Raw genomic sequence first — 72,089 nt, forward strand, 5'->3', positions numbered from 1 at the left:
AAAATCAAGCATCATTCTTTGACCACAGGGTAATCAAACTAGAAATCAAAAATAGGAAAATCTCCAAACACTTGGAAGTTAAGCAATACGCTCCTCACTCTTAAATAATCCACGTCAAAGAGGAAGTCTCAAGGGAAATTTTTAAAAATATATTAAACTGAACAAAGTGAAAACACAACACATTAGCACTAAAGCTGTGCTGAAAGTGAAATTTACAGTGTTAAATGCATAATTAGATACAAAGAAAAATCTCAAATTGATAATACAAGCACTTGCCTCAACAGTCTAGAAAAAGAAGAGCAAAATCAACTCAAAGCAAGCCTAAGGAAGGAAGTAGTAAAGAGAAGAGAAGAGATCAGTGAAATTGAAAACAGAAAAACAATAGAGAAAAATCAATCGAATGCAGAAGTAATTCTCTGAAAAGATCAATAAAACCAACAAATCTCTAGCAAGACTGACAAAGATTAAAAAGAGAAAAGACACATATTACAAATAAAATGGAGCTAGCACTACAGATTCTGCAGCCAACAAAAGGATGATAAGGGAATACTATGCATTTGAAATAGTATACATAACAAACATTGACAGTTTAGGCAAACTCAACCAAGTATCGAGATTTTGCTAGGTTACTCATTTTAATAATAATTCCAGCAGTAAGTTAATTGAAGCTTGAAAACAATACCTTCTTTTCATTTTCTTATCTTTTAAAACAAAAACATTCCCTCTAAACCACTGTGGGTACTGCCCCCCAATCAGGTTCACCGTAGGTACCTGCTCAAAATGCAGATTTCTGGGTTCAAGCCCAGGTTTACTTAATCCAGACCCCTGAAGGTGGGGCTAAAGAACCAGCACCCCAGGGATTCTAGTGCACACTGAAGCTTGAGAACTCCAGCCTCACCTCAAGAAGCCCTGAGGTGAAAACAGCCTGATTGTTTTCAGAATATTACCTTTCGTTCTTCATTCTTGTTCTATCTTTTGTTACCATCCCATGAGTGAAAAATAATTGCCGTAACTAAAGGGCTTTTAGCCTTGCTTCATAAAGCAAAGATGATGATGCAAACAAGATTTTCACAAAACTAAATATGGAAAAACCAGCCTCAATGGGAAAATGCAATTTCCCTTTCCCACATTTTTTTTCCCATTACTTTACCCATATATGCATCCACACTTTTGGTTGTTTGGTTTGTTTACTTCGATTTAGGCTGCTGACTAAATTTGTTAAACGTAGTTGAGTGTTGCATCCCTGAATCAGGCATATCGTCCTCCCATCACTCCATGCAGCTATATTCCTGCCTGTGTTGTGGTGAATCAGTTGTGCATGTCTTCACAGGATGGTTATGAGACAATGGAAAGATTCCCACAGACATCAAGCATGTAACGTTTATTTAATGGTAAGGATGTGAAAACTTTGAAGATGGTTGTGTAAAGCAGGCAATAACACAAATAGAAGCAAATACATTCCACAGGGAGATTCATGGCTGTGGATAAACCACCCTTCTGGGCATGAGAATTTGCTGGGCAGGAGACATCTTTTCCGCTCTCATGGAGACTGGTGCCTCTCTGTTCTGGAAACCACCCGGACTATGCCAGACTACCAAACACCCCCAAATCCTTCCTAGGTGTTTACAGCAATGCTGGGGAAAGCAAAGGTACTTTTTCGAGAAGCATGTTCCCCCATGTTCTGGACAGTCTGTCCAGTCCTGTATCATTTCCAAAATATGTCAGAGCCTCAAGCACTGTGGTTTCTGGAAGTGCCACAAGGAAAACCAACAACAGAGGAATGGTGCCATTTGGCAAAAGTAGAAGTTTAGTTGCCAAGAACTTGACAATGTTCTAAGGCAGGCACAGTGTTACTCATATTTTAGGAGCTTTTGAAAAACAAGACCAAGACCAATTTACTCTTCCTCTTTTTTCACTTTCTAGTCAAATTCAAACAAGGTCACCACCTCCTACAATCACACTGGCTGGCTTTGTCTCCTGCTCCATTGGGAAAATTTAGGTCAACTAACATCACCCATCTCAGCTTTCTTTTCCCTAAGTATGTATTTTCTACATTAGCTTCCCCTAAGAAACCATGAGACATAGTGGTCAAGAGCACGAACTTTGAAACCAGATTACCTGGCCATCTGACTATGTACCAGCTGTGTGATCTTGGGTAGTTACTTAACCTTTCTGTGCCTCAATTTTCTAATCTGTAAAATGGGGATAATAATAATACATACCTCACAGGATACAAGAGTCCTTGTGAGGAAGAAAGGCTTACACTCGTTAAATATTTTGAAAACACTCAGAACATGCCAGGCACATAGGAGATAGTTTTTTGGCTATCATTACTCCTATCTCAGAGAATGAAGAATCCTTCACCTTTTAGAGGTAAGCACCTGCATCTGCACCCCTGATGCCCTTCCCATCATCTCCAACAAGAGTGGGCTCCATCAGTGTCTTCTCCCTCTATCTGCAATCTCTCCCTCTCTCCTAGTTGTTTCTCCTCAGCCTTTAAAGATGCTCAAGTGTGGAGGAGTTAGGTAAGGGTCCACAGAAGAATGTAAACTGAAGCTGGCCTTGAAGGCTGAGTAGGAGTTTGCTGATGGAAGGAGAGGAGCAGGGAACCGGCATAGGGCTGCAGGAGTGGGGTTACAAGCAAAGCAAACAGCACTAGCAAAGGGCTTTGATGTTGCCTGGAGTGCCTGAGGACTTGCTCTGGGTGGTCATGCTGTAGAATACCTGGAGTGAGTCACTAAAGGAGAGTCTCTAGGACAGGGTCACAACTGCAAAGGCCTGCAGAACCAGGAAGGTAAACTGAACGAGCCAAGTGGGCTGGTTAAGAAAATTGGGAATGGAGGAGGTCTTAGCCTTGGTGCCCACCAAGCAGAGCCTGCGACAGGGGCTTAAGTACAGGCAGTTTATCTTAAGGAGGTCTTCCCAAAGAATGAAAGTGAGGGACTGGAAAGAGTGAAAACGAGGAGAGAAAACCAATCCAAGGGTGAAGGTGATCTGGTTACTGTGGTGGAAACCTGCAGCTCCGTTCCACTGGGGACTCTCCGGGAGCTATGGAGAACTACTACATGGAACATAGCTTGGAATTATTCCCCCAAGACATAAAAATAGGGAGTATTTATCAGCTGGCTCTTGATCCTCATTACCAAAGGGCTGCCACATAGGTTATTAACACCTTGACGCTTACAGGTTTGCACCTATAACAGAAAGGTTAGAGTTCCTTCCTGCTTTCCATCCTGTAGCAGCAGAGGAGCTGCGGGGCAGAGAGCAGGCTTGTAGTTCCAGAAGACCCAGAGGAGTCCAATAAAGGGTGGCGGCCCGGCAGTTTTTGCAAAGTGGAGAGCTCATGCCCCATCCAAAAAGTGTAGCCACAGCTCACACATCATCATCGACTTATACAGAAATGCTGCCCAATATGGCCAGAAATCCAAATTTTTATGGTAAATCCATTGGCTTTAGTCTCTTAGGAACTAATTCTAATTTTTCTAAAACACTGTGGCGCTAGAGAAAATATATCTGCAAGACAAATTCAGCCTTAGGCTGCTGGTTTGTGAGCTCTACTTTAAAAAGACTTTAATTCTATGACAATAGGGAAGCAGTGAAGGTTTTAAAGGCAAAGAATGACACGGCCAGATTTGACTTAGGCTCCTTCCTCAGATGCTTGGCTTTTACTCTTCAGGGCAACAGTCTATGAATTCCAAAAGTGGCAACCACCTGTGATAGGGCAATTACAAGGTAGCACATAAATCTCTCTTGAAATCCAGCATAGGCCACAGTTTCTCTAACTGGTAGTGACTCTGTAGAGTCCTTGAACCCAAAGATGAATTCCTGTTTTCCTCGCCAGCTACCGAGTGATAAAATGGCGATCACACGCAAAGAAACATGAAGCTGCTCATTTTCTTTCCTCGGTCCACTAAGAAGGACTTGGCAGGAGGGCATGTGGATGAAACACATGGCGGCATCAGGCAACAGCCATTCTGAGAGTGCCCATCTGCAGAACACAATGAGCACTTCCTCAGGCCTTTGTCTGTGAACCCATTGGGTGGATACTGTGCTGCCAGCAATCAAAGAGAATTCCTAAGGAACAAATTTCATCATCCTCATACACAGGTGGAGGAAGGGAACAGAGGAAAAACAGCATCACACTCAGCAAACGAAAATCCCCCAGGCTGCTGACTGCGAGCCACTGGCACTAGAGGAAAGCGACAGTGGGTCCTCACGCAGAAATAGAGGCACAGTTCTCGTCCCAGGGAAAGGCTTTGCCTTATAGTTTTATCCATCCAAAACAGGAAACATATAACTAAGGTGTCGCTGCTTGCCTTTTAAAATACAATTCTGCTACAGTAGTGAACTCTTCAGCTTTGGTCATTCGTTTTAATTCTCTAGCGTGTATTTTTAAGCTGTAACGGGGGTGAATAAATTCATATCTAGTGTCACACATGGAAGAATTTAGCAAATCTGGGCTAGAGGTGAGAACATATGGTTAAATAAGAAGCACTATAACAGATACTAAAAGTTAAAGGGCTCAGAAAACTTCTCCAGTAAAACATAAAAGCTACATACTTAGAGATACAGTGAAATAGGTTTGGAAGGATGCACATTATGCTAGTAGTACGAGTTACCTCTAGGAAGGGAAAGTGGGGTTGGGGAAATGGGGATTTTAAGGAGCATTTTCCCTTTTCAAAAGTGTTGGAATATTTGACAGTGAAAATGTTTGTATGTCTACTTACGTGAGTAAACATGAACTTAAGTAATGGGAAAAAACTAATTTTTGAGAAAGTTCCTTCAGGTCACATAAATACACTTCAAAATAGCTGATCCAGTTGTGACTTAATGCTCTGTTCTATAACTTATTTGCAAAAATGCAGCATAACTGGATAGGTGAATAATTATTCCCAAGACTCCACTGAAGTTCAGAAATTCTTCCAATTTTAGTGTTGGGCAGAAAAGCCCACATCACTAAAGGGACAACGTCCCAGGTTCTGTTTCTTTGGGAAGCGGCAGTTTTTATGCACTCAAATCCTATGCCCTGTCCAGTAAGTGGGTGGCAGCTTCCCCCAGGAAGAGCCCCAGACTGGATGCTGAAAATGGACTGCTTCACAGCCCGCTGAACGCAAAGCACAGAGCCTCAGCATCCTGCAGTGAGATCTTTCCTAGGACTAACGTATTCTAACTTTCTGTCAAACTGCACTTTTTCACTCAAAATTTCTTAAGTGGAAAGGAAATTTTGCAACAAATTTTAAGAGAGAGAACATTAACAAAGTGCTCTTTAGAAGATTATCTGATATATAGTTAGTGCCTTACAAGTGTGAGTTAAGCAAATTAAGCTCTATGGACTAAGAACTAATTGTACTTAAAATAGGACAAAGCATTTGCTCAAGTGTTTTGAAAATTTCCTGCAATAGAAATTCCATCATAATACCTACCTGCCTGCTCTAGCCCCTTGTTGGTAAAACTGTCCTTTCTAAAGAGCCATCCCAGTAAAAGCCAAGCGACACACACAATGCAGCCACGGCTGTTTTGGTCCAAGCAGTCATTCTAAATCTTGGCTACATATTATAATCACCTAAGAAGCTTTAGAAGTCTCAGGAGACTCAGGCACATCCTAGAGCAATTAAATCAAAATCTTTGGGGAATGACCCAGGCATAAGTTTGCTGTTATTGTTATTGCTGTTGGCTTTAACTCCCCAGGGGATTCAACTGTGGGACTGTTTGAGGACAACTGATCAAATTTTAATATGCCTACAAATCCCCTGGGGATCTGGCATAAAGATAGGTTCTAATTCAGTAGGTCTGGAGTGGAGTCTGGGATGCTGCATTTGTAACAAGTTCTGAGGTGATGAAGCAAGGATCCAGTTTCTAGAGTCTATTGAGATAAATTTGTAAAATCCACTGCAGTATTGTTTCTAAAAAGGAAATATTGAAAAACCACCTAGACATTCATCAACAGAAGGATGAATTCAGACAGTGGGACACTATATAGTATTTAAAATGAATAAATTATAGCTAAATGTATATCGATAAATCTCAAAAACAATGAGAAAAAAGAAAAATAGAGATATCTGCATATTGTGATGCCATTTATATTAATTTTGAAAGCATAAACAATATTATATATTGTTTATGATACATATGATATTAATATAGTAATGTGCGTGGAATAATAAATACCAAGTTCAAGATGTGGGTTTTTCTGGGGAGAGATGAGATTAGAATTGGGAAAATGTGCACAGTGGGCTACAGCTGAATCTGTACTTCAAAATATCAGAATAAAATATGGCAAAATGTTAGGATTTGATAGTGCTGGCAAGCTTTGTGATGAGTATATGTACGTCTGTTCAGTTTTCCTCTATATTGCATATATGAAATAATTCATAATTTTTAAAAGTTTAAAATTTTTGTACACCCATGTTCATAGCAGCATTATTCACAATAGCCAAAAGGTAGAAGCAGCCCAGATGTCCATCAACAGATGAATGGATAAACAAAATGCAGTATATACATACCATGAAATATTATTTGGCCTATAAAGGAAAGGAACTCTGACACATGCTACAACTTGGATGAACCTTGAGGACATTAAGCTAAATGAAATAAGACAGTCACAAGAAGACAATTACTGTATGATTCCACTTACATGCGGTACCTAGAATAGTCAAATTCATAAAGACAGAGAGTAGAACGGTGGTTGCCATGCTCGGGGTGGGGTGGTGGGCGGGAAAGAGCGTTTTTTAATGAGTTACATAGTTTCAGTTTAGGAAGAAGAAAACAGTTCTGGAGTTGGAGGGTGGTGATAGTTGTACAACAATGTGAATATACTTAATGCCACTGAACTGTAGACTTAAAAATGGTTAAAATGATACATTTTGTTATGTATATTTTACTACGATTTTTAAAGGTTTTTAAACTTAAATCACAAGAATATATACATCCATCAGTAGAGGACCAACAAAAGAAATTTTGGAAATTATACAAGGGAACACCACACTGTCAAAAAGAATGAGATCCACATGTGTTGGTACAGAATGACTGCCAAGGCACATTGGTCACTGGAAAAAGTGTATGAAATGCCACCATTCATATTGCATAGAATATCTCTGGGAAAATAGCTAAGAAACTGGTAACTGTGATCGCCTCTGGGGAAGGAAACAGGGAAGCATGAGTTCAGGGGTGAGATCAAGACTTATCTATTCAAAAAACTCAACTGATTTTTAAATGATCGATTCTCTAAACTATCCATACTACTAAGAGGGATGAAAATAAATAACTAGAACTCGCACCTAATACCCCAATTCTGAGTAACTGAATGTTAGAGAGGTTAAGTGACATGCCCAAGAGCACACAGGTAACAGAACTGGAACCAGTTATTTTAGTATGTACTTTTTCTAAACGTTTGAAATATTTAATAAAAGACTTAAAAATATGCCTCTTTATGTACTGCTACCTTACTGAGGCAGAAAACATTATGTTCTCCAAAATAAATTATGTTTGAGAAAACCTCAGTATTATCTAGTTTAGTTTGTATATTGTCAGCATGATTTACACATGTCTGTTAACATTTGTCCCTGTATATAATTTTTAAAATTTTCAACAATCTTCTTTGATGATTTTTCTAGTCCTTTCCTTCTAGTTTGGGACTTTTGTTGACCATCATTTTAATGTAGTTTCCATGCTTGTTGTTCACATACCCAAAAATGTATGGATAATGGATTCTTTAAAGCAAAATAGACATTTTTTAAAACATCACAAAAAAAATCATAGACACATATGCATATATATACAGACATATACATACATAATGTATCCTGAATCCAGATCTGCCACTTTTCCCACTCTGCACACTTTAGCAGATAAAGTTGTAAAAGAATACACTCCTCAATATCTCCCAAAGACATATCTGCCTTTGCTTTATTTACGGATAAAAAGTCCTTTCCACCACTAGGTGTTTTTTAGCCAAAGATCCTGCTTCAAAGGTAGTGTACCAACCACATTCAAACTGCTCACTGCAAGATTTAAAGAATCCACAGGGTGGCACTATATACCTTTGGTCAAAGTCCATAACCTGGTAAGCTGTTTCCAGAAAACAAGGATAGAGAACACCCTCTATCATCAGGAAAGATTAAAAAGTTGAGGCTAATATGAGACATCTTGTTCCTGTCTGGAGGGATGGCTGCCAGCCAAAACACATTTGAAGCTCCAATTACATACTTTAAAACTTATCCAAAATGCCAAGCAGAAGTTATAGACTGCCTGTGGTGGAGCATATTTCTTCCAGTGGCAAATTTCCGTCTGTTCCTTTGGACATACTTCATTACAAGTATTTGATCATCTTAAAACATATTTCCATCTTTCCATCTACTCCCCCCAATACACATCTCTCTCTGTCTCTCTCTCACACACACACACACACACACTATGGAGTGTATTTTCAGGTGACTTTTGTTTTCTGATACAGGGTAAGAACTCATAATCACATCTCTATTAAATAATATTTATACTTCAAAATAGTTACCTGTCTTTATCTTTTTCTAAGTTCCCAATTTTCAACAGTTTATGAATGTCTCACAAGTAGGAATAAAACTTGGTGGGTTAAGTTTCAACTCAGATGATAAAAATCTTAAAACTTATCACAACAAGATCTATTTCTGATCTTAACAATCTTGTATCAATTTATAACAGACTGGGAAAGTTCAGTGTTAGTCTTTGCCATACAGGCAATTTTAAAAGATAATACCCCATGCTTGACCTTGAATAGATTTTCAGCAAACACATAAGCCTCAGAAATGCCTGAAGAAAGAAAATCTGACAAGCTCAAGTGGTTTAAAACTCTGTTTTTATGCCCATTATCATGGCTTTCTTTTAAGCTAAAAATCTCCTGTAGATGATTTAATAAAATATGACGATGCCTTGAGTATTTTACAACACACAGACAGATTCAATACAATCTGTTCACTTCATTCAGAAACATTTTTTCTGTGCAGACACAAGAATTTTTCCCACGACAGTAAGGGTATGTGTCTTGCATCCCAATTAAAAAAACCACAACAGCACCTTCCAGGCCTATAATCTTCTTTTTAAAATAAGCATTCAAGTTCAAAAGCACATTGCATACAGTTAACCAGGGTGCTTAAAAGACCATACCCCAGTAATATATTGTTTATATAAGCTGATTATATTTGCAAGAGTATTTTATATGTGAAATACACAAAAAATTAGCGGGCATATACGCCTTTTAATATGTGTTTATTTCCAGAAGCAGCAGTTATGGTCCCGCTAAGCAACTTTTCTCAGAATTTGAAGGAAAGATAAACTTTAAAATACATCAACAAAATTGAGAACTCACTCCAGTCCCAGGTGAACTCCAGCGATGGGGGAAAGGGGTAGGTAGCGTGGGCAGCTGGGTCAATTCTACTGCAAGCCCAAGTAGCTGACAATACTCTGCAAGAGTTCAAGAAGCAGGTGGTAGAGTACATGCAGACTGATGAATGGTGAATCCACAGCCATCAACCATCTGCATCAAAAATAACACCTCAGCACCTCAGTGCTGACAATGTACCTTCTCTCCTTGATCTCCAACTCATAAGCAAATGATGTGCAGACAAGACTCAGAAACTCTTTTATTAAATTGAACGCAAAATGACTGTTATAATAATGTCAAGCCTTTATCAGAAATCAATACATAAGTGAGTATACACAGCCAAAATGAGCCATCAACATAAGCAGTGTAAATTTTAAATAACTTTCAGATTTCTCTATCCAATATGCTGAAGAAAATAAAACCAAAAGAGCAATTTCAGTTTCACAATTCACAGTTGAGTGGTTTTAATCCCATGACACTTTTGTCATTTATGTAGCCTCAGAACACAAACAGATTTCCAAAGTGGTGACTGGCACATCGCATATACAGATGTTAAACCCCTGTATGACATTTAGGGAAAATTGTAGGAAACAATCCCAATTTCATACAGTTTTGGCTGGCATTTTTTAGCTATATCCTTTACCAGAGACCTTGTCCTAGTGAAACAGTAAAAGCAGTTTTAAAAGTTTGCCATGCCATTAAATGAAGGGTTCTAAAGCCTCCCTTGGTTTTCCACTATTTTATTCTCTAATTTAAAACAATGACTGCGCTAAAATGCAACATTAACAGTGAAAGCAAAATCAGTTTTGCTTCTGGATCTAGAGCATACATCCAAGAGAGGCAACTTACTGTCCTAGCAGATACATGAAATGCTGTAGAGCAGAGTCTGACATACTCTAGTAAGGCATTTCAAAGCAGACACACCACACCCAAAGTAAATTATTACGGCAGCCGAGGATACCACAAGGTGAACACCAATTAATACAGAATAACATGAAATTCTTACAAAACGACACACTAATTTACAAAACCACAGAAATATGCTCAAGTACCAAAAGAAGGCAAAACAATGACCAGCCACTCTAAAAGAGTTTTGTTCCCATAAATGCCAGATTTTTCAGAGTAGAAATAAACTGCTTTATATGTGCTTTGCCCTAGGGTAATATCGTTCATCCAGACACATGGGGTTACTTTTCCTTAAAAAAATATATCATGTAGAGAATATACATATAATCAGCGATATAGAACATTTATTTTCACTAGTGAGGGGGTCACTTAAGCACTTACATAGAAAGAGTTATGAATGAATCAAGAAAGTTATATAATGCAAAAGGAAATCTGATAAAACCTGTATTGTTAGTGAGATTTTTAGCAGTTGCATTGACTTAATGAGGAACTCTGACCATGGAAAAATCTTGAAGTTCAAAGAATTGTGAAATGTCTAAAAGTGAAAGTCTAATTAGTAAAAATACATATTTTCACTTTAAGGGCCCCAAAGGAAGTGTTATTTTGAAAGCCATGAATTTTATCAAGCAAGCACAAGAACATGCATCAGGAATACTGACGTTTCAGTTCTGACTTACCCGCTGAATCTTCATGACCTGCAATAAGTCACTTAAATTCTTCCGATTTTGTCCACAAAAAAATTGGCATAAAAATAAAGGCATATGTCAAAACTTTTCCCTAAACAGTACTAGAGTAAAGCTGAAGATGGTTACTAAGGCTCACAATTTCAACAACTCATCGTACAGTACAATCATTTTTAATCCTGCTAATTATGGCTAAGAGAAAGCACGGGCAATTACAATTCTCAGGGAAGTCAAAGGCTTCAGATAAATTAATGGTTCCACTTTCTAAACTACTCAATCTGTTCCTGTAGAGTTGATTAAAACAGCTAATAGTCTACGGGGTTGACTCTTTACTCCTCTCTACTTTCTGGTAGAACATGTGAAAGTAGTAAAAGAAGTGATACCATGGGGGAAAGCAGCAGTAGATTGAAATGAGGTATAGCTGATTTAATAAACCCCAATCAGTAATTTACAGTTTTCTAAAGAAGCTGCATAGTTCAGCAAAAATACACCATAAGAGGAGGGGTAAAGAAAAAATTCTTGTCATGAAGCTTTAAAATGTATGACAATTAGCATTTAAAACGACCAACACCAGAAAACTTCAGTTTGAAAAGGAGTCGTCTTCCCTCACTCTAAACACATACAGAAACTGAAAGTGGAAGGCTAAAGTCCACAGGAGAAAAGGACATATGTTAATTGGCTCAGGTTTTCAACTTCATACACAGCTTTTTAAAAGATGTTAATATGCAGACAAATATTAAACTACAGTTAATGCCACCTATGCTAAAGTGTTTAAGGGAAATGTCTGAAATTTACATTAAAATGTGTATTTTTTTAAAACTCCATTGTTTGATGGATAAATAGAGGGATAGACAGATATGCAGTAATACAAGTACTGGAAAATGTTGATGGTAGAATCTAGTGGTAGTGTATTGTAAAATTCTTCAACTCTATGTTTAAAAATTTTCATAATAAAATGTCAAGAAAAATGTTAATATTTCTACAAGAAAATTAATTTAGCAGTGTGTTTTAAAGACTCAAAGTACTCAGGCAATTTAAAATTTTAAATTAATTGAAGCAAGGAAAATTTTGTTTTAAAACACCTTGAACCTGATTTGTGAAGATGCCTGTTTTTAATGTAGAGACGAACTAGTACAATTAATAAGTATTGTGAAGACAGTCTCTTCACACACTTCATTTGCAAATACATAATTCTATCCTCTCTACAGTATTAGATAAGTTTGAAAAAGACACTGGAATAACGTTTTTCCAGACTTCGATATCAAGCTCTCCCAATCCACCACACTACTATTCACTAAATATAAATGTAACACAGATCAAGGCGAAAAACAAAAATCAATGACTGTTGCCAGCCTGGGATAACTGGATTCATTTTCAGGGTGTATGGTTCCTGATCAATAATGATACAGTCTTAATATCAAATTGAGATTGCATAAAGAAAAAAAAAGATGTAGAACACAGAATGCGCATAAAGCTTTGTTATTCCAAGCTCCTGTTTTATGAATCGTGATTAATGGCAATAATTCTATCATCTCTTCTCTCTGTGAAATGCTAAAACTTGCTAAAGGCACTCATAATTCTGGGCTTATCAAAGACAGGGTCACATGGTACCATAAGCCAGGTTTTTTTTGGTAGCTACCCAGAAAGGGAGTTGATAAATGATCCTCCATTCATAACAAGAAGGCAAAGTCAAACAGCTATCAGTAGAAATATCATATGAGAAGCTATTTACACAGCTATTTGTCCATTCAGTTAGACTGACAGTAATAGCTCACAATGGCAGGGGTCCACCACCAAAAAACTAAAGCAACAACAAAATATTCTTTATTATGCCTGAAGCTCCTGAAGGGTGATTTTGCTGGTTAAAAAAAAAAAAGTTGGTAAGGTGGAGTATTTTTAAAATATCTGTTCAAAAGCCTGCATTAAACTTTTGCCTATACTGACAAAACATTTCTCTATCTCTAAAGCAGCTCTGTTGTCTTTAGTACATGTCCCAACAAGTTTTCTTAGAAGGTACTTCCAGCCTATGTTCTGACACTGAGGAAACAAAACAGATTAGGTTCCAAATCCATCACTCCTAGGCCTCTCTGTAGAGCATATTATGCAGAACAGTTACCTGTCTCCCCTGACACAAGCAAGACTCGTTTCACATGGGTCACTGGATAGTCCTCAAACTGTCGTTGCTCATAATCCCAGCCAATTCAGGAGTGAAGGAATCATTAATCCCACCACTAATCTATCTACAGAGGAAGATTTAACCAGATATAGATATATACATATATCCTTTTATCCTTGTTCAAAGTGTAGATAGTGTAGCTACAAGCAAGCACACCAGTACTGGAGAACAGCTCTGTAAAATAAAGTGGAAGATCTCATGCTTTCCTTTTAGTTGTTTAAGTAAGAGGGACATGGGGATGATCTCTGATAGCCATGGTTCTTCATTCAATCTCAGGGTTTCAAAAACTCTAAATGGTTTTCTAAGTTTACCAACTAATGAAAAGGGGCAATAGGGAGGAGGAGTTGGAGGCAGAACTTTTTCTAAATGAATCGTATAAAACAAGTATTCACCTTGCGGAATTCTGTGCTATAAGAGACAAGCAGACAAACGTCATAAACAACATGCTCATATTTACAAGTTGTAGTACGTGATACACAAAGACAAGACCAACACAGTGTTTTCAATGTGGGGTCCAAAGGATTATATGGCACACTCGGTTCTGTAGCTGAACATTTTTGAAAAAACACTTCGAAGGCATAAGCAATCCAATCTTTTAATTGGAACACAAAAATTTTTCCTTCACAACTTCTTGCCCTCGATATCTTAGAAGAGTTTCTAATTGTTATCTTCGAACACTGATTTTTGAATGACAACTTACACAAAGATATTCACAGAGAAAAGAGACGTTGATGCTCTGAGTTCTTGCAGATGATTACTGGAATCTACTTACTTGACTAAAGGTTTTCCATTGGTTACGCCTCTGTCCGTCCTTATATACAGAATATAAAAAGATACTAACATGATTCCTGGGGAGCACAGAGTGCAAATTCTAAAGCACAATAAAGAGCAGGACTCGATTTCACTAAATGAAACCAAATGAGATCACGTATCACTGACTGCAGTAGTAACAATAGCCTTCTTTGACAGGGGAAAAAAAACCACTGTCTGTAAGGAATGCATGAGTATGAGAAATTGTACCATGAAGAGATGTATTTATTTAGGCATTTCCTTTCTGACACCTTTGTCACACTTTGTTTCACCTATGGAACACAGGAGAATATTGCAAGGTAACAAGCTCAAAACATAACCCACTGTCACAGAGATGTGTGATTTTTTTGGACGTGTATGTAACCTTTATAAATGATCATAGAAGTTATTTATCAACTTCCTAGAGTTTGGAAATTAAGGAGCAAACCCAGCTATTGTAGGCAATATGGTATCTAAAGTGTCATATAAAACAAACACATCACTCTTTTTTAGTGCAAAGAAATGTAACAAGTAAGAATTAACACTACAAATCTAACTTTTTTCTTTAAAAGAAAATGAGTTTATGGATTCATAACATCCATTAAGGGCACTGAGAGATGAGAAACCTGAATATGCAAGGCCAGGAAAAACATTAAGGCCTTAAGTCCACTGCTGTTATATATATATAATGAAATTGTTACGTGGGGAGAGTAAAGGGAATCCTTCCTTTAATTTTATTTGCAAAGGAAAAACCGAAAGTGGATGAATGCCACTTTTATAAAATGTAAATTTTTATCCACAATCTTTTACTGTTATCTAAGGATTCAATGAAATCTTCTCTATGGTATCACATAAAGCTATATGTACATAGTTTTATACATATATGTGTGTATATATATAAATACATATATATACACACACACATACCTATACATGTGTATACATATATATAGTCACACATACAGAGAGGGGAAAAAATGAGATTTTTAAATAATCACAGAACCATGTGGCCAGAACTGTCATATTAAAATCTACCAAAAAATTATACTTAGCAGCAAAATGAGTAACCTACTGACCAATAAGATAAGCTCTAAATTGCCCTAAAATAATCAATTATACTTTATAGGTTACTACAAAAAGGGTTATTATACTAAGAGTCACAGGTCTACATAGAACCTCAACAGAATATTATTTCATTCTTTTGTTTCTGGGAGAAAATAAAATTACTAAGCAATTTTACTTTTAAAAAAACCACCACTTCAACAGAAGGGCAACTTGGTGGTGTACCAGAGGTAAATCACAAAACTTAATTTAAAATATGGGTCTGGTATTTAAAAATTGTTCAGAAGTACTAAAGGAGAGGAATGATGATTATCATTTTCCTTCTTCTCATCTCTTTGCCTACAGAATTTTCAAGAAAAATAGGAGTTTTATTTTTAATTAATAATATAAGCAATCAAAAGTGAATTTACCATAGTACACAGATACTGCTCAATATAAACTACCTGGTGAACATGGCCTTTCAAAAGAAGTATGGATGAGCACCAGTCTTATCCATGTAAATATAGTAAATAGGTAAAACATGGTTAATGAAAGTTCGTAGAATCCTCCATTATTTAATCTAGATGTAACACTAGAGCTTCTCATTTTAAAAACAAAGAATAAAAATAATAATACTGTTGAAATTATCAGATATGAAAGTAATCTATAATATATTTTTATTGTCTTCAAGGAAGCTAGATTATAAAGAATAATACCAAAGTTCAGGTATTTTTCTATTGGAAATGATGATACTAAAATTTGATTAACTTTTTAAAAAAATTCTTCTCTATCTCAGAAATAGTAAAGGTGTGGTATTTTTCAGGACAGTCAACAAACTAGCAAGACAAAGAAGAATGTAAGTAAAACGTAAGGATCTGTTTACCTAAAAGTACACCAAAACAAACATCAAGGGATCTGAACTTACAGTTGAGACCATCATATAAGTACATGTTATTATCATCAAGTAACTCTAAATTGAAATATCAAACACATTTCATTTCCTAAAACCAACTGAAAAAAACGTATTTTTTTTTTTAAGTCACATCTATTCTAAACTCATTAGATATTCAAATGTGAGGCTTGGAAAACCCACAACATAGCTGGGGCATGAAAATGAGCTTATTGGATAAGCTAATTCAACTGGGGGAAGAAAAGAGGTGGGAAGAAGGTGAATTTAAATTTGTGAAATTCACAACTGGAAATGAAGTTTCACTGTTTGGAAGTACACAAGCACATTAGAACTGTCTGAATCCAAGAAAACCTGCATTTCAATAATTGGAGGACAAGACAAAGAGAAAAACTGTCCTGGGAAGGACTCTAAAGCAGTTTTACATAGTATATCCTACTGACAATGCATTGAGTTGAGGTGGTGATTCCAAAGAAGCCTTGGGAAACTAAAATCTTTGCTTACCTGTTTTTACTATGATCTGAAGCAAGAACTCAATAAAATTATTTATTTAGCAGTATGTAACATTAAAATTGCAGAAAAAGATGACGTTTTTAAATAGCTGAAGCTCTAAGTGGTCAGGCTACTAGTTGACCAGAACTCGGTCAAGATAAAACGTTATTTCTCATGGGGTAGGTAGGTCACAGGCTTTAAGCAGCTCAACACAACTGACCTGAAAAAGCATCATGACTTAAGCATGTTCTCTTCCTTCCCCAGTTTTGACACCTTGTGGTACCACTGCAGGTTAGGTGTATTAACATTAAGCAGAGGAATGTACTCATATCAAAAGAATCACAAAGCAGAACATGTTGACAGAAGGCAAACAACAGGCAGGACAAGCTGCTCTATCTGAATATGACAATCACTATACATATCCCAGATTCTCCATCTCATTCCTGTACCGCTGTTCAGACACCTTGCTTTTATGTTGCTTGCTCTCTAAATGCTGCCGGAATTCCATTTCTTCGCCAGCCCCAACATTACACATGGAACAGTAAAACTGGCCACTTGGAGTAACGCACATGGCCAGATCCCGTGGAATTCTCTGCCGAGAGCGGGGATTGAAGTAAGGACCTGCTAAAGCAAGAGGCAAAAGTAATGTACTCACTTCAGCATACTAAGTGAATGGTGGTCTGACCAATTATCACTGTAATTTGTAATTCTAAGCTCAAAGTATAAAATTCACAGATTCCTAGCTTTAAAAGAATGTAAAGTTAATGGGTGTTTTAAATTACAATTTTATACAGGTTCAACCTAAAAAGCTAAAATGATTCCTCCAACTATCGTCAGAAATGTTACTGTAGAGCCAGACCCAAACTCTAAATGGCTATGTCTCTAAAAAGTAAATATAATTTAAAAAATGCTTTCATTTCCAAGCATTATATAAAAATCTGTATAATTATGCTAATTCTTTAATCCAAAAATTCTAAGAATTATACTAAGAAAATGTTGAGAATTTTTGCATAGAGATTTATGAGCAAGGACATTTATTTCATCAGAGTTTATAAAAGCTTTTTTGGGAGGGTGAGGGGAAAGGAAAGATCCAAAAATATAACTCGAAAAATCATGGTAATGAATGCAATGAAAAACTATACAGTCTCTAAAAACAAGGTTATAGAAAACTCTTTAGTAACAATATTTGATTATAATATGCTATTAAGTAAAATAAAAATATCACAAAATATGATTACATTTCCATTTTACAGAAGTAACATACACAAAGAATTGGAATGATGTATACAAAAATGGTGGAATTATTGATAATTTTTTTCTTTACGTAACTGACTTCTTAAGTTGGACCATTAGCTCAATCATTTTCTGCTTTTCCTTTCTACTATAATAATAAACATTTAAGGCTTTTCTCAAAATGTTACTTTAACTGCATGCTACAAATATTGGTGTATTTTTATTACTATCTGGGTCTAAGAATTCTCCATCACCAGTATGATTTCTTCTTTGGCCCATGAGTTATTTAGAAATGTTTAAAAACTTCCAAACACATAAAAGTTTTGTTTGCTTTTTTATATTTTTATTATTGACATCTCATTTAATTATACTATGATCAGAGAACATAAGTCTAAACCTCCTTCTATCCTAAAGTTTTTTTAATCTAATATTAAGAGACCTACCTCAGCTTCCTTCATTTCAGCTGAATATTTTTTACCTAATCTTAAAATCTTTGTCTTTTAACTGGGACTTTAGTAAGTTTACATTTATTGCAATTACTGATATATGTGTAGATTTTCATTAATCTTATTACATTGTGCTTTCTATATGTCCCTTTTTTCTATGCTTCTCTTGCCTTTTCAATTAGCTTTTTGTTGTTGTTGTTTGTTTTACTGTTCACATGAGTGACCTCTGCTCATATGTGTATGCATTGGAGGCTGGGGTAGGGAAAGGATGAGGGACTGCTCAGTCCTACTCTCCCTACTGAAGGTAATCAGAAAATGCAGGAAATATTCCTATAAACTAGTAATTCTGAACTGAAGGTATATATCAGAATCACTGAGGAAGCATTTTCAAAACACACATATGTCTGAGTACCACTCTAAATTTACTGATTGAAAATCTCTAAGTCATGGTTCAGCCATGTGTATTTTATAAAAACTCCCCAGATAATCTGAGTCACTATCCTGGTTGAACACTACTGCTATAATTTTTATTTTCCCCAATAAATGGGGATTTAATATGGTGCAACTTTAAACCAAACAGCCCATTTTTATAACGCATTTAAATGTCTCAGCTGACAAATACCAGAAGAAACATAAAGGTACTATAAGAGACCTTAAAACATAGACTTGGTTTAAAATCAAAATAAATAATACTCTAAATAGGAAATAAATAAATAAGACCTGAAATAAATACCAGCTTGAAAAACCACTAGACCAATTCCACAAAACAACAGCTAACCCCAAATTCTCAGGGCTATGTATTACCATTAAAGGAAATAAAAATAGAGGAGACCATTTGCAGAATGTAGTGAAGGTATGTGGAAATCCACAGAATACCTGAATTATTCTGTACTGCATACATATTTCTCCTATTAGGCATCATCTTATATTCATTCCCTTCTTTCCGGGACCGCCGTTGACCAACCTCTGAGGATTCTCTGGAGAAAAGAAATTTTAAAAGTGAGACTTCTAAACAAGGATCCCTTTCAACTCTTTTCTCTCTAGAGACAGTTAGTCTCACATAACACGCTGGCCTAAGAGAAAACAGCAATACCTACGAGAATGAGTTACTCTGAGCTTCCGCCAGCCGCAGCCTCTTGGCATGATTCTTCCCTTGATAGTGAGCCTGGGCCACAGCCGGAGAACTGAAGGAGGCATCACAGAGCTTACAGTAATCATTCTCTGTGGCCAGAATCACTCTGCCTCCTGGCTTAAAGGAGCTCATCTGACAGCAAAGACATGAGAAACAAGGTTTAAAAATGTGCACTTTATTCTCTTCTCAAAGTTCCTTCCTTCTAAGAGTTGAAAAATAACCAAACGTTATGGCATGACCACGAACACTCAGCTTTATAAGGACAGGAAATAATTCATTCCAGAAAGAAAAAAAGAAAATATGGCTGGGAGACAATCGTGGTTTTGCATTACAATCACCTGTGTACCAAACTGATGAAAGCCTCATTGCTATCTCCATTGAAGAAATTTTAGAAAAGAAGTTTAAAAACCCAATATGGAAGATTTAGGGCAGTACAGGTAAGGCCTAAAATCACATTACCAGAAAGAACAAAGTCCTCCCAGAATCCACCAACAAGTATTTACTGAATGCCTACTGTTTATAGGGCTTGCTAGCTAATGCAAAAGTGATATACAGACATGTATTTAAAAAATGAGCCCCTGTCCTCAGCGTCTGTAAATTAGCTACAGATATAATATAATTAGGGGGGAAATAACCAGCAGATCCAGACAATTGTATTCAGGTTGGGAAACAGTGAGTTAAGGGAAACTTAACACAGTGCCTGGAAAACAGTATGAACTCAGTAAGTATTGCTGGGTTAACAAAACATGACACATTAGATTTTGGCTAAAGAAGAATAAAATATACAATAAAGAATCTGGAAAGCATATCATATCAGGACCAGCTGAAGGAAATAGCACTGTTTCACCTGGAAGGGAAGATTTTTCTGGGGACAGGATAACTGTTTTCAAAAATCACAAAGGGCTATGCTATGAAAGAAGCCTAAGGCTGTTTGCCCAGGAGGGTGGAGCCAGTTGAAAACAGGAAGCAGCTGTCCATTTTTAGAGCAGCCTTCAGGTATTAGCACTGTGACAACTACTCAGCCTGAAGATCTCTCTGGGTATTTTCTTGTCCTCTGATTCTCTTTTTAACATATCTCATTTTCCCCACAAACTCATGAGGACAAGAATAGCTAACATTGCTATCCACACTGTAAGTACTGAAAAACTGACACTCAGAAAAGTAAAATTATACCATGGTGTTTAGGAGTAGAGGTCTAAGGTCAAGAGAAATCATTTGCTCCACCACTTTATAAAATTTGTAACATGATGGACAAGTTACTTAGTTTACCTGGGCTTTTAATAAACTTCCAGGTGAAACCAATGCTGCTGGCTCATGGATCATACTTTGAGAAATAAGGTCAATACCTCTGAGTTGTTGCAAGCATTAAAAGAAGTCAGGACCCAGGCCAAGAATGAGGCAAGGGAGGCACTTGCCATGGGCACACAATTTAAGGGAGCATCAAAAAACTCAGCAATCAGGATTAAAAATACTTAATGGGGGGTTTCCCTTTTGGCACAGCAGTTAAGAATCCGCCTGCCACTGCAGGGGACATGGGTTCGAGCCCTAGTCCGGGAAGATCACACATGCCGTGGAGCAGCTAAGCCTGAGCACCACAACTACTGAGCCTGTGCTCTAGAGCCCACGAGCCTCAACTACTGAGCCCACGAGCCACAACTACTGAAGCCCGCGTGCCTAGAGCCGTGCTCTGCAATGAGGCCACCGCAATGAGGAGCCTGCACACCGCAACAAAGAGTAGCCCCCACTCGCCGCAACTACAGAAAGCCCGCGTGTGGCAACGAAGACCCAACGCAGCCAAAAATAAATAAATAGAATAAAAGAAAAATACTTAACAGAATATTTTTATCAATCAAACTTATTGCAAAAAAATCAATGAGGAATGAAACAAAAATCAAAATTTTAAATAAAGACAGGATCAGCAACAGTGCCATGCCAAGCCACATTGCTGCCTAAGGCAAAAGGAAAATTAATAACACTTATCCTGTCTTTAAGTTTTTGACATTTTGTTCACCATTGACTTTTTCACGTTAATTTTGAATTTTAAAAATATCACATTATTTATCTTGATTACTGAGTATTTTGGCTCCCTCTTAAATTCTGTGCCTAAGTCAAGTGCATCCCTCATCTCACCCTAGGCCCAGCTCTGAATGAAGTAATGCATGAAAAGTGCTTAGCAGAGTACCTGGCATAGTAAGTACTCAATTAAAGTGATTATTATTTATTATTATTTATGACCTATAGAAAAATAATACTTCAAAGACAGAGTAGCATCCATACTTCAGAGGCTACTAAAGTACAGGAATATCTTGCCTCAAAGCACCTGATCTATCTCCCAAAGAGTGAAAGGAACTTGGCTCTCAAGTGTGTGTCATGATACCAAAGTCCAGAAAGAGTTTATACAGGCTCTCTGCATAGACGTAAGGAAAGGGCAGCCTCAAGAAACTGATCTTGCTGGAAGGCAAAATATAAAGTCAATGGGATTAACTGCGATAGAGATATAAATGTTTAAAAATCTCTCATTCAGGGCTTCGCCTAGACATTCAGGGCCATTTAACCCAGAATTTTGAGAAATGCATAGAGAAAGACTCATGAAATAATTTTGTTTCGTCATTTCATGCACCGTAACCAAAGCCAATGAGAAATCTTGGGATTCATGGATTTTTGCATGCATTAAATCCAGCACCACGGAGTTCAAGGAGTTAAAAGCACTAAGTAGGACCTTTTAGGAATATTTGCTCAACTGTACCTTGATGGGCACATAGACAACAAATTTTACCCATGACCATCTGTGCATAGGACAGTGCCCACCTTGACACATGTGTCTCACCTGCGGAGGGACTGGAACAGCTGGAGTAGCCACAGGTTCCACTGCATTGCTCATTCTGGCAGGAGGAGGACAGCTGTTTGCTGCATAGTAATTTCGGAGTTTCTTACCATGATTTTTACCCTAGAAGTAACATGAAATGAGAAATCACTGTGAGGAAGATTTGTCAAATTGAGTTAATGTATTTATTAATAAATAAATTTTATTCTTTCAGAGATATGCAACAGTGGGATAAACAGACCACTAGCTAGATTTGATTATTACGTCTTGAAGTAGAAGAGTCTACTCTTTGATTCTAACAGAATGATTAAGTTTATCTGGGAACGATAAGAGAACAAAGCCAAAAGACATTAATTTCCTATATATTTCTGGAAAAGTACCACATTTTCCAGATCTGTGTCCTCTCCCAACTTGTTGCCATTCATATGCTACTGCCTAAATATGAATTTTATGACACTCTGATCTAATCTACTTTGTAAGTCAGTAATGAAATGGATAATCCAATTACTTTTACAAAAATAGCACTTACAGAGCATCTTTTTAACTTACAAAGAACTCTCATATGCATTAGCTCATTTGCCACTCACAAAAATCCTGTAAGAGGAATTTGTTAATGTTATCCACATATGACAGCTGAGAAACTGCAATCCAGAGAGTGTGGGGAACTTGCCCCCAACACCTTCAGGAGGCCTAGCAATGGGGCCGGAGCTTGAGGCAGGCCTTCTGAATCCAAAGCAAGGCCCTTTTTCAGTACAGCGTGATGGCTTCAGGATACACCGTGAACCTCTATTAAAATGGCTTTCCTCTCTCATCATGTTTCGTTTAATTTATTATTCACAAGTTTATGGCTGAGCTGATACAAACTGGTGGGAAGGGTCAGTGGTCTAAAAGCATTCTAAATGAGGGTAAAACCGTATATTACTCTTTAAACTGCACTGTAAAATCCAAACCTGTAGACAAATATTTATTCACCATCTACTACATGCTTAGCCCTAGAAATAAATAGGACTAGTATATGATCTAGAGGAGGAGACAGATACGTAAGCAGTTAAAGGAATGAGCTAAGTTCCACTTTCTGGCCACTGGAATGCTGTAAAGGTGCTTTTACCATGGTCACAGTGATCTCCAGGAGTCAAATACAACAGTCACGTCTGTGCTGTCGTCATGCTCTAACTCTAAGAAGCACCAGACTATTCATACTCCCTCCTTCTATTGTCTTCTATGACTACCTCTTACCTCCCTACCTCTCATTCTCTAAATGCTGCAGCGTCCAATGCACTACCCTCAGCCCTCTTTTATCTCCATCTATACACAAACTCTAGGTTATCTGACCCAGTCTCCCAGCTTTAAAATATAATCAATAAGTTGGTGACTCCCAAAATTACCTATATCCATCCCTGTTATGAGCTAATTGCTTGTGTCCCTCCAAAATTCCTATTTTGAAATCTAATCCCAATGGGATGGTATCTGGAGGTGGGACCTTTGGGAGGTAATTAGGTCATGAGGGTACAGCCTAATTAGTGCCCTTTAAAGAAGAGGCCAGAGAGCTCCCCGGCCCTCTTTCCACCATGTAAGGATATAAGGAGATCTCCTTATATCCTTACATATAAGGATATAAGCCTGTCTGCAATCTGGAAGAGGACTTCGCCAGAACCCACGCATGCTAGCTCTCTGATCTCAGACTTCCAGCCTTTAGAACTGTGAGAAATAAATGTTTCTCGTTCAAGCCACCCAGCTTATGTAATTTTATAGCAGCCCCAACAGACTAAGACAATCCCTGACCTTCAGAGCCATATACCCAACTGCCTTCGTGCGATCCACACATTGCATTCTTAAGAGGCGTATCCAACTTAAAACAACTAAAACATAAATTTGGGTTCCCTCCCCACCACAGAACTTTCTTATCAGTGCCACCACCACTATTCATCCACATGTCAGTAAATGGCACTACTCTCCACCCCGTTACTCAAGAAAAGCCGAGGGGTCTTTTTCTTGAGTCCATCCCTCCTTAAAGCCAACACATGCAATCCATCAGCAAGTCTTGTCAGCCTACCTCCAAAATATATTTCCTAAGTCATTCCATTTCTTTCCATGGACACTCAAATGCCACAGTAATCTAAGCTACCAACTTTTTTCACTTGTAGTAGGCAGCACCTCCTAGTGGTCTCTGCTCTACACTCTCATCCCCCTAGCATTCTCCTCATAGAAGCCATACTGACAATTCTAGACATAAGTCACATCTTGTCACCTCTCACTTAAAATATTCCGATGGCCTCCCAGTACACATAAACTAAAATCCACAACTCTTACCTGTAAGTCCTATTTGATCTGGTCCTGTCTATTCTCAGACTTGATTTCACACAGCACCCCTTCCTCCTCATCACGTTCCTGCCTCACGGCCCATCATGCTGTTCCTTAAACATGCCAAACACATGGACTCTAGGCCTGTGTACTCGCTATTCCTTCTGCCTAGAATGTTCTTCTTTCCAATCTCTACATGGCTGGCTCCTTCTTATCTTTCAGGTCTCAACTCAAACAGCATCTCACTCAACCTGAGGTGTCACCCCCATCGCCCAAACCCACTCCCCACACACACTCTCCACCGCCACACTGTCTGCTCTCACTTTATCATAGTGCTACTTATCACTATCTGAAATAATGTTTGCTTATATTTTTCTCTTTCCTACCCTCTGGAATGTAGACTCCTTGAAAATAAGGGCCTTGTCTGTCTTGTATAGCTCCAATTTCTAGAACAGCTTCTAACATATAGCAGGCAATCAATAAATATTTGTTGGATAAATGAATCACTATTATAGTGGAGATAAGGAACAAACTGCTTAGGAGAACACAGAGAAGGAATGGCTTACTTCTGCCTGAGTGTGTCAGGGAAAGCTTCCCTGAAAAGGGGACGTGTGAGTTATCTTTTAAAATGAGCAAGTTTACTAGGCAGGTAGGGAGTGAGGGGAAAGAAAATTGGGAAAGAGGAAATAGTGTGAGCAAAGGCCCAGTCTGCTGGAGAGATGGTCTTCAGGATCCTTTGGAAAAGAGGTAGGAATTGATATACACAGGGAGCTAATTATTCATGGTTTTGTCCATGATACAGAACTCAGACTTTAGAGGCAGTAGGGGGGCCTCTGAATGACTTTAAGCAAAGCAGTTACATGACTGGATCACATTTGGTAAATATCATGGGAAATGTGAAGACAGAGAAGAGAGTCAAAGACAAAGCCCTAGGATGATACAATATAGTGCAGTAGAGAATGAGGATCCAGAAAAATGAGATTGAGAATGCCTGGTTTATGAAGTAAAATGAAAACCAGAGAAGTGTGGCATTGTGGAAGTCTAGAACAAGGTTTTTCAAAAGAAGAATCTAGGTATATACATTATTAACCCAGGAACTTTTACTTCCAGGTATTACAAAACAGAAACACACATATAAGGAGGTATCTATAATAAATGTTCCCAGAAGGACGGTTTGTAACCACTGAAAAGTGGAAACAACTTGACGGTTTGTAACCACTGAAAAGTGGAAACAACTTAAGTGTCCAACTACAAGATAATGGATAAACTGTTCATACAATGTAACACTATACTGTAGTGAAAGTACACATCTTAGGCCATGCGTGTCAACATAAATGATTCTCATAACAAAATGCTGAATAAAAAGAACATGTTGGAAAAGAAGATATGTAAGAGTAATCATTTTAATCTGGGGGTTAAAATATGAAAACCACTACATTTTTTATAGGAAGATACATATGTAGCAAAAGTACCAAAAAGTGGGGGGCATGAACAATAAATACCAACTTAGTATCGTGGCTACATCTGGGAGCATAGGAGCATCTACTGTTGGGAAAGAACACAGCTTCAATTGAACTGATAATTTTCACTCTTGAAGCTAGATGGCAAATACACATGTTCATTATATTATTTTAAATACTTTTTATGTCTGAGGGACTTCAAAATGATTTTAAAACACCAATAACCAAAAAAGGAGTGGTTCACCAGGTCAGGACGGAGAAGTAATACTTGGATTTGAAAAGACACAGGTCAAGAATAACTTTGGTAAGAACCACTTCAGTAGAGGAGCAGGGGATAAAAGGTCATATGAAGTGCCTTAGAGAGAGAATGGGAGATGTGAAAATGGAGACAACCCATATAAGCAGCTATATAGAAGAGTTCTACCATGACAGGAAGCAGAGAAATAGGGTACAGAGTTAGAAGGGGAAATGGGTCAACAGAAGATTTTTTTTTAAGATGGCTTAGGCTTCTTTGCATGACAACAGGAGGAAGTCAATAAAAACAAAAGAACAGATGATGCAGGAGCTAAAGCATAGCTATAGAAGCATAGTCCATAAAAAGGCAGAAGAAGATGAGGTACACAGGACTACAGGAGGGATCAACTTCAGATAGTGTCAAGCATTTTATTTCCAAAGCAGTATCCACAGTAGTATTCGAGCAGATACTGCATCCATACATAATGATAATAATGGCAATTAACAATTTTGAGCACTTATGTTACAGGCAGTATTATAAACACTTCATAAATATTATTTCATTTAACCTTCACAAAATCCCTATCAAGTAGGTAAAATTATTGTCCCTATTTTACATATGAGGAAACTAAGTTCAGAGAGTTAAAAATTTGCCCAAGAGCTTTCAGATAGCTAGGTAGAGGCTGCCCAGATTTGCATTTCTACATATATCCTCTATGAACAATATAGAACAATAAGAAAAACAAATAAAACTGCACAAAAACCATGTCCTCCATACAACTAGAAGCCACAGAATGTCCAGACTCCAAAATAACTGTAAGTGAAAAAGAAAAAACATCATATCCCAGTGAGTAATCATTCATGCTCCTGCCACAAGCCTTCACAGTAAGTAAAATATTCACAGTCCAGCAAAAACTGAAGGACAGAGAAAAGAGGAAGCTAGCAGCAGGCCTAAAATTGTTTTATAACCACTACCAGAAAAAGTAAATCCATTAATTTTATAAATACTAAAACATGATCCAGTCACTGACTGCTGGAGAGGGACTTAAATGTACACATGATCTGAAGTGGGTATCTTCAAAGTGGCTTCTAAAGGAGAAAAAAGGCAAAAAGGAAGGGAGAGGCACCCTTTGGCAACTGGCAGGTGAAAGGGAAAAGAAGCAAAACAGGAAAAGTTAGCGTCCTTTAGGACAAAACAGAACAAAACAAAAATCAGAGGACATGCAAACACTCTCCTGACCACCGTAAAAAAAAACACCTCACAAATTATTAAAGAACTGGACTTTGATACAGTAATAGAAGAGGTTGCCATTGAATTAAGAATCTCATAAACTACCCAAAATCCACATAATGAACAGACAAAAACAAATCAATTCTATACAAAGTTACTACCAAAAAAAGCAATACATCTCAGCAAATGAACAACCCCTCAAAGAAAAAAGAAACAGGGCTTCCATGGTGGCGCAGTGGTTGAGAGTCTGCCTGCCGATTCAGGGGACATGGGTTTGTGCCCCGATTTGGGAAGATCCCACATGCCGCGGAGTGGCTGGGCCCGTGAGCCATGGCCACTGAGCCTACGCATCCGGAGCCTGTGCTCTGCAACAGGAGAGACCACAACGGTGAGAGGCCCATGTACCGCAAAAAAAAAAAAAAGAAGAAAACAACGCTCCAAACTGAATTAAATATAGTATTCAAACAAAACTTTGAGGATATAAAAAATCACCTTGAATCAGGAATTCAAAATGTACAAAGAAAAATGGGCAAAATGTAATGAGAAATGAAAAGAAGGAAAATTAAACCCAGGAAAGAAAAAGATAATTATGCCCAAAATGAGGAGTAAATACAAGTGTCAAAGAAGAATAGACTCAAATGAAAATGTAATAAGAGGCATTGAAGAAAGACAGAAAAGTAGTCAAGAAAATAAAAATGATACAAAGAAAAAATTTTAATGGGTCAGAGAGGAAGCAATGGAAATGAAGACAAGTAAAGAAGGAATAACTTATGTAAAACTGGAGTCCCTGAAGAAGAAAAGCAAAACAATCAAACAGAACTAATATTTGAGGGACTTCCCTGGCGGTCCAGTGGTTAAGACTCTGCACTTCCAGTGCCGGGGGTGCAGGTTCAGTCCCTGGGTGGGGAACTAAGATCCCACATGCCACTCAGCATGGCCAAAAAGAAAAAAAGAAAAACTAATATTTGAAACTATAATTGTCCAAAATTATCTAAAATTGTCCAAAAGTAAATGAAGATCTGAATCTACATACTGAAATGGCATACCAGGTATCTGGGAAAATTAACCCAGAACAGTCAAATCTGGGGTAGATCTTTTAAAAGGTATGAGACTTCAAAGAAAAAGAAAAAAGTCCTCAAGCTCTCCAGGCAAAAAGATCAAATAACTTACAAAGGCAAAAGAATTAGAATGGCATCCACAATATGCAAAACAAGGCAATAATGGAGCAGCATTTTTTAAAAAATAAAGTGTGAAACAAGGATTTTATGTCCAGCCAACTCTTCCTATATCAAGTGTCAAGACTATAGAAAAACAGTTTTAAATATATAAGACCTTAGGAATTCAATACTTAAAAGTCACTCTTCAGAAACCTATTAGAGCTTCATTCAACAAAGAAATGACTGGGAAAACTTCAGCAAAAAGGCTGATGGTAAGTATTTTCATATGTCTAATTGTATCAAAGACTAAATAAAAGGTGAAGATGAGGGTGAAAGATCAATGTTCAAATATTATACATTATGATACAATGGAAATAATGCAACAAAAAATGGGAAGAAAAAGGACAGGGGAAAGTAGAATAAGCTATTGATTCTGCAATAGGTAACTGTCGGGATACCATTAAAAACTGACAAACCAGACATTAAAACATTAAATAACCAAACAGGCTGGTAAAATCATTTTAAATAGTATAAACAATATGAAAATGGACTACAAAGGATGGTATGGTATGATACTTTTCTAAATATACCTTTATGTATGATTCTGACTTTTAGAACTATGTTAACATTTTACAGACTTAGAAAAAGAATCAAAGCCAACAAGAATTGGGGAAGACCCGAAATGAAATACATACAAACAGAAATAAGCCTAACTATATGAAAAAATAAATACCATAACCGCACTGAAGGCGGAGGGAAGAAAAAAACTATTCACATATTCACATAGTCTCAAAGTATCTCCCCCATGATACTTATTAAGCACAAAAAGAAAAACAGTAACTTTACAAAGGACAAACCTAGTAGGTAGCACCTTTGTAAACTAAGTAACTTTGTAAAATAGTATTTTAACTACACACTGTAATGCTAAAGACAAAAAGAACAATGCACAAATATTTTCTTCTCATTAGTAGGCTTGTTTTTCAAAAGGACATAGATTATCAATCCCTGAACTACTTTATGTGTACTGTGAGTGAGTGAGTGTGTGTCTGTGTTGTGAATAATGAAAGTCCAGGTCTCTCACTATCAAAGAAAGGAGTTAAACATTAAGATAAGGTGGAAAGCTGGAATGAACACTGTCATGTTGTATTGAAATTTTAAGCATCAGCCTGAACTCAGTTTTCAATATGTGTACGTATAGATAAATACAAATGTATGTATACATACATATATATTACTAGCTCTGTCATGAGAAGATCTAGAAGCAATGACACTCCAGTACCAAAGGGCACACCTAACACTTAGATTTTGGTTTCTAAATACCATTCTCCAATAAAAGAAACCTGGCTCCTTGAAGAAATGGTTGGCATGGGGAAGGTACAACAAAACACTGGAACAATTTGTATTGTCAGAAAGTAAGGAACTATGCAAAAAATTATGGAGACATATCAAAAGAACATTAGCAGCAGCCTGAAGGGACACACACCGGTCAAATGTGAGACAGTTAAAACATCAAAATAAATTACAGTAAGTGTTTATATCCCTGGAATAAAATGAGAATCCATAATCCATAGTGATATTCATTAATTAATTAACTAATTAAGAAGAAAAAAGTTCTCCTTTAAAGTAAAATTCTAACTATAAATGTAGAAAGAATGATTAAAACAGAAAAATCACCATTTGGCAAACACCACAGTAATAATCGTTGCAGGGAAGAATCATCAATAGATGCTAAAATCACTGAGTAAAAATATAATGAGAAATATTCACGTAGTCTCAAAGTATCCCCTCATATGATACTTATTAAACATGAGAAGAAAAATAATAACTTTACAAAGGAGAACCCTGGCAGGCACCACATTAACCAGTGATCAAAGTTAACAGCACCAGTGATGCAAAATATTCACATCATGTCCTTCCCAATATGAGGAACTGGGAAGGACACAACCTTGGTTCTATGGTATTCCTGTCCAAAAAAACCACATAACCTGAATTTAAGCATGAGAAAACAACAAACAAACCCAAACTGGGACATTCTACAAAACAACTCTTCAAAAATTGCAAGATGGTAAAAAGCACAGGAAAACTTAATCCATCCAGATTAAAGAATACATAACAACTACATGCAAAACTTTATCCTGGATTGGATCCTGGAATCAGAAAAAGTACATTAGTAGACAATTGGTGAAATGTAAACAGTCTGTGGATTAGATAATATTGTTGTTATCAGTGTTGATTTCCTGATTTTGCTAATTACATAAAATATTAAATTTGGAGAATCTGATGAGGTGTACTCAGAAATTTTTTAGAAGTGTTTTGTAAGTTAAAAGTTACTTAAATTAAAAAGTTAATAAAATAAAATAAAACTTGCCCAAAGCCACAAGTAAATGCCAGAGCTGGGAACATGCTTGTTCCAGAGCCCATACCAACATGCTCCACTGCACCTTAGGACAACTAAACACAATTAAAGACTAACTCAGGTACCAGGAACTGTTCTAAATGTCTTAAACATACTAACTTGCAGGTATTATAAGTATCATCATTATCATCATCATCTTCATGAGGCATAGAGAAATGAGGAAATATTTCCAATATCATACATCTAGTAAGTAGTAAGACTACAACTTGAACACTAGCCTAACCCCAAAGTCCATGATTTCATGTTCTTAACTAATATCCTATAAAACAGATGCTAGAAAAGAAAATAATAAGAAATCAAAAGATCCTTAAAAATTAAAGATATGATTGTCAAAATAAAAAAAAATTCAACACAGCATTAGAATTTAAGAATATCTCTCAGAAATTAAAGAAATAAGAGATAAGAAGTATGAAGAATCAATCCAGCTAATCCAAGATAGAGCTAACAGAATTACCGGGAAAAAAAAAAAGAGAGAGAAAATATAGAGAAGAATATTATCAAGGAAATAGTACCAAAGAAAATTCCCCAGAGTTCAAAAGAAACAGGAGTATGCAAACTGAAAGGATCCACTAGTGCTGACAGGGACAAATGAATAAAGACCCAGACCTAGACACATCCATCATTGTGAAATTTCAGATACCAAGGATAAAAAGGAAAGCCTAAAAACTTCCAGAAAAAAAAGGTCCAAATTAAAGTGGGTCACCCACAAGAGAATAAGAAATCTGAATAAGATTTCTCTTCAGCAACACTAGGAAGACAAAAAACAAAACAAATCAAAACAAAACACACACATACACAAACACAAAAAAATGCAGTATAGCCTTTAACATTCTTAGGAAAATAATTTTCAGCCTGGAACTGAACTGTCAAATATGAAGATATAATACAGACATTCTTAGAAACACAAAGGCTCAGAAAAATTTATTTCCCATTCATCACTCCATCACTTTTTTATTTTATTTTTTTTTGAAGATTTTTTTTTTTGATGTGGACCGTTTTTAAAGTCTTTATTGAACTTGTTACAGTACTGTTTCTGTTTTATGTTTTGGTTTTTTGGCCACAAGGCATGTGGGATCTTAGCTCCCCAACCAGGGATCAAACCCACACCCCCTGCATTGGAAGGTGAAGTCTTAACCCGTGGACCTCCAGGGAAGTCCTTCCCTCACTTTAAAGAGAGAGAAGTGTTGTAATATAAATTTATATTTAACCTTTCTTCCTTCAAGTAAGGTGAAGATGTACTCCAACAAAGCAAGATTAAAAAAAAAAAAGAAAACATGTATATTTAGAAATAGTAGCCTAAGCCATAGAGTAATGAAGAGAAGTTCAAAATTAACAGCTGTGCAGCAAAGCCAGAGGGCAACCAGTTGAGACTGGAGCAAGAAGATAGAGGGATCCAGAAGATGGGGCGGGGGGAAAGATCCCACACAATAGACAGAGTGATCAAGAGTTGGAAGGGAAAATGAGGATATGATAAAAATACATTATGTAAGAAAAAGAAAGGAGAAAAGAAAAGCAATGAAAAACTATAGGGAATACAAAAATCTACACAATGAAGTCATGATCCAAATGTAAAATATCTAGTCCAAATTAGAACAGGAAATCAGTGGGTTTCATGAAGATAAGTGAAATGGACTGTAAACAATAAACAGAAAGATTAAGAAACTAGTAGATTTTTTTAAGGCATAAGATTCTTCTCCGTATATTTTTTAAAAGTGTGAGAAACTCAAAGAAAAACAAAAAGCTATTTCAAAGTTATAATCCACCTATGAAGCAAACTAAAATGGACATGATTTTGAGTAACTGGTGACTTAAAAGAAAGGGCTACCCATCTGAACTCCTCTTTTAAGTAGCATGGAATCATGACATTGGAAACAAAGAGAAAGAAACAGCTTTGCAGTGAATATTTCCCTACTGTTAATAATGCAAAAGCTGAATATCAATTTTCAAGGGCCGGAATTAACCTGCAAATATGAAGCATGGGAAACTTAATTTGATTATAGAATAAACAAAAATGTGATAAACCTTGATAGTGTCAAAATAAAACTACAGCCAACCCAAGATGGGAGGTAGAAAGAAGAATGGAGAAGAAAGAAAAGGTAGGGGATGGATAAGGAAGGGAGAACAGGTGATTACTGCTTTTCATTATAAGTACTTTGTTCTATAGGCATTATTTTGCGAAAAATATCTTTTAATGTTTTAAGGAGAAAGCTGTTACCAGTGCAAATGCTACAAAGAGGGCAAGTGAGAAAGCTAGATCTGGCCTGTAAAATCACGGATGACCTTGAAAAGACCATTTCATGAGAATATTGGAATGGAAACCAGAGTACAGTGGGCTGAGAAATGAAGACCTGAAGAGGACAAGTATACCCAGCAGAACTCTAAGGACAGGAGAGAAGAAAAGAAAGGTTGCTAACAAGAAGAATTAAAAAGAAAGGGAAGGTTGTTGTTGCTATTTTTATTTACATGGGGAAAAAACCTGAGCATGTTTCTAATTTGACTAAGGTAAAGAAGAGACGACAGGTGATGAAATCCAGAGTACAGGATGTGGAATCAGCCTTGTACAGAAGAAGGGATATCTATTCTTCTGGAATACAAAGAAATGAGGTAGGGATGGATTCAGTTTGGGAGGCGGAAAGGCGGTGAGATCCAGCTAACAGGATCACAAAGAGCTTCTTCATCCACTAATGAAGTGTATTTTGACCATTCTCAGTACACTGGAAGCTCATATGAAAAACGATCAGATAGGAAATTTTTGAAAACATAAAAATTAGCTGAAATTAGAGATTATGCTATCCAAAGCTGGGTGATCAATGTGAAAATGTATGTGCCAAAATCAGTACTTTAAATTTGGGGATAACATCAGTTGCATTCTCTGTATTATGAATTAAGATCACTACCTTCAGTACTACAATTCTAGAGCTACTTTTTCCCCCTGTGTTCTATCTCTCTTTCTTTCTTTCTTTTTTTTAATATATTTTGGCTGCATTAGGTCTTCGTTGCTGTGCGCGGGCTTTCTCTAGTTGTGGCGAGTGGGGCCTACTCTTTGTTGAGGTGCACGGGCTTCTCATTGCAGTGGCTTGTCTTTGTTGCAGAACACAGGCTCTAGGCACGCGGGCTTCAGTAGTTGTGGCACATGGGCTCAGCAGTTGTGGCTTCCAGGTTCTAGAGCACAGGCTCAGTAGTTGTGGCGCACAGGCTTAGTTGCTCCACAGCAATGTGGGATCTTCCAGGACCAGGGCTCGAACCTGTGTCCCCTGCATTGGCAGGCACATTCTTAACTACTGCGCCACCGGGGAAGTCCCTATCTCTCTTTCAAATTAACCTGATTACTATGATAGGTTATTATTTGGCTACTAAATATTCCAAATAGAAATCTATGTTTATGACAGATTTTTAAAATTTACCTTGAGTAACTAGTTCTTTTTCAAAAGAGTACAGGAATTAACAGAAAAAAAATTGTTGACTTTATTTTAAAATGTAGATGCTTTAGCAAAATTTATCCATGCTTTTTGCTTTTTAAATTTCTGTTAATGACCTTCCATCCTAAAGTGGTTCTTCCTCTAGGCATTTATGCTGCTGAAACAGTGTTATGTTACTCCATGACAGGCTTACCCTAAGTAACCTGAAGCCTGCAGACGAATTTTTAATAAAATGAAGACATGTTTTTCCTCCAAAGGTTTTACTTTAAATTATAACTAAAACCATGATTTTGAGACCACAAAAATATGTACCCTCATTAAAAATTAAACAACAGCTAAGGGTATTTTGAAGCAAGCTGACTGGGTTAAAAAGTTCTGGGAATAAAACTAAATCTGTGATGATCACTGATACGCATGGGTCATTGCTAAGGCAGCCCCAACTTAAGAACACAGGGATGGCAGGGAAAGATCGCAGTGAGCTTAAAGGGAAGTATTTATTGAGCAGTTTCCATTGTGTGTCCTGGATTACTGGAACATGATACAGTCAGACTCTAGTGTAACACCACTCAAACCAGACTAAAGGTTGTTTACAATACCCTGGGCAATTTGAAACTTTGAGATTTCAACAATGGCATCAACTAACTAAAACATTTTGAGTAGTGTAATCAACCGTGATTTATTACCTCACATGAATGTGTTTCTAGCTTATAAATAAGCTACCACTGACCCCTTTTATCTCACACATAATTGAAATAATGAATTTGTAGTCTTGGTATCACTCTGTATTAAAAATTACAAAGCAGGCGTTTAGAGTTGAAATAAAACTTTACTCCCACCATCTCACCAGCCATTAGCTTTATTAGTCTACAATCATTGCCATTCTGCCTATTTCTGGTTCGCAATAAGACTTAGTCATTAGTCTTACTCTTGTCTTTAGCAGCCTTTTAAAATCACAGCCTATTCATGTACCCTTGGTGTAGTCTCTGATGCATCTTTCAGGCTAACATTTCTATGCTTTGCTTCTATGTTGGTTCATCCACCTCTAGGTTGTGTTCATGTTCTGATTGTTTATTATTCTGATTTACTCTTTGATCCACACTCTCTCATCTTGACATTTCTATCTCGTTGAAATCCAGATTTCACGTCTAAATTAGCTTTCGTCTATGCTACCCTAATGAAATTCCTCTGTACTTGTATACATGAACTGCTTTGCTTTGTTTCTCTGCAGAAAACTTCTTCTTCTTTAAGAATTACCAGTGACATTGGTTTCATTCAAATCTTTGCTTCTAAGCTCTTAGGAATAGGCTTTTATTACACCCAAACTTTTCATTTTCCATTAGGTTCCACTCTCTTGATACCTGCTTGCTTCTTCTCTACTCTAACCTTCCTTAGTTTTTGGCTGCTTAAATTGTTTCTATGACAGGCTGTCCTTTTCCTCCAACTTTTCCACTTAAAAATTCTGATTATTGAGAAATTTATCTAAAATTCACTTCCATTTTCTTATATTTTCTAGTTTATATATTCACTGTATCACTGAGGGAGCTGAAATTAAGTATATATTACTCATCAGCTAAAAAGTTCAGAGCGCACACACACACAAATGTAGAAGAAAAGAAAAAAATCTAAATAAATGTTGATTCTCTTTCTTATTTAGTTTAAGCCTTAGAATCCAATGACCCTGCTCAAACTGAATTCTCTCTATGTATAACCAAAAGCATCCATCACTGTCTATAAAGTCACAAAGTGATATTAGGAGAAAAAAAGGCAGGAGGTGTATGCACAATCCATGCACACATATTAAAATTATACATTGCCCGAGAGTCTTCCCTCATAAAAGTAAACAACTCTTCTGTAAAGAGTAATTATATGTTTGTATGACACACAAGTGGGCTTGCTCCCGAGTTAATGGTTTACTAGGGGCTTTACACAGCTAAAAATCAAAACTTTAGAACCCAGGCTTGATTTTTCATAGTGCGTCGTAGGCCATAAAACCGAATATTCCACAGGAACAAATGAAGACAAAAATTAGCACTGTGTCTTGGATTTGAGATAGATCATCCATCCTAATAGACTCCAACCAAATGGCAAAACAGGCAAAGGAAGACCCTGTATCAAACCATCGTCGTGGAGAGTGGTACACAGAGAGAATGAGAGTAGGGGTTGGGGAAAAGGAAAAAAATGTAAACTAAAACCAGAAGAGGCCTTTATGAACCAATAATGACACGTGTCAAGATCTGGGTGATAATCAACTCAACTTTTTGCACCAGAGGGCAAAACAAACCCAAACAACAGGAACTCTAAAGAAGTAACATATCATGTTTTCCCCTAAATCCCAGAGAAAACAATTCACCACCAAAATGTTTCTGATGTACAATCACAAAGTGACACAATTATCACTCTTCAAGATCAAAACAAAACAAAAAAGACTTGCACCCAGAGTAAATAAAAACTTTAAGTTGGAGAAAGTTGTAGAGGCACAATAGAAGAAACATCTTTGTAACAGTCATCTTTCTACCATACTATCTTATTATTTTAGATATTCATGCAGAGAATAGATAGTCAAATCAATGATGACCCAGAAGATACACTTTCATTCAATGGCATTTGGCCTCAATTGCTTCTTTGAGCTCTTTTCTCAAAAAAAGGATATAATTTTATATACAGAAAACAATCTAGAATAAAAAGAAATACTGTACTCTCTTTCTAGCCAAAATTTAATTTTCCATTTGTTCTTAGGTAATAACATCCTTTAAAATTGTCCTTTCCACTAGTTATTCTACATGGAGGTGGAAGCTTTACATCTTAGAAATAAGTAACAGCTCATACTAAAGGCTAAAAGGAGTCAGAGTATGATTATTAAAAATGAAGAACAGGGTTCAATACTGCAATGTCATTTTATTCTCGCTACAGAAAGATACCTGTGTTTTCCTTAGCAGTGACAGAGGTCACCAGGAAAAGCATAAGATTCATAGACAGCGAATACCCTGAACTGATACAAACTGTATTAGCTAGAAGAGAATATTTATAAAACTAATTCTTCTAAACAATTTTGACACTGGACTGAGTTTGGTACACCATGTTTCAAACAGCTGTTCTCCTTAGGATCACAGGTTCAAACGCGCATAGACGATTTACATTTAACAACTGGTAAGCTATCAAATGCCACACAGCTAAGTGTAGGAGGTTGAGAGAGACGCCATCCTATGAAAAGTGATGCTTTTTTTAAAAGTAGGAACATTGTGTTTTTAGCCAAACAAACTAATACTTAGCCATCTTATTATTCCAGGCACAACTGGTCATTTCAGAGACAACTCTGAATTGGGCAGAGCCCTGAAATGTTCTCCCACTAAATGCCTGATTTTTCTCTTCTTCCCTTACCTGATAATGAGCCTGGGCTTGCTGTGCTGAGTTCAAGGTGACATTGCAGAGCTTGCAGTACAGGGGCTTACATAGCTCCTCCAGGGCAGTGTCTTGCTCCCCTCCCTTAGGTAACTCTTCTTCCCCGGCCAGAGGCAAGGAAGCCTCCTGCCCAAAAGGCTTCTGCGGCGGAAGCGGCAAGGTTCCTGTAGACCTGGCGGCCACTGACATAGGAGGAGAGGATGAGGGCCGCTTAGGCGGAGGAAGCCCAGCGTGTTGCAAGAGGATCATTGGGTAGGAAAGACTTGGGCATAATCCAGTGGGTGACGAGAAGTCGGGTCTTCAAATCTGAATCAACAGCAAAAAAATACTTAAAAATGTGTCCTCTGCAATATGACGTGTAAATGATCACACCATCTGCCCCTTCCTCTACTTCTCCAAACCATCTTTAGGACTCCTTTCCTTTTACCTCATCCAGCAGACTGCCCCTGTGTGTTAATCCACACTGACACAGTGCTCTTCCACTGAGAACAGCTTTATAGATCTGGCTTGATTTTGCTTGGCACAGCTCCAAATGCAGTCCCTCTGGCCCAGGAACATTATTAACAGTATTGCATCCGTGGCTAATTAAATCTAAAAATCACATGGCTGAAATGGACATCAAAGGTCACCCAGTCCAGACCCCTTCCCTCAGGCACACTTAAACACTCCTGATGATAATCATGCATAGACAAAAAACAAAACACCACCAGCAAAGAACCTTAGCAAATATCTCCTTTCCGTGCAAACTAGTCTTTCTATCCAAATGATATCAAAAAGAATGAAATAAAGAGTTTCACTGCTCAGATTACTGCCAGCACTTCTAGAACTAGCTAAAATATCACAGAACTCTAGGGAAAAATCTGAGTTACCATGTGACAAAAATAAATAGAAGTGTACCTTCTGATCAACTAGTAATATTTAAATAATTGAGCCAATGACTCCTCAGAGCAGAGGCTGCAAGCAGACAACCTATACGTCACATGCAGCCACAGATGTGTTCTGCTTGGAATATACAGTGTTTTGTTTTGCTTTCATTTTTAAATTGAATTAAAGTCAACATTTAAAAATCAAAAGATTTGTGGCTCCTCTTGATAAAAGGGTGATCTGGCAACACTTGGCCCATGGTCCTACACGGGCAACAATTAGCTAGTTAGTGCTGACAGGCACTGTCCCGTGGTAGCCAAGCTTGCCTTCTCTAGGCCACCTCAGTCCCCACTCAGCCTGCTGCCTATATTCATATTACTGGCCTGCTCCCCGTAAGCTTGAGTTTAAGACCCCACCTCATATAGCCTTAGACGGTATTCATGAGTCCACTATAAAATCAGAGTATTTTCTCTCCCTCTAGAGGTAAATTACCTACATGAAATAGTGTATCAAGTAAATGTCCAATGGCATACTGAATCACACTACCACAAGCCTCAATATAATTCTAGTTCCTCAGTCTTTCGACTACTTGCTTTCCCCTTCTTATTAAATAACTGATAGTCTCTATTCTGTTTCCCTCAGAAAAGACCCAGTATGTTCCAATCCCACTTCAATTTTATCTATGATTTCTCCGGTCTCCCACCCAGACGGCAACTTCTAACCCTGAGTATCTCAAAATGAACCACAGTATGCACTTTGAGTTCCCACAATTCTAATTAACCCAAATTAAAATCCTTATTTCAAACTCCTCTATTCTTTTCACTCTCAATACTATTAAAACCTCTTTTCTTGGTCAATAGAATATGGCTATTTTAAGCTGCTGGAATTTTCCATCTGCAATAGAAATGTGTACATTTTATGACAATAATAGATTTACTAAAATTAACCAAGAACATTTCGAAAAGTTAAAAGTCTCTTTTACCACATTTAATAAGTATATACACATGGAAATTGCAACCAAGTAACAGCTTTTATACTAAATTCAGGGTCTTGGGGCAGCAAAGGACATCAGTGCAATGGGAAAATAATATAGTAAAGGACAAAGTACATAAATTATTAGTCATAGTACTTAACAATACTTCTCATTAAACATAATATTTAGAAATACAACAGTATTATTTTATTCTCAAGCAGAAGTATGCTGTCCATTTCTCTGAGAATATTTTTTTAAAAAGCAATACAGATTTAAAACATTTAAAAAGTCAGGGTCTCTATAACCATATTATTTCTCTCAATTAAGTCAAAGACATTCAGAAAGCAAATGCAGATACAGATATTTTGAAAAGGGAAACTAAGGAGACAAAGACCACTTTTTTTAAGTTCAACTACCTAATTATAATAATTCATAATATTAAAAAACTACACATACCACCTGTACAGAGACATACTGATACCAAAGTGCCAATGACAAGCTGTCAGCTCAGAAGAGAAATGGTGGAGGAGGGTGTCAAAACATCTGGATAAAGGAAATCAGCAATATAAACAGAAAATCAAATGCTACCAAATGCCTAGGCATGTCTGGACTTGTTTTATGAAAGTTTACTCCCACTTGAGGAAATACCAGCATGTGTCTCCCCCAGTGTTGTCTACAGGCTTCCATCAAAATAAAGGCCTGATAAAATCCCCTGAATTGAAGAAAAAATTCTCACCAAGTACAGACTTACCCATTATTGCATCTTACCTTTATAATGTTTAAAGAATAGCTAGATAGTCCAAAATTCTTTCTTGTAATATTTAACAATCGAAACGATGTCAACTCCCCCCAAAAGCGTCTCTGCATGACAATTACATCAGGTATTTCTATACTTGCAAAAAAAAAAAAAACTAGCAGAAAATAAAAAACTAAAAGAAATACTAAAACGAAGCCTTCAGTGAAAGCAGGAATGGTGGAATATAAAGAGACTCAAAGCACTTGCGACTCAGATCTGCTCAACTACTGCATTAGATTAAAAGAAACTAACTTGATAGCTGATGTAAATAAAATATTCCTTGGATCATAAAAGCCATTCAATTTGATGCTTGAAGTGGCATAAATGAAGGATTTATGGTGGTTAATATCCCGGTTTGGAAGGGGTTGAGGGGCAATAAAGAAAATCAAAGCTTCAGTGTACCCTATTTAAAGAAAACGAATGATCATATAGCATAGTTTTCATGATCGGACTGGGGCCTACTCTTCACTTACTGTATTAAAGACAACCACTTTCTCATTTGGAGAAATCTTCTTAGGAAAGGGAACACAATAAAGGAACAGGTTACTGGCACCTCAACAAACTAGGGAAGTCTGTAATTGGGAATTCTGGAAACGAGGGAAAGACAGTGAGCGTTATTCAAAGGTCATCAGAACGCAGCGAGAAGGAATGAGAGAGAGGAAAATAGAAAAACAATCAGTTGAGGTAAGGTATATCACATAAGGAAGACCCAAAAGAACGGAAGAATCTGGGGGAGAAGAGGCCTTGGTGGATTGGCGAATGTTCTCTAGGCTCAGCTATGACGGTTCCTAATCCCAGGGAACCTTTCACGTTATTTGAATCAAAGCTACATATACTTCAGCATCGCCCACATACACCTTACATTCTTAAAATGTGCATGCATACACACGAGCGCGCACACACATACATACACATACACACGCACCTCAATCCCATAAGGATGCCATCACGAAAGATGGAATCCCCGGTCTCCCACGGGGCGGGGGCAAGCGCGAGGGCCAAGGCAGCTGCACGCCTAAAATGATCCAAACAGTACACGTGAAATGCTTATAAACAAACAGATAAATAAAAGCAGCGCGAGTCTGTCACGTGGAGGGCAGGTGGAAAGACCGCACCGGAAAGGAACTCCTAGTCCCGTCGCTCCTGTGCTCGTCCTAAATGCCCCGAGGCTCGCAATCGTCCGCACTTACCGGAACCCCCAGAACGCTCCGGGAGTCTGGGCGCCGCGTCTGCCCGGGACGCCCGCCGCCCTCGGTCCTACGCACCCCGCTCGGCCCGGTTCAACTCCGCCTCCCTCCCCGCAACTTTCTCGCTGGTCCCGCCGAGCCCCCTCCGCAGCTAAAGGCTGACTGTCAAAAGTCAGTCCAACCGGACCCACAGGGAAACAGCTGCAGGAAGTGACTGCGGAACCCGGAGGCGGCGGAGGAGGAGACTGAAGGCGCCGGCCCGGCGTCGCCAGTGCGCATGTGCCTGGTGGAGCAGGCCCCGTGGCGGCGGCAACTACAGCGGCGGCGGAGACTCCAGCCCCGGGCTGGTGGGGCGCGCGCCCGGCAGGTGCGGGGACTGTGAGCGCCGGGACGCTGAGCAGGAGCGGCGAACCAAGGCACGAGTCAGAGGGAGGATGCACCACCGCGAGTCCTAAGACCTGTTCATCATATAACCTGGAATGTTGATCCAGAGCAGAAACCTGGGCAGAGTTTTTGCAACTTTCATCTCCTGTCATTGAGATCCAAACCTTTTTCATTCCAGCCCCACCCTCAGTCCGCTGATTGCTGGCTAAGGCGGCAGAGTGGAGTGGCCAAAATATCCAGGATCTTTTAACCTGCTGCGACAGAACCTTTAAATTGCACCTTTCCCCAGGAAGGAGGAAGACTAGTCCGGCTGCCTACTCATTGATCTCCAATCACACAAGAAAACACGGAGGGAGAGGGAGAGTCAGAGATAGACAGACAGACTTGCCCTCTCCCCAGCATCAGAGTGGGCAAGGGATAGAGAAGACCTTCTCTTGAGCGCGCGCGCGTGCGCACACACATACACACACCAGCCTCGCCTGCAAAACAGGAAAGACTAGGAAGAGACTGGCTAAGGCCAAAATGTCACATCCTCTCATAGTCAACCTCAACACTTTCAGGGTTGACATTGAAAGATGAGCTGAGAAAATTCCAGCTCTAAAATTCTGTTAACTTGTAAATTAACCCATAGGAATATTTCCGGGGGGGGGGGGGGACACGTAAAATATGCATAACATAAATTTACCATTTTCACCATGTTAAGTGTTCAGTTCAGTGCCATTAAGTACATTCACAACGTTGTGTACTTATTTTTTAATCATTAATTAAAATGTCAAGGAGAGCTACTTATAGAAAGATGTGCCTTAGTAGTAGGCAAACTACTGCAGGAAATTAAAGCTGTTTCTTTGGTTGAAACACACCATCCAGTGCTACCACCAACACACCAAATTGACTGTTTTCAAGAAATGACTTAATAAATACATTGACTGTTTAGCAATCACACCCACAGCTAGTGTACACAGGCCATTTGGGGAGAGTAATCCATCATGCTTAGGTAGAAAACAAATTGTTTTTCTGAACTAATTTTCTGTTTATGTATACATACTTTATATGTCAAGTTTTTAAATGGCCACATTGTTTTTAAGTAGTCTGGTTTGATTCTTCCATATGAAACTGTCCAGTTTCCCCATCGCCATTTATTGAAGAGGCTGTCTTTTCCCCATTGTATATTCTTGCCTCTTTTGTCATAGATTAATTGATTATATAAGTATGAGTTTATTTCTGGGCTCTCTATCCTGTTCCATTGATCTGTCTGTTTTTATGCCAGTACCATGCTGCTTTGATTACTGTAGTTTTGTAGTATAGTCTGAAGACAGGGAGCATGATACCTCCAGCTCTGTTCTTCTTTCTCAAGACTGTTTTGGCTGTTCAGGGTCTTTGTGTTTCCATACAAATTTTAGAATTATTTGTTCTAGTTTGTGAAAATGCCATTGGTATTTTGATAGGGATTGCATTAAATCTGTAGATTGCCAGGGGTATTATTGTCATTTTAACAGTACTAATTCTTCCAATCCATGAACACAGTATATCTTTCCATCTGTCTGTGTCATCTTCAATTTCTTTCATCAGTGTCATAGTTTTCTGAGTACAGGTCTTTTACCTCATTAGGTAGGTTTATTCCTAGGCATTTTATCCTTTTTGATATCATGGTAAATGGAATCGTTTCCTTAACTTCTCTTTCTGATAGTTTGTTGTTAGTGTATAAAATTGCAACAGATTCCTGTATAATAATTTTGTATCCTGCAACTTTACCAAATTCATTGATTAGTCCTAGTAGTTTTCTGGTGGCATCTTTAGGATTTTCTATGTATAGTATTGTGTCATCTGCAAACAGTGACAGTTTTACTTCTTCCTTTCCAACTTGGATTCCTTTTATTTCCTTTTCTTCTCTGATGGCTGTGGCTAGGGTTTCCAATACTATGTTGAATAAAAGTGGCAAGAGTGGACATTCATGTCTTGTTCCTGATCTTAGAGGAAATGCTTTCAGCTTTTCACCATTGAATATGATGTTGGCTATAGGTTTGTCATATATGACCCTTATTATATTGAGGTTATTCCCTCTGTACCCACTTTGCTGAGAGATCTTTATCATAAATGGATACTGAATTTTGTCAAATGCTTTTTCTGCATCTGTGGGGTGATCATGTGATTTTTATCCTCCCTTTTGTTAATGTGGTGTATCATGTTGATTGATTTACAAATACTGAACCGTCCTTGCATCCCTAGGATAAATCCCACTATATCAAGGTACATGATACTTTTAACATATTGCTGAATTTGGTTTGCTAATATTTTGTTGAGGATTTTTGCATCTACATTCTGTGATATTGGCCTATAATTTTGTTTTTTTGAAGTGTCCTTGACTGATTTTAGTATCAGAGTGAAGCTGGCTTTGTAGAGTAAGTTCAGAAGCATTCCTTCCTCTTCAATGTTTTGGTATAGTCTGAGAAGGACAGAATTTCTTTAAATGTTTGGCAGAATTCATCTGTGAAGCTGTCTGGTCCTGGACTTTTTTGTTTGGAGATTTTTAGATTACTAATTTAATTTCATTACTGGTAATTGGTCTATTCATATTTTCTATTTCTTCCTGATTCAGTCTTGGGAAATCGTGCATTTCTAGGAATTTATCCATTCTTTCTACATTGTCCATCTTATTGGCATGTATTTGTTTGTAGTGATCTTTTATGTAATTCTGTGGTGTTAGTTGTAACCTCTTTCATTTATGATTTTATTTATTTAATTTTTAATTGCTTTCTTGATGAGTCTGGCAAAAGCATTATCAATTTTGTTTATCTTTTCGGGACTTCCCTGGTGGCACAGTGGTTAAGAATCCGCCTGCCAATGCATGGGACGTGGGTTTGATTCCTGGTCCAAGAAGATCCCACATGCCGTGGAGCAACTAAGCCCATGTGCCACAACTACTGAAGCCCACACGCCTAGAGCCCATGCTTCCCAACAAGAGAAGCCACCGCAACAAGAAGTCCGGGCGCCACAACAAAGAGTAGCCCCCGCTCGCCGCAACTAGAGAAAGCCCGCACGCAGCAACGAAGACCCAATGCAGCCAAAAATAAATAAAATTATTTTTTAAGTTTTATCTTTTCAAAAATCAGCTCTTAGTTAAATTAATCTTTTCTATTTTTTAAGTCTCTATTTCATTTACTTCTGTTCTGATCTATATTGTTTCTTTCCTTCCACTAACTTTTGGTTTTGTTTGTTCTTCTTTTTCTAGTTCCATTAGGTGTAAGGTTTTGTTATCCACTTCATGTGAATACAAATGTTCATGATCCTCTTTCCTCACTGGGATGGAAAAGAATTTATTTACCAAAATCAGTGACCACAAATAATGTACCTGATGCCACATTCATCTGTTCTAACAAAAATGCTACACCCAGCATGACTACTGCAGCGAGGCTATTACAGCGAGATAGTCTGCAGTTATTCTGCAGGATCTATATGGCTTCTGCAGAGGCCAGTCTGGTGGATTAAATCGAGATTATCATCTTTGCATCTTTTAGATATTTAAGGGACGCACTCCACTGTCTTCTCTGGGATGCAGCATTGTTTTTGATTCACTGTTTTGGCTGGGGTAAGGGTGAGAAGTTTCAAAGGCTTCCCCTTAGTTTTCCCTGGTATGATATTTCTTACCTCACAAACCAAGACCCATTATGGGGCTATGACATGCTTGACATAACCAAGAATGTCGTTCCCAATTTAGCAACATGAAAATGAACACCGGGTGGGTCTGCAGTCTAATGGGCCAGTGGGAAGTCACACTTTGATCAAGACTCCATTCATTACCTGCCCCCCATGTGCTTCCAAACTAATAGGGTGTATTATGGACTGAATGTTGGTGTCCCTTAAAAATTCATATATTGAAGACCTAGCCTCCAGTGTAGCTCTATTTGGAAATGAGTTCTGTAAGGACATAAGTAATTAAGTAATGATTAAGTGAGATCATAAGGGTGGGGACTTGATCCAGTAGGATTGGTGCCCTTATAAGAAGAGACAACAGAGAGTTCATTCTTTCTCTCTTCACATGTGCACATAAAAGAGGTCATGTGAGCATACAGGGAGATGGTGACCACCTACAAGCGAAGAGAAGAGGCCTCAGAATAAAACCTACCTTGGGGGCTTCCCTGGTGGTGCTGTGGTTGAGAGTCTGCCTGCCGATGCAGGGGACACAGGGTCGAGCCTTGGTCTGGGAGGATTCCACATGCCGCGGAGCAGCTGGGCCTGTGCGCCACAACTACTGAGCCTGCGCGTCTGGAGCCTGTGCTCCACAACAAGAGAGGCCGCGATAGTGAGAGGCCCGTGCACCGCGATGAAGAGTGGCCCCAGCTTGCTGCAACTAGGGAAAGCCCTCGCACAGAAACGAGGACCAAACACAGCCATAAATACATAAATTTAAAAAAAAAAACCTACCTTGACATCACCTTGATCTTGGACTTCCCAACCTCCAGAACTGTGAGAAATAAATTTCTGTTGTTTAATCCATCCAGTCTGTAGTATTTTGTTATGGCAACCCAAGCAGACTAATATAGGGGCATTATGGCACTTTGGGTTTCTGTTTATCAATGTCAACTTATTTCCTACAGCGTTAATAGTCTTCAACATGTCTGGACAGTTCCTTTTCCTCAGTGAACAGAACTGTCACCTGAATAAATGGCCATAGGTCCCTTTGGGCAAAGACTGAGGCTACCATCAGGGCATGTACTTCGTGTGGTATTTCAGAGAACTTTCTCCTGGGAATCTAGCTACCTCTTCATGTAGCAGGTTCTGGACCTGAACACTGACTCAGGTCTGGGCAAGGGATCATCCCTTTTCAAATTAAGGTAAGATTTACCTGGCACAAAATTCATCATTTTAACCACTTTAGAGTGTACAATTTAGTGATTTTTAGCACATTCACAATGTTGTACAATTATCACCCCTATCTAATTCCAAAACATTTTATTACCTCTAAAAAGAAAATCTGTACCTATTAAGTAGTTGTCACTATTTTCTATTCCACCAACCCCCCACCAGCCCCTGACAACAACTAATCTACTTTCTATCTCTATGGATTTGCCTATTCTAGACATTTCATATAATTGTATTCATATAATATGTCACCTTTCATCTTTACTTTTTAATGGAAGATAACCCTCAGTTTCCTGCTTATCCATTGCCACTTTCTTTTGATTATATGTACTAAACAGCACTTTCATTGCCTGCTCATCTCTTTTGTCTCTAGGGATGCCATGCTCTGTTAATCATCTTCACAATGTTATGTGGTTCAAGCCTGCCTCTATGAACCGAATGTTTGTGTCCCCACAGAAGCCATACACTTAAAGCCTTTATCCCCAATGTGATGATATTTGGAGGTGGAGCCTTTGGGGAGTAATTAAATTCAGATGAGATCATGATGGTAGTACCTCCATGATGAGATCAGCATTCTTGTAAGAAGAGGTGGGGACCAGAGCTTCTTCTCTCTACCATGTGAGGATACAGCAAGAAGGCTGCTGTTTATAAACCAGGACGAGGGCCCTCACCAGAAACCACCACACGTGCTGGCACCTTGATCTCCGACTTTCAGCCTCCAGAACGGTGAGAAATAAATTTCTGCTGTGTAAGCCACTGAATGTATAGTATTTGTTATAAAAGCCCAAGCTGACTAGGACAGCTGCCATTCCAGCCCCTCTGGACATTACAATAATTGCAACCCCCTGGCTTCTGGCAGATAAGCGTCACACTCTGGCCTCTATAACTTTGGGGTCCCATTGTTCCCATTGCTATCACGAGCCAAGCTCTGTGACAACTTCTCCTTCCATCAGTTATAACCTACAAAGGAGAGCCACCACTGACCTTGTTAGCTATTCCCCTCTCACTTATGCACTCACGATGGTCTTGGTAATGATGTGTCCTCTGGGTCTTGGGCTATAATTCCTTGGTGGGTTTTCTGGTGGTGCATAATATAAACATTTTGGCATGCCCAATCCCTAAGCCTTCCCAATCCCTAATCCCTTCCTCCACCATCAGCCATGGTAGTTCAGGCATTTAAATTTCATTCAGCCTGGGCCATTGCTTTCTCCAAGCTTCTAAGAGTCATCTTAGCTCTGAGTTTGCACCATCCTCTGGCATCCTTGTCAGGATGTTAAATCTCATATCCTAAGAAAGTGGCCCCAAGTCAATAACCTCTTCCTTATCCAGTCTTAAATTTTAGTCACTTTGATCAAGAACCTTCCCTGGCTCCTGTCAGTACATGTTGACTCATTTTTGCAGCTCCTTTGGTTGGTCTCTTTCTTTCCATGTCAAGTCCAGCATGTCCTTGGATGGGTTATGTTGTGACTTAATCTTAGTTATTGGTCTGGAAGCCAGAAGAGGAAGCAAGGACAGATCTTGAGGGAGCCTCTACTGCTTTGCAGAAGAGAGTCCTCTGTAGTGTCTTCCCCCATGGGGGATAGAAGATAGGAGTACTAGCTCTTAATACGGAGGGGCAGGATATCTCTGCAGGCTCTGACGGTTCAGAGGAATCTGGGGATTCAAAATCTTTGAGGTTATCCACACAAATATCCTCATCCCATACATCAGGGACCCAAGTTTTCCAGCCAAAGCCCTACCTTGACATAGCAGTCCTGCCTTAGCTAAGAAGTCAATTGTCTTTGAAGACCGGTGACTCAAACTAAGTACTGAGTATGGTTTTCAGCAATTTTTGTTCTCTCATTGCAGGAGATAAAGGCCTTTTGTAATTACCAAAGAGGTCTTATGACATTCACACTTAGTTTTCAAGTGTTTGTTAAGTGCCCTCAACATTTCTTTAGCCCCCTGTAAAGCATCAATGCAACTTACTCTCAGTCAGCAAATTTCATGTCATTGTTTTCATTGTTCACCCACTACCACCCTGGCACTTTTCAAAAGCTTGAATTATTGTACCAGTCAAGGCATTCTCCACCAGAACATTTTCCCAAATCACCAATGCTGAAAGTGTAAACAACTTGGCTGCCATCTTGTGCTAGAAACTATCTTTGCCACACATACCACTTGGGATGCCAGCCAAATGGTGAATGATCCAATTCATAATCTTCACTGCTGGTGCCTTACTGCATCACTTCAGGTCCTTGAGTAAGCAGACACTAAGGTAGTATTAGGAGTGCAAGAGTTTTATTGGAGGGTGAGACCTATCAAAATTAGAGGGAATAAAGCAGGACTAGGCAGGAAAAGCCATCAAAAACCAATGTAGATCTGACAGTCTTGGCATACCCAGTGGGGCTCTCCAGAATAAAAAAATGCCTATTAGAACTCTTGTATCCTACTTTATGATATGTTTATTTGAATATAGAAACAATTTTTTGAATTAGTCATTGCTAGGGAAAATTTTAGTAAAAGCATGTCTTGTGGTAAATTGACAGAATTCTGTAACAGTGAACACCAATTTGAAAAATTGGATTCAAGCAAGCTCCTACCAAACATATTTTCAATTTCTTCTCAATTTTCTCTATTCTCTTGAGGTAAGAATATTTTGGAGACCCAGAACCCCATAAATGTGTAGGTAGGGATAACAAGAGGTTTGTTTGTATGTGTTTGCTTTTACTACATTTCAAGCTATGAAGGGAAATCATCAAGAGGAGGCACTCAGAATGCAGCTACAAAGATAAGTGGGTGCAAGCAGAAACATCAGGCTAATTTAATGTTAGACATTCTGTAAGAACAAGTCACTAGTGACATAAGAAAAACTGATAGGCTCCTTAATCCAGGGTCAGTATATTTTACAATTTGGGGATTACTTGTCAAAAGACTTTTTCAATGAAGAAAGTGAGATTTTACCATTAAAGCTATAATTTTCAATCACATGTATATTTAACAGTCTCAAATGGTTCATGACCCTCAAGATCAACCTTCTTCTTCAATCCTCAAGATTTACCCTCAAAGTTCACTTTTCATTGAAGCAACACTATTGTTTTCAGTAAAAACATTCACAATTTATCATTTTTACCATCCTGTGAGATGTTCTCAATAAATTCTACAGTATTAGCTAATAAATTCAGGAGATAAGCACCTCCCAACTTTATATGGGATAGATTTCACCACATTTATTAATTTTTTCAGTTTCTATTCTGTTCACTAAAAATTCATCATCTTGTTGAAAATATTTTTGTTTGTACTTTGCAAATAAATATGAATTCACAAATATTCTCACTGTAAACAATAGTAAACAAAAACCAATGAGAAGCTAGATCAATAATGTTTGTCATCAACATGTTTGCATACATGTTTTGAGCATATAAAAATGTGTCCTTCAACAGTGTAGTTCAGAAAGGTCAATTGTTTCAGCTTGGATACCAATTTTTGAGGCAAAACATATTTTAGCTAAATCTGCAGTACCAAACCTTCTCCAAACTTTCTCCCATTCAGTAGCATCGTTGTCCACAAGAATTCTGAAAATAATTTCAAAGGCAGCTTTAATTATTTCATTTTTGTTTAAAACTTTTAGTGATTTTCTTCATAATTTGTGAGGTTGGTTTTTAAAAACCACTGAAAGATGGGTCATTTTATGCAGTTACTCTGACTTTATCCCCATAAGTCACGCTAAGGTTCAAGCTATTTTGCACCCCCATAATAATAAGACTCATGCTTGAAGAAGCACCAATGGTAGAGTCCTGTACTCCTCACCAAATATACATGTGCTACTCCACATTTCCTTAGACATTTGCAGTTAGATAAGCCCGTGTGACTAGCTTTGGGTTGGGAAAGAAAATAATGTATGTCATTTCTAACTCAAAGCTTTTAAGAGCCAGTATGTGATCTTCCAATCTGGAAGCCACGTTTTGAGATAACAGTCACAATATGGAAGCAAACTAGATTCTTGAGTCCCTGTTTGGAACAGAGCTGCCCTGCAGAGCAACTGGACCCACAGTTGACTGGTCAAGTGAAAAATAGCCACTGTACTATTAAGCCACTAAGATTTTGAGGTTAATTTGTTAACCTAGCATAGCCTAGCCTCTGAGTACATTCTACAATTTTTTTTTTTAAGGGAATAGTTTTTTTTGGTTAGTTGTTTTTAATTTTACTAATTTATTTATTTATTTTTGGCTGTGTTGGCTCTTCGTCTCTGTGCGAGGGCCTTCTCTAGTTGTGGCAAGTGGAGGCCACTCTTCATCGCGGTGCACGGGCCTCTCACTGTTGCAGGCTCTCTTGTTGCGGAGCACAGACTCCAGATGCGCAGGCTCAGTAATTGTGGCTCACGGGACTAGTTGCTCCGCGGCATGTGGGATCTTCCCAAACCAGGGCTTGAGCCCGTGTCCCCTGCATTGGCAGGCAGATTCTCAACCACTGTGCCACCAGGGAAGCCCCATTCTACAAGTTTTGATTACTGCTGACTCTCCCTACTGTGATTGGAGTAATGCTAATTCTTTTATTTTCTGCCAATAAGATAGTCTTCAGGGAAAATGCCACTCGCTCACAACCTTTGATCATTTCAGTTATTTTCTTTATTCGAGTATGAATAATTTACATATTCATAGGTTTTAAGCTTATACTATACATCAAAATTTTCATTTGCCACTACCCATGGGTGGCCCTAGTTGAAAATACAATTTTAAATGTATAAAAAAATTTACATTTTTAAGAAGAAAAAGAGAGGCATTACAGTAATTTTTAAAGCAGAATTTCAGGTATATTTGTATTACAAGGGAACTCGCCGCCAAGGAAAGTAAAACTAAGTTTCATATTTATAAACAAAAGATTTAATTATGGGAAATTATGTTAGGAAGTTGAGCTGATTTGTGAGAAAATTATTTTCTACAATCTAAATCATGTATAAACAAATACACAAACAAATGTATGCAGGGGTTTGAAAAGAGGCTACCTTTTCAAAATGCTAAATGTGTGAGCCTCGGCAGGGTGACTGAAAAATCACATGGTCTAGATCTAGGGGGCAGAGGATGAATAATAGAGTGGAAATGGGTTCACAGCAAAAATGTACCCAGTTGGGAGGGGGCAAAGGGGCAAATAAACAAGGTTTCCTTAATGATACAAAAGTCCAAATTTCCCAGTAATTCCAGGTATATAAAAATATTAAAACATATAAAACTTGAACAAATGTAAAACATAAAACTGGTAAAAGACATAAAAACGCAAGATAACTACTGATTTTTCTTGTGGACCTATGTGACAAAATGTTTTAATAAAAAATATTCACGGGCTTCCCTGGTGGCGCAGTGGTTGAGAGTCCGCCTGCCGATGCAGGGGACACGGGTTCGTGCCCCGGTCCGGGAAGATCCCACATGCCGCGGAGCGGCTAGGCCCATGAGCCATGGCCGCTGAGCCTGCGCGTCCGGAGCCTGTGCTCCGCAACGGGAGAGGCCGCAACAATGAGAGGCCCGCGTACCGCAAAAAAAAAAAAAAATTCACAACTTTCCCCCAAAATCTTCACATAACTTTAATGCTTCAGAAAGATGGGACATGTTAATTCTTTGGTTTTAAGTATCCCCAGTACGCTGATATATATAGTCCCAGGGACAGAATTACCTCAATTTGAGAAACATCATTCCAATTTCCCTAAAGATTATTCTGTATTACACTAGTACATCTGAACACTTTCAATTTTGAGTGTGTAGATTTTTCATATCAGTGCTTTCACTTAGTGATATTTTGTTTCTATGCCACCAGTTTACATTAAGGGGTACCAGACAGTTCAGGTTGCTACAATAGAATATCATAGCCTGGGTAGATTAAACAACAGAAATTTATTTCTCGCAGTTCTGGAGGCTGGGAAATCCAAGATCAAAGTGCTGGCATATTCAGTGTCTGGTGAAAGCACTCTCTTCCTGATTGGCATATGGCCATCTTCTTGCTGTACCATCACGTGACAGAGAGAGAGAGAGAGAGAGAGAGAGAGAGAAAAGAGGAGAAAGCGAACACTCTTAGGTCTCTTCCTATGAGGACACAATTCCCATGGTGAGGACCCCGCCCCCCCATGACCTCATGACCTCATCTAAATTTAATTACCTCCCCAAAGCCTCACTTCCCAATATCATATAACATATATATGATAAATTTTGGAACATAAAAATAAAATTCATATGTAACTCATACCTGAGCTCTTTTAGATATATTGTTGAGAGCTTGTCTATGATTTCATATAATGTTCTCTTTATGCAGTTCCATGAAATAAATTAAATTTCTTTCATATCTCAATCTGGAGGGGGGGATAGGAAACAATTTTCTTTTTCCCACAAAACTGCTTTGTTTTTTAAATTAATAATGCTGAATCTTTTAATTGGATCGTGGTGAAGCCGTTTGCCAGGACGGCCCCCAGTGATCCCCAATGATCATATTCTTGTGTAGTTGCATCTCACAATGTAATAGAGTTGGTCTGTGTGACCAACAGAATACTACAGAAGTAATGGTATGTCATTTCCAAAACTAGATCACAGAAGGCAATATGGCTTCCTCTCTTGCCTTCTCGCTCAAATCAGTCACTCTGGGAAATCCAGCTGTCATATCATAAGGACACCCAGGCAGCCCTGTGGAGAGGTATGGTGAAAAATCAACGCCTTCTGCCAACAGCCAGCCAAGAACCAAGACCATCAGCCTCAGCCAACAGCCATGGGATGAACTATCTTGGAAATGGATCCTGCGGCCCCAGCTGACATCTTAACTTCAGCCTTAGGAGAGACCTTGAGCCAAAAGCAGCCAGCTACACCCCTCCTAGATTCCTGACCCTCAGAGATAATAAATGTTTGCTATTTTAAGCAGCTAGGTTTTGAGGTAATTTGTTATACAGTAATAGATCATTTATCAATCTGCTTCCCTCTTTCTTTTGACTGTTAGGAATCCTAGATTCATATATGAGGCTCACCTCTAAAATTTATACAGGACTCTCAGCATGTATTTTGTCTTCTAACATTATTTCCTTATTTTTATTTTTCTCTTACCTCAGTTTCCTCTTCTATTTATATACTCTTATTACAATATATGCTAAAGCCACCTCAAATAGTTTTTATGGGAATAAGGCAAAGTATTTTTTATGAAAAAAATGAAGAAAAATAACCAGAGGAGGATAACAAGATGAAAGTTAAGAAGTTACTATTCCATGCTATACCTAAGTTTAAAGCTTTCTTCAACATGGAAGAAACAAAGCTATTATCTGAGGCTTTCTTAAAGCATTTGAATGTAAGTTCTAGATAGGAAAAAACAAAAATATTCAACAGAAGTATAAGCTATTTGAAATGAATGTTATGCTTTTATCCTCTGAGTAGTGATTCGGAACTACTAGTCCACAAAGATAATTTCACCAGTCTGCTAGAAAATAAGAAAAATAAGGGCAATGCAGTCAATTTTCCATTAAATTAAATTTATTTAACTTAAATTTGGCTGTTTATATTGAGATTATGTTCTTTCTAATCTTGATGTATCTTCTTTTAGAATATGGTAATGATAGTGTATTGTGGGGTTTTTTTAATGTTCTTAATCACACAATTTCCCCATTTCTCCCAATATTTATGTGATTTTGTTTGGTTGTATCTTATTAAATGTTCCCTGTGCATGAAACCACTAAATGCAGAAACCACTGCTCCTAGAGAAGTATTGAAGGATGGTGGTGGAAGTGGCAGGGCAGTGCACAGATCTCAAGGCAAGGCCATGTTTGAGGGACAAAAACATACATACTTTCAGTATACACTTTGTTTTCATAACACGAACTCCAGACAAGAGAGCTTAACCAACGTGCACCTCAGGCCCTCCCCCTGGAGATAATACAAGAGATTATACAACACTTTTGCTCACTTAACATTACCTACATTCTGAAGAATGTCTACAGATAATATATGTACAGTAAGTCCCCTACATATGAATGAGTTCCATTCCAAGAGCACGTTTGTAAGCCCAATTTGCTGTAAGTGCAACAAAGTTAGCCTAGGTACCCAACTAACACAATCGGCTATATAGTACTGTACTGTAATAGGCTTACAATGCTTTTCACACAAATAACACATAAAAAACAAACACACAAAAATAAAGAAAGCATTTTTAATCTTACAGTACAGTACTTTGAAAAGTACAATAGTACAGTATAACAGCTGGCATCCAGGGGCTGGCATCGAGTGAACAGGCAAAAAGAGTTACTGACTGGAGGAGGGAGAGGAGGTGGGGGATGGTAGAGCTGAAGGATCGTCAGCAATAGGAGACAGAGGGCAAGCTGCACTTTCAGTCACGCCTGATGTTGATGGCACAGGTTCTGGTTCCTTGCTGGATTCAATTCTATCTACCCTCTTGAAAAAACGATCCAGTGACGTCTGGGTAGTGGCTCCTTTTCTTGTTGTAGATGACATGGTAGCACTGGATTGTATTCTGAATGACTGCTGCAAACTTTGTGTACTGTTCTACGCTTCGGTCCTGTGCCTCAAAAACTAACAGTGCCTCCTCAGATAAAGAAAATCCCCTTGCCATTTCCTGCATCGTGAATCTCTTTGGTTCTTCAGTTACTTCTTCCTCTTGTCTCTCTTTGTCCTTTCTCTGGACCTCCAATTCCATCAGGTCTTCATTAGTAAGCTGCACAACCTAAGTACACAAAAGCACAACCACTTGCAGAGGATGCATGCACGCGACAATGTACGCCAGACATGTGAACTAACTTATGTGATTGGACGTGAAAAGGCACGTTCGCATCTTTCAAAGTTTGCAACTTGTAGGGGACTTGTTGTACATGTACATGTTTCAAATGCATAGAACTGCTAGGCATAACTAATCAAATTCTATTAAAAGTGGTCTAAATTTATGGCAGGTTTTTATATATGTGTCATCTTCTAATTACTAGATACAAAAATATAATTTCAATGAGATGGGCATAATAAATTTTTTTATGTTTTTAACAAGGGGCCCTTGCAATAGTGGGAAACTGGTGCTAAACAAATGTTTTTGAATAGGTTAGAGGGGCTTGAAAGCAGAATATAGAAAAGAAAAAAGTGCTTGAATCTTCTTTCCCATAATACAAGCTCCTGGGAAAAGTTCTTAACAGTGATAAACTCTCAATCTGACACATAACTTTTTTTTTTCTTCATAAGGTTAAGTGGTTCCTTTCTGCTATCCCCAAATGAAGTAAAATTGCCTCACTTTTAAAAAAAGGTGAAATTCTTTCTTTTTTCAGATTATCTGAAGAATGTGTTCAAGTCTAATATCCTATTTATGAGATAATAATAAGACCAATTCCATAAACTACCCTAGAAAATCAGTAATTTCTTCATAAAAAAGAGCTCCAGTTTCCACAAGTAATATAAGTAGATGGCTACAGCCTGCAACTTGTCATAGAGGAGTCAAGATATTCTGCATCTCCTACGTGCTTTGAATATTTAAACATGCTTCCAGTACTTACTGTACCTTCCATTCCATTTTCTCTCCCCCCAGCTTTAGGTTTCTTTGTGATAAACTGCATATTATAAACACACATCTTTCCCAATACTGGATATTGAATCCTTTTAATTATAGAAACATGTTCAGACTTAATCTTCTGGATTTTTTTTTAACTGTGAGAGGATCAGGATATGTCTGAAACTATTTTGCTACCTTTTAGCAGATGGACTTAAAAGAAGAATGGCAACCAGTTAACTTTCCTTATTGCTCCAAAAATTCTTTCACTATAATCCCCCACCCTTCAGGAATTATTTTCTAATCAAGGTTTACATTCCCCTCAAAACTGGAGAATAAACAAAGCTCAGCAAAGTAAATAGCAAGAAAAATCACTGTATCTTAGAGACTGAAAGATAAAAACAAAACAAAACAAAAATCTAAACTCAAGCCTCGAATTTATAAAAGAGGACAGTAAGGGCCATGTGTCTTGATTCATGTCACACCACCACTTCCAACAGGAGCTAGAATTAGAATTCAGGTCTCCTGGCATCGGCTTAGAGTTTCTTCTATTTAGGAATTCATGATGTTGATGGTACAACTGGATAGAGAATTGGGGAAAAGGAGAAAGATAAAATATTCTAATAAATCATTCCAATTCTAATTTGGTACTTCTCAGAGGAAACTTCAAGGGCCCCTAAGCCTGGAAGGGCAGGAAGTCCTCCTTCCGGAGTCTCTTCCATCACAGCAAGTACTGGCTTCAAAAACAACTTAATTTTACACTTGCCTTGAAAGTCTAGTGATGATGTCATGGCTGACCTACCCAGCCAACTCTCCTTCAGGACCACAAGATTTCTAAAAATGAAATAAAAACCAAAGCAGTATTTTCCTCTGCACAGAATAAAAAAGAAAGGGGATGGGGTGGAGGGAGAAAGAGAGAATGACACTGTAATAGGCATATGACAAATTAAAGCCAGAGAATAAATTAAATGGCATTTTCTGACCTTAATTTACTTACGGTTTTTTTTTTAATTATCAAGAAATGGTAAGATACACATCATTTTAAACATTAAAAATCATCTAGAGGAAAACATTAATGAACTTTCAGCAGGTGGAGTACATGAACCCAGGAGAGAGCAACCTTGGACAGAGGGTATTCCAAATTGCACCACATTCCACTGCACTACCTCATAGTGTTAATTTTTAAAATTATATGAGTTACCTTTTGTACCCACAATTCCTTGAATTTTATATCAGGTTCTTTCACTGACTTAGCTTTCATCCCACTGTTGGTGGTATTGCAAATTGAGACAGCCACTATGCAAAACAGTATGGAGGACCTTCAAAAAATTAAAAATAGAACTACCATATGATCCAGCAATTCCACTCCTGGGAATACATCCAAAGAAAACAAAAGACACTAATTCAAAAAGATACCTGCCCCCGCCACATTCATAGCAGCATTATTTACAACAGCCAAGATGTGGAAACAGCCTAAGTGTCCACTGATGGATGAATGGATAAAGAAGTTGTGAGATATGTAACGAGGAAATCCTACAATTTGTGACAACATGCATGGACCATGGAGGCATTATACTAAGTGAAAAAAGTCAGAGAGAGAAAGACAAATACTGTACAATCTCACTTATATGTGGTATCTTCAAAAAACAAACAAACGAAAAACCCAAACTCCTAGAAAAAGAGATCAGACTTTGATAACCATAGGTGAAGGGATGGGGAGGGGGAATTGGAGGAAGGTGGTCAAAATGTACAAACTTCCAGTTGTAAGACAAATAAGTCCTAGGGATGTAATATACAACAGGATGACTATAGCTAACACTGCTGTTCAATAAATAGGACTGTTGTTTAGACAATAAATCCTAAGAGTTCTCATCACAGCAGATTTTTTTCTTCTTTCTTTCCTTTTTACTGTATTTATATGGGAAGATGGATGTTAGCTGAACTTATTATGGTAATTATTTCACAATATTTTAGATTAAACCATCATGCTGTATGCCTTAAACTCAAACACTGATGTATGTCCATTAGTTTTCAATAAAACTGGGGGGAAAATTACAACATCAACTTTATTACACTAGATGGCAGCAAATAATTAGAAGGACCAAATAAAACATTTGCGTATCACATAAATATTGAAGCGCTGGAGTGAGTAGAGACATAATGGTAATATTTGAGAAAGAAAAACAAAACCTGGCTGACTCATAAACATTCTTTAAGATTTATCATTTATTTATTCCTTCATTCAACAAACATTAACAAATTACTAAACAAAAATTTAGACTATAAAAAGTACTATGGGAGTACTTCCTCTATGCAGATTCTATAATTCTTAGATACCACACGAGGACTTACTTTGTTGCTCTTGTACAAAGAGCTATGTTTTGGTGTTTGAAGACTCCCCATTTACTGTATAACTTTGATACATAGTAGGTTCTCAGATTTTACATTCAGTTACTTACTAGTTTCCAGTCACAACATGTACTCTCATACCTCTGTAGTTTTTCATATGTTGTTCTCTATATCTGGAATTATGCCCAACTCCCCACCACACACACACACACACACACACACACACACACACACACACACACACACACACACACCACCCCTTTCAAGTGCTTTCTCTTTGTCTGACCCTCAGTGACTATCATAAGCATATCAGAGCTCACTCTTCCAAGTCCCCACAGCATCCTAAGAATGCCTACAATAGTGGGGAGTTCTGTGTTATATTTGACTGTCTTCTCCACTAGACTATGAGCAGTGAGTCACATTTTTATATAGTCACCACCCAGCACAGCTTCTCTTACAGAGGAGGCCTTCTGTAAAATTTTGTTGAGTGATTTAGCTGTGTTACAGAAAATCAAGCTTCTGTGTTAGAGGTCTGCTTATGACTAACAAATGTAAGTGCCAATATCTTATAATTCGTTGTGGTACCATATGGATAAGACTTGTAAAAGTGGTCAATAGACCAGAATTCCCTCCAAAACAGATTTAAGGTTCATGATGACACATTGTTACATAATACCAATACAGGAACATGTCCGAGATATTGCACGTTCGGTTCTACACCATCTCAGTAAAGTGAGTATCACAATAAAGCGAGTCACATGAACTTCTTGGTTTCCCAGTACATATAAAAGTTTAGTTTACATGTAATGTTATATTACGAGTACAATAGCATTATGTCTAAAAAAGCATATATATCTTAATTTTAAAATACTTTATTGCTAAAAATTGGTAAGCATCATCTGAGTCTTCAGTAAGTAGTAATCTTTTTGCTGGTGGAGGGTCTTGCCTTGATGTTTTGATGGCTGCTGACTGATCAGGGTGGTGATCGCTGAAGTTTGGGGCGGCTGGGGCAATTTCTTAAAATAAGACAACAGTGAAGTGTGCCACGTCTATTGACTCTTCCTTTCACAAATGATTTCTCTGTAGCATGAAGTGCTGTTTGATAGCATTTTACCCACAGTAGAGCTTCTTTCAAAATTGGACAATCCTTTCAAAGCCTGCCACTGCTTTATCAACTAAATTTATGTAATATTCTAAATTCTTTGTTGTCATTTCAACAATCTTCTCAGCATTTTCACCTGGAGTAGACTCCATCTCAAGAAACCACTTTCTTTGCTTATCCATAAAAGGCAGCTCCTCAAGCTTAAAGTTTTATCATAACGTTGCAGCAATGCAGTCACATTATTAGGGTCCACTTCTAATTCTAGTTTTCTCACTATTTTCACCACATTTGCAATAAAATCCTCCTCTAAAGTATTGAACTCCTCAAAGTCGTCCATAAGGATCAGAATCAACTTCTTCCGAACTCCTACTACAGTTGATACGTTGACCTCTTCCAATGAATCTCAAATGTTCTTAATGGTATCTAGAATGATAAATCCTTTCCAGAAGATTTCCTATTTACTTTGCTCAGATCCATCAAAGGAATCACTATCTATGGCAGCTATAGTCTTTAAAAAATATATTTCTTTTTTTAAAGATTTATTTATTTATTTTTGGCTGCGTTGGGTCTTCGTTTGTGCACGCAGACTTTCTCTAGTTGTGGCAAGTGGGGGGCTACTCTTCATTGGTGGTGCGTGGGCTTCTCATTGTGGTGGCTTCTCTTGTTGCAGAGCACGGGCTCTAGGTGCAGGTTTCAGTAGTTGCAGCACACAGGCTCAGTAGTTGAGGCATGTGGGCCCTTGAGCTCATGGGCTTCAGTAATTGCGGTGGGTGGGCTCAGTAGTTGTGGCTCGCAGGCTCTGGAGCGCAGGCTCAGTAGTTGTGGTGCATGGGCTTAGTTGCTCCAAGACATGTGGGATCTTCCTGGACCAGGGATCAAACCCATGTCCCCTGCATTGGCAAGCAGATTCTTAACCACTGTGCCACCAGGGAAGTCCCTGAAAAATATATTTCTTAAATAATAAGACTTGGGCGCTTCCCTGGTGGCGCAGTGGTTAAGAATCCGCCTGCCAATGCAGGGAACACGGGTTCAAGCCCTGGTCTGGGAAGATACTATGTGCCGCAGAGCAACTAAGCCCATGCACCACAACTACTGAGCCTGAGCTCTAGAGCCTGCAAGCCACAACTACTGAAGCCTGAACACCATAACTACTAAAGCCCGTGCACCTAGAGCCCATGCTCCACAAGAAGAGAAGCCACCGCAGTGAGAAGCCCACGCACCGCCAACGAAGAGGGGCCCCCACTTGCCACAACAAAAGAAAGCCCGCACACAGCAACGGAGACCCAACACAGCCAAAAATATATACATAAATTTATTTTAGAAAATAATAATAAGCTGAAATTACTCCTTAATCCATGGGCTGCAGAATGGATGCTGTGTTAGCAGACATGGAAACATTACTCTGTTGCACATCTACATTGGAGCTCTTGGGTGATCAGGTGCATTGTCAATGAGCAGTATTATTTTGAAAGAAATCTTTTTTTCTGAAGAGCATTTTACAACAGTGGTCTTAAAATATTCAGTAAACCATGTTGTAAACAGATGTGCTGTCATCCAGGCTTTGTTGTTCCACATATAGAGCACAGGCAGAGCATATTTATCATAATTCTTAAGGGCCCTAGGATTTAGGGAATGGTAAATGAGCATTGGCTTCAACTTAAAGTTACCAGCTGCATAGCCTCTAACAAGAGAATCACTGTGTTCTTTGAAGCTTTGAAGCCAGGCATTGACTTCTCCTCTCAAGCTATGAAAGTCCTAAATGGCATAGTCTTCCAATATAAAGCTGTTTTATCTACATTGAAAATCTGTTTAGAATAGCCACCTTCATGGATCTTCTGGATAACTTGCTACAGCTTCTGCATCAGCACTTGAGGCTTCACCTTGCACTTTTATGTTATGGAGGTGGATCCTTAAACCTTTTCTAGATTCAAACTTTTCTTTTGCAGCTTCCTTACCTCTCTCAGCCTTCATAGAATTGAAGAGAGTTAGGGCCTTGCTCTGGATTAAGCTTTGGCTTAAGGGAATGTTGTGGCTGTTTGATCTTCTATCCAAACTGCTAAAACTTTCCACATATCAGCAATAAGACTATTTTACTTTCTTATCATGCATGTGGTCACCGGAGTAGCACTTTTAACTTCCTTTGAGAACTTTTTCACAACTTGGCTAACTGGCACAAGAGGCCTAGCTTTTGGCCTATCCTGACTATCAACATGCCTCTCTCACTAAGCTTAATCATTTCTAGCTTTTGATATAGAGTGAGAAACATGCAACTCTTCCTTTCACTTGAACACTTAGAGGTCATTGTAGGGTTATTAATTGGCCTAATTGCAATATTATTGTGTCTTAGGGAATAGAGAGGCCTGAGGAGAGGGAGAGAGACTAGGGAATTGCCAGTCCATGGAACAGTCAGCGTACATACAACATTTATCCATTAAGTTTGCCGTCTTATATGTTCGTGGTGCCCCAAAACAATTACAGTAGTAACATCAAAGATCACTGATCACAGATCACCACAACAAATATAATAATAATAATAAATTTTGAAATATTGTAAAAATTGCCAAAATGTGGCACAGAGACGTGGAGTGAGCCAATGTTATTGGAAAAATAGCGCCAATAGACTTGCTCGACACAGAGTTGCCACAAATCTTCAATTTGTAAAAAATGCAATGTCTGCAAAGTGCAATAAAATGATATATGCCTGTAATAAGGAGTAATATGAGGTGGAGAAAGAGAAGCAGAAAAGGAAGAAAAGAATGAGAAGAGAAGAAAGGAGAGAAGAAGGGGAAGCAGATGGAGAATAAGAGGAAAAAAGGGAACAGGGTGCCAAGTGCTCTTCTAAGCAACTTAGCTCATTAAATCTTTATAATACCCCAGGGTAGGGTCTATTATTATTCCCATTTGACAAAAGAGGCTCTTAACATTTGAAAAACATACTCAAGGTGACAGACAGTAGGTGATGGAGTCTACAATGATTCCACTGACCTTTGGTTTTGTCTGAAACCTACCATCAGACTAACTCAACACTCAATCCACTAGTTATATAAACAATATGCAGGTTTTCTTAACACAGCCTTATAACACCTTGGTTTATCTATCATACAGCTTTAGGAATAGAAGAATTCAATTCAAGTAAAACAGTAAAGAGGCACCACTGAGTACTTCTAACCTACACTATATTAGAAATCTTTGCCAAAGATGCTGTGGATTAAGGAATCTGAGTACTGATGATAGTTGATGATATCATGAGCAAAACAAACAAAGAGTAAAACAAACAAACACCTCTAAAATATATTCATACATCTCTTTCTCTTACAGGCTATTTAAGTTTTTCCTTTTACTTTGTTTTTCTTGATTCCTGTAGCAGATGTTAGCTGTCTGTTTGCCTCCTCTCCCGTGACCTCATGTCCAGAATCTGTACCCCCTTCCATCTCTTTGGGTATTTTGTCAACTATCCTGAGTCCAAAAAAAAAAAAAAATTCAAAGGAATTAGAGGAAATGTAGTGAGGAAAAGAAAACTTAAAATAAGCAAATAAAGATTACTAATGTCCTATGAAATGACAGAAGATAGGGCATTAGAAACAAGAACAGGATGCTATAAAAAGAAACATTCAGAGGCAAGATACGTTAGTTATCTATTGCTGCATGACAAATTATCCCCCAACTACGCAACTTACAACAAACATTTACTATCTTACACAGTTTCTGTGGGTCATGAATCTGGGAGGAAATTAGCAGCATGGTCTGTCTCAGGATCTCTCATGAGATTGCAGTCAAGCTGTCAGCTGGGGCTGCAGTTTTCTGAAGACTTGACAGGGGCTGGAAGATCTTCCTTCACAAGACTTATTACATAGCTGTTGGCAGGAGACCTTAGTTTCTCACTACATGGAACTCTCTGTAACACTATTGTGTGTTCTCACAACATGGCAACTGGCTTCCCCCAGAGCAAGTAATCCAAAGAAAGAGCGATAAGAAAGCCACATTGCCCTTTATGACCTGGTATGCAAAAATCACACACTCTCACTTGTACTTTTTTTGTAATCATTAGAAGCAAGTCACTAAGTCTAGCCCATACTCAAAGCGAGGATTATTAGGCTTTACTTTCAGATGGCTGCACCAAAGAATTTGTGGAAATTCTTTAAACCACCACACAAGAAGAAAAATAGTTCTAGGAAATTATAAATATGATCAAAGCATGACCATCAAAATAAGAATTTAGTAGGCACATTAAAAGGTAAAGTTAAAAAGTCAGAGATGGTTAGTCTCAGAAAAATGGTAAGAAAAACACAGTTTTAATCCAGATGCTCAAATTCCCAAATAATTGGAATTTCAGGAAGAGAAAACAAAGAAAATAAAAGGGGGGATAATTAAAGGAAAAATTTTCCCCAAATTGAAGGACACATCTCTAACTTCTTAAAAGAACTTCCCCACTGCCTAGCACAAAGCATGAAAAATGACCCAAACCAAAACATGATAACACTAGAAATAAAAAGGAGATCCTAAAAGCTTCCAGAGTGGATTTTTTTTTTTAAATTACAAGTTCCCAAGCACTACCCTTCCGGTAATCAAATTCAATACATTTGCATGGGACCAAAAATCTTTATATCTATTTAGTTCCCCAAGTGTTTTTAAAACTTAGTCAAGGGACTTCACTGGTGGCATAGTGGTTGAGAATCTGCCTGCCAATTCAGGGGACACGGGTTCGAGCCCTGATCCAGGAAGATCCTACATGCCGTGGGGCAAGTAAACCCGTGCTCCACAACTACTGAGCCTGTGCTCTAGAGCCCGCGAGCCACAACTACTGAAGCCCGCGAGCCACAACCACTGAAGCTGCGTGCCACAATTACTGAAGTCCGTGTGCCACAACTACTGAAGCCGCGTGCCTAGATCCCGTGCTCTGCAACAAGAGAAGCTACCGCTATGAGAAGCCCACGCACCGCAACGAACAGTAGCCCCCACTCGCCGCAACTAGAGAAAGCCCACATGCAGCGACGAAGACCCAAAGAAGCCAAAAATAAATAAATTAAATAAATAAATTTATAAAAAATAAAAATTAGTCAAGTTTGGAAACCATTGGTTTAAAGAGTTCTGAGGAGAACGAGGTAAACATTTTCATACTGAAGTATCACTTTTCTAAAATTGTTGGACATATTTTTCCAATATTCTGCTATAAATAAATCCACTTTTTTGGGGTGCAGTGTTTAAGGATCCACCTGCCAGTGCAGGGGACACGGGTTTGAGCCCTGGTCCGGGAAGGTCCCACAAGCTGCAGAGTAACTAAGCCCGTGCACCACAACGACTGAGCCTGCACTCTAGAACCCGTGAGCCACAACTACTGAGCCCACAAGGCTAGAGCCTGTGCTCCACAACAAGAGAAACCACTGCAATGAGAAGCCCACGCACCACAACGAAGAGTAGCCCCTGCTCGCTGCAACTAGAGAAAACCCGCGCGCAGCAACGAAGACCCAACGCAGCCAAAAATAAATAAGTAAATAAACAAAATAAATAAACCCACTTTTTTTTGTGGGTGGCAGAATTATCCTCATTTTATAGAATCATAGTGGAAAGAGGAAAAAAGAATTTCTAAAGCACACCTTAAACTAAATTTTAGTTCCATGTAACCTTCTCAGATTTATACACAAGGAATGGAAACCTATTTTCTAACAGCATTAAAGAAAGAATAAAAGGAAATGACTTAAACTACAGCAAAATAGCCTTAGGGTAAGGAAGTTTCCTGACATTGAGATTTGTCAAACACTAACATGGGTTTCTAGGGATGTTATGAAATATTCACCTTGGAGAGTTTTTAGAAAATGTTTCCCATCTGTCTGAGTTTAGAGAATAAGCCTGAAGAAAAGAAGATGGTTTGGGAAGATTAAATATATTTGTTTACTCAGTAAGTTCTTGTTGAACTACTACTAAGTGTCTGGCACTGTACTAAGTGTTGGTGGGTATTTTAAGACAGCATTTTTCAAATTTATTTGATCATGGAATACTTCTCAAATGAAAGTTTGTGAATAGGTCTCCATCAAGGGAACTTCTAACATATAATGCTTATTTGCATAAAAAGAAAACAGAAAAAAATTCTCACAGATTAACTGCTACAAGAAAATAAAAAGTTATAATTATTAACAAAATTTACCAAGCTTAATAAAACAGCTTTCATTTCATATTCTTGTTATAACATGATACACATTTATTAATTACATTTATACATGCTTACATAAAAATATCAACTATACTTTTTCAGAACTTGCAGTTCATCCAAGTGATCAGTACAAGATACAAATCTGTTCTATAATCAATTAGAAATGTAATGGGGGTAGTTGGAGTAGGGAGTTATTCCATAGAGCAATCAAAAACTGAAATATCTATCAGTACAATTACAGGAAACAGGACACATACAAGCTTTATAAGAAGAACCTGAGAGTAATTTACTGAAACATATCAAAGAACCCTTGAATAAATGGAGAATGGAAGATTCAGTATTGTAGAAATATCAGTTCCTCTCAAATTAACCTATGGATTCAATGTAATTTTATATAAATTTCCATGTGTGGATGGGTAGGTGAGTTAGTATAACATGGAAACTGATTATAAGTTCATCAGGAAGAATAAATACATTAAAATGGACAGAAATGGATGGCACATTGATCGTAGATGTTTAGTTCCTCTTCTTCCAGTCCCACCTAAAAATGACATTAAATGGATTCTTGAAAGAGATAAATAAACTCCCAGGGAAAAGGAGGACAATGGCAAATGATATCAGCAAATTTTGGGAAGATGGAAAACAAATAGAAATGATAACAGAAAAGAAGAGGAAGGTAAGATGCCTATCAAAGAGAAGCATGTTGATTTACCTCACTGAATCCCTGACAAGCTCAAAATATGGATGAGTCAAACCCTAGTTGTGAGGATGAGAGGCAGGGATGAAAACAGAGAAATTCGTCAAAAGTTTGTATGCAAAATGACTGGAATAACAGGTTCTCTCCTCAATTCAGCACAGCCAAATCACTATCCTCTTTGAAGAAACTGAAATCAGAAAGGCTCTATGCTTAGACAAAACAGGCACAGCAAAGAGTAGGAGAGAAGTACGTTGTAAAAACCTGAATTCTGAGTAGTTAGGAGCTAGGATCTTTCCTTCATCCTAGGAATCCCAATGATCAGACACATATCTCACAAGCAGAAGACTAGAGGATCCTTTTTTAAAAAGAAACTGAGCAGCTCTGGGACAATTACATACTAGCATCTAATACTAATGTCTAGGGATTCTAACAGCTGAATCACCCTACCTTGAAGCCTACCACTCAGCCTTTTTTAGTACCTCATTCTAAAATATAAATGGATAGTCTGGGTCACCAAACATTTGAGGAAAGTCTCTAACATTTAATACTGAAACAAATAAAACAGGGGTGGAGAGTGAGTGAGGGGGAAGGAACCCCAATCCAGAAGGAAGAAAATATACAAATGAAAACATCCAGACCTTTTGTTATGCTCATTGGCTGGGTACAGGGACAACATTTTTTTTTAAGGACAGGATTTTATTTTAAGTAACAATCAGAGAATAAGAAATAGCTCTGGAAATTTTGGAACATAATCATAAAAACTAAAAATTCAATAGAGGGATCAGATTGATATGTTCCAGATGGTACAGCAAAGGAAAGGTTAAACAGACAGACTATAGTGCAGATAATATTAACAAAAACCAAAAGAAGAATGATACAGGAGGTATAAATATATGACTAAAAAGAATTCCAAAAGAAGAAAATGGAAGAAAGAAAACAATCAAAGTAAGTTTTTCCAAAGGACAAGAATTCCCGGATTAAAAGAATCTACTGAGTACCCAGGAATATGGATAAAGAAAAACTACACCAGTATCATTAAACCCTAGTACCAAAAATCATAAAATTATGGTACACTTAGAATAGAGAGTTTAGAACTCTCAGAGAGAAAAACAGATCACTTAAAAGTAAATGTGGACTTCCTGGTGGTGCAGTGGTTAAGAATCCACCTGCCAATGCAGGTGACACGGGTTCGAGCCCTGGTCCGGGAAGATCCCACATGCCTCAGAGCAACTAAGCCCGTGTGCCACAACTACTGAAGCCCACGCGCCTAGAGCCTGCGAGCCACAACAAGAGAAGCCACTGCAATGAGAAGCCCGTGTACCGCAACAGAGTAGCCCCCACTCACTGCAACTAGAGAAAGCCCGTGCACGGCAACAAGTCCCAACTCAGCCAAAAGTTAATTAATTAATTAATTAATTTTTAAAAAGTAAATGCAACAATTAATTTAGATCATTTTTAAATGGTGACAATTGAGTCAAGCAAGAATCGACAAAAAATTCTAAAACTGGTAGGTGAAGTAATTTGAGAACAGAATATATAGTCAAGAATTTCCACATACTTTATTAACTATAAAAGGAAAAATAGTAAGTTATAGTGGAGCAATTTGACAGATACCATTTTAACCAAGTGATCGAAGTTAGTATTACATGGTGGTTGCCAAGGGGAGGCGGGGGTTGGAGGAGGGATGGAGTGGGAGGCTGGGGTTAGCAGATGTGAGCTTTTATATAGAGAACGGATAAACAACAAGGTCCTGCTGTATAGCACAGAGAACTATACTCAATATCCTATGATAAACCATAATGGAAAAGAATATAAAAAAAGAATGTGTATATATATGTATGTATGTATAACTGAATCACTGCTGTTCAGCAGTAATTAACACATTGTAGATCAACTATACTTCAATAAAAAAGTTAATATCACAAATAATAGGGCAAATTGACATCATGTACCTCCTGATAAAATGTATTGAAAAGAACACAACAACATTTATGCAGTATTCCTGCCAAAAATGTATAACCTGAATCTAAGCATGACAAAACATCAGACAACCCCAAATTGAGGGACATTCTACAAAATAACTGGCCTGTTTTTTTCAAAAATGTCAATGTCATAAAAGACAAAGAAAGTCTGAGGAACTGTTCAATATTACAGAGACATAAAAACTTGGAAACTGAATGCAGTGCGTGACCCTGGATTGGATCCTAGTCATTTTAAAAATGGACATTATTAGGATAAATGGTGAACTTTTAATAAAATCTGTGGATAGAAGTATTATAACAAAGTTAAATTTCCAGATTTTTATAATTTCACTGTTGTTATTTAAGTGAATGTCTTTGTTCTTATGAAATACACACTTGAATATTTAATGGTAAAGGGATGTGTTCTGTGAAATTTACTCACAAATGGCTCCAAAAAGATGGGGATTAGAATGGTATCTAATTTCATGATAGCAACATAGTTACAAGCCAACGGAGCAATGCTCCTAAAGTTCATAGGGAACATGATTTCCCTCCCAGAATACTATACTCAGCTGTATTATCAGTTTTCTATTGCTATAGAGCAAATTAGAATAATCTCAGTCACCCATTTATTATCTCATAGTTTCTGTGGGTTAGAAGTCTGAGCACAGAGTAGTTGGGTTTCTTGTTCAGGGTCTTACAAAGCTGCAGTGTCAGCTAAAGCTGTGCTGTCGTCTGGAACTTAAAGTCCTCTTCCAATCTCATCTGAGTTGTTGGCAGAAGTCAGTTCCTTGAAGCTATATGACAGAAGACCTTGTTTTCTTGCTGTCAGCCGGGGACTGATCTCAGCTCCTAATGGCTTCCCCTCATGTCATTGCCATATGGCTCCCTCTTCCCCCAACATAGCAATTTGCTTCGTCTTCAAGGCCAACAGGAGAACCTCTCTCTGATGTTTCACCTTCTCTTGAAGGATTCACCTAATAACGTTAAGAGCCAGTCAGGATGATCCCTCTTTTTATTAACTCAGAGTCAACTTATTAGTAAGTTATTCATGGAATAACACCCCATCATATGTACTAGTACCATTCACACTTAACAGAAGTGTATTATGCATCAGGGAAAGGAAATCTTGAGGACCATGTTAGAATTTGGCCTGCCACATCCAGCTAAACATCAGAGTTTGAGAAAATCAGCACCACATTAGAATCTCCTGGAGAACTATTAAATCCTGGTATCAGAATTCTCATTTAGTTGATTTGAGGCAGGGTCTGAGAAGATTTTGCTTTTGTTTTTGCTTTTAAGGCTCTCCCATGTAATTCCAATATGCAACCAGGGTTGAAAACCACTTGAATACAATGAAAACCTTTTCAGATATACGAGATCTCAAATAATTTACTTCCCATTCACGCTTTCTCAGGAAGCTACTGGAGGAGTACTCCTCTGAAATGAGGAGGTAATCAAGGAAGAGGAAAGCACAGGATCCAGAAAACGACTCTAAAATAGGGAATAGCAGAGGGATGTCCCAGACGACAGACTGCAGGAGCCTAGGAAGTAACCATTCTGGACTGGGACAGGAGGATGGAGGACTCCAGGATGAGGGTCTCTGAGAAAAAACAAGTGGAATTAATAGACTAGCTGATATTTCTGAGCATTGGATGAAGAGAACTAGTATTAGGCATATGACAGAATTGATATGTAATTGGAAAAAATAGTAAGAATAGGTACATAGAAAAATACACATTTGATACATGATGCAATTATTTTCTTAAGGAAAATTAAAAGCTTTTCAAGACAGAAAAGCACACACTACTTGGCTATGAAGTTAACAATATTAATATAGTCATAATGTAAATACTGATCCTTAACTGAAAATTATAATTACACTGAGACTATAAAAGGAGGGGAAGCAAGGGTGTATATGTGTCTATGTAAAAGAGCTAAATCAAGAAATTGCAAAATAGAGCTTTAATACAAATTATAGGATAGAAGGAATGGGGAACTACTGTTTTCTATATAATCTTTTCAGTATTATATTTTTTAACTATGTGCATGTATTAACTGTGTTAAAATTTTTTTAAAAAGAGCAAAAGGAAGCACATGAGTAATACTGTTAAAATAAACTGATAATGGAATGTCAGGTTTTGTTTTTACCAGATATTCATTTTTATTTATTTATTTATTTATGGCTGTGTTGGGTCTTCGTTTCTGTGAGAGGGCTTTCTCCAGTTGCGGCAAGTGGGGGCCACTCTTCATCGCGGTGCGTGGGCCTCTCACTATCGTGGCCTCTCTTGTTGCGGAGCACAGGCTCCAGACGTGCAAGCTCAGTAGTTGTGGCTCACGGGCCTAGTTGCTCCGCGGCATGTGGGATCTTCCCAGACCAGGGCTCGAACCCGTGTCCCCTGCATTGGCAGGCAGATTCTCAACCACTGCGCCACCAGGGAAGCCCGGAATGTCAGTTTTTACTCAACAGACTAGAAAAGTTAAAAATTCTTACATGATAAATTGTTACAAAAGATAAGGGGAAATTCACAACTGGTAGGATGGTAAATTGGAATAGCAACTGGGGAAAGCAATTTAGCAGTTCAACAAAATTGAAAACATGGGCACGCTACTACCTAGAAATTCACATTCATGCATGAGCCATACAAGGATATCTGATGCAGTATTGCTTGTAATCTGGAGAAATTGAAAATAACCTGACCATTGATTGGCATATCACTAAAATGGATTGGTTCATTCAATAAATATTTATTGAGTGGCTGCTATGTGCCAAGCACTGTTCTGACAACTGGAAACATAGCACTTACTAATACACACAAAAATCCTTGCCTTCATGTAGTTTACATTCTTGTAGAAGGAGATATAGAATAAACAAACAAAGAAGTTCATAGTATGTTTGATGGTAATAGGAACTATGGAGAAAAACAAAGCTGGGAAGGGCTAACAGGAGCCCTGGGAGAGAGTGTGTGTGTGTGATTTTTAAAAGGATGGTCAGGGAAATCCATACTGACATTTGAATAAAGACTTGAAAGAAGTAAGCAAGCAAGCCAAGTGAATACAGGAGTTGGGAGTGGAGAGAACAGTGTGCCAAGCCTTTAAAATAAATAAACTAGATCAACATATACCAACATAGATAGATCTCAAAAAGATAAAGTTGAGTAAAAAAATGTACCAAAACACTACTTTTTAAAATAATTTTAAAATAATAATACTACTTCTTGTTCCTAGATATAGGTAGGTAAAGTATGAAAATGCAGAACTTTAGAATAAAACTAAGAAGGAAAAATACCAAATTAAAAATACTGGTTGGTTCTGGGGAAGAAAGAATTAGAATGCAGCTTGGGTATGGGGTCAGATAATACTTAGCTTTACTGCAATATTTTATTTATTTGATGTGAAACAATAAATTTCACTCAGACATAACAGACTGCTAGATATTTGTTAATTCTGGGTATAAGGAAAATGGGTGTTATATAATTTTTTGTACTTTTCTGAATTTAAAATTTCTCAAAAAGATTAGCCGATACTTTTTAAAAATTATTTATTTATTTATTTGGTTGTGCCAGGTCTTAGTTGCGGCAGGTGGGCTCCTTAGTTGTGGCATGCGTGTGGGATCTAGTTCCCTGACCAGGGATTGAACCCCAGCCCCCTGCATTGGGAGCACGGAGTCTTAACCACTGTGAC

General features: G+C 38.0%; 1 protein-coding gene across 3 annotated transcripts; it reads right to left on the reverse strand.

Moving 5' to 3' along the window:
• Nucleotides 1–9,598: 9,598 nt before the first annotated feature.
• Nucleotides 9,599–41,681, reverse strand: ZMAT3 (zinc finger matrin-type 3). 3 transcript variants are annotated; one of them, XM_024755112.1, is made up of 7 exons: nt 41,425–41,614; nt 41,160–41,249; nt 37,581–37,907; nt 21,988–22,107; nt 19,126–19,292; nt 18,905–19,005; nt 9,599–16,970 (listed from the first exon to the last, which is right to left on the reverse strand). In XM_024755112.1, exons 3-7 carry the CDS (start codon nt 37,848–37,850, stop codon nt 16,762–16,764), a joined length of 867 nt encoding a protein of 288 aa, XP_024610880.1. In that variant the 5' UTR covers nt 37,851–37,907; nt 41,160–41,249; nt 41,425–41,614; the 3' UTR covers nt 9,599–16,761. The 3 variants fall into 3 exon arrangements, with proteins under 3 accessions (XP_024610880.1, XP_024610879.1, XP_024610878.1); XM_024755111.1 differs by having other exon boundaries at nt 9,599–16,973; XM_024755110.1 differs by lacking the exon at nt 41,160–41,249 and having other exon boundaries at nt 9,599–16,973; nt 41,425–41,681.
• Between the last annotated feature and the right edge of the window lie 30,408 nt (nt 41,682–72,089).

Source organism: Neophocaena asiaeorientalis, unplaced genomic scaffold (assembly GCF_003031525.2).
Source record: "Neophocaena asiaeorientalis asiaeorientalis breed wild unplaced genomic scaffold, Neophocaena_asiaeorientalis_V1.1 scaffold188, whole genome shotgun sequence".
Lineage (NCBI taxonomy): Eukaryota > Metazoa > Chordata > Mammalia > Artiodactyla > Phocoenidae > Neophocaena > Neophocaena asiaeorientalis.

What these genes read in the sequence shown, in the direction of transcription:
- ZMAT3 (XM_024755110.1), bottom strand. Translation starts at nt 37,850, where the DNA reads ATGATCCTCTTGCAACACGCTGGGCTTCCTCCGCCTAAGCGGCCCTCA. An exon ending in AAGCCCAGGCTCATTATCAG is followed by an intron (nt 22,108 to 37,580) that starts GTAAGGGAAGAA and finishes TGTTACTTCTAG; the next exon opens with GGTAAAAATCATGGTAAGAA. An exon ending in TGCAGTACAGAATAATTCAG is followed by an intron (nt 16,974 to 18,904) that starts GTATTCTGTGGA and finishes CTCTTGCTTTAG; the next exon opens with CAGGTCCTTACTTCAATCCC.